This window comes from Miscanthus floridulus, chromosome 11, assembly GCF_019320115.1.
Source record: "Miscanthus floridulus cultivar M001 chromosome 11, ASM1932011v1, whole genome shotgun sequence".
In the NCBI taxonomy this organism is placed as follows: Eukaryota; Viridiplantae; Streptophyta; class Magnoliopsida; order Poales; family Poaceae; genus Miscanthus; species Miscanthus floridulus.
Window position 1 is genome coordinate 56936296 of NC_089590.1, and position 72089 is coordinate 57008384.

General features: G+C 45.7%; 1 protein-coding gene and 2 pseudogenes across 2 annotated transcripts; 1 reads left to right on the top strand and 2 right to left on the bottom strand.

Annotated features, from left to right (window-relative positions):
• Positions 1-26208: 26208 nt before the first annotated feature.
• LOC136493784 (putative F-box/LRR-repeat protein At3g58880) lies at positions 26209-29274 on the bottom strand. Of its 2 annotated transcripts, none has more exons than XM_066489931.1 (4): positions 29041-29274; positions 27349-28317; positions 27104-27256; positions 26209-26805 (listed from the first exon to the last, which is right to left on the bottom strand). In XM_066489931.1, the coding sequence occupies exons 1-4, from the start codon at positions 29092-29094 to the stop codon at positions 26437-26439; spliced, it is 1545 nt and encodes a 514-aa protein (XP_066346028.1). In that variant the 5' UTR covers positions 29095-29274; the 3' UTR covers positions 26209-26436. The 2 variants fall into 2 exon arrangements, with proteins under 2 accessions (XP_066346028.1, XP_066346029.1); XM_066489932.1 differs by having other exon boundaries at positions 27349-28263; positions 29041-29273.
• A 774-nt stretch (positions 29275-30048) lies between these two features.
• On the bottom strand, positions 30049-39925 carry LOC136493443 (elongator complex protein 3-like; annotated as a pseudogene).
• A 3945-nt stretch (positions 39926-43870) lies between these two features.
• LOC136492003 (uncharacterized) lies at positions 43871-59290 on the top strand (annotated as a pseudogene).
• The last annotated feature ends 12799 nt before the right edge of the window (positions 59291-72089 follow it).

Consider the following 72089-nt stretch of genomic DNA (forward strand, 5'->3'; position numbering starts at 1 on the left):
AACCTCACTCACCCGCTAAAGTGAGATATTGATCACCGAGTCAACTATCCAGGAATCTTGAGTTTGCCAGGAACCACATGTACCTGGGGGCCGACCGACTGCACTTTGGTCTTATCATCTCGCCCCCGTGTCCTACCACACCTGCTCCGGGACAGTGCGTTGCGGACAATCTACTCGGCCCGAATAATCTCCCAGCTTCGCGGTTGGAAGGTACTTTATCTGGCTAGCTAAATGTAAGGCATGCGTTCAACATGACTCGAGGCCCAACAACGGTCGTTCCTTAATCGACATAGACGGGAACACTACAGTCCAAAACTCTGCAAGTCTTCGTCCGGTCTCAACTTCATTTAACACTTAGTTATACCATGACTTCATAGTCATCCATGCAGATCCAGGTAACCACATATAGCTCGCAGGTGACAGGAAATCACCCGACTTCTACCGGTCTAAGCCAGCTAAGCATTGACTCGATTGTGGATACCAGGGTAACAAGGATATAGTATAACAAAGGTAAACAAGGTATAATGCAGCAACGGTTGCAAACAACTCCTGAACGTAATGCATCAATTAAAGTAAAGCATTGGATTAATAATTGCAAACCGGGAGAAAATGCTCCGGGGCTTTCCTCTCTCGAAGGAGCTCGGACGGTGATCGGGGCACTCTGGAAGTTCCTCAACATCCTCCTCGTCGGCTTCGGGCACTTCCTGTGGCTGCACCTCGAACTGCTCCTCGGGCTCCTCGGTTATGACGACTGGGTTCTCGGTTTGCGATCCTGTATGATGCAATGTGCGTAAGTGTTTATGCAATCGGTGCATCGGATGAGATGAATACAAGGGATATGCTTGAATGCAAGGTAGTCAACATCATCCAAGAAAATATACTACAAGCACATGTCGTCTACTGCATTCTCTTCTACTACTAATATGCCAAATCAACACATCTTATTAAATGCTTCAAAGATACACCAAAGCTTTACTAATTTCTTAAACACACATAAAGCAACCCTTAATTAAGCCCTAATTAATAATAGGTTTGAATAGCAACCTCTATTTTTATTGCTTAGAAAAATCTTAGAAAATTACCATAGCACATTACTACCCTAAGTAGTCTACCATCAGATTTTCATGGTGTTTGAATGAGTGGGTTAGCCTACACAAAAATAACAAGCTATGGCATGATTATGAACACGAAAATACTTTGTACTGTGAAAAGTGTCAAACAACAGAGTTAGTATTTTTCCTATGTTCTTCATAGCATACAACTACTGTACAAAAATTATCACATGCATGTTTTATACAAAGTTTGCTCTCTAGCTAAAATAACAAAAATCAGCCATTAAAGGCACTTGAACTACACCTCAAAATTTTTCTACAGCACAAGCATGACACATATTTTTTCTAGAAAGTACATTACATAAGAAGATTAACAAACTTGGAATCATATTTTTCTGAAGGCTATAGATTTTTCTACACATTTTTCAAGTTATCAGCAATATACATGATTAAATAAAGTTCTACAGAAAAGTATCCCAAAAATGACATGCAATAATTTTCCCAAGTAGATCTGGTGATAAGGAACCTAGCAAAATTTATTCCAACAGATTTGGAGCTAAAAGGAGTACACAAACATTTTCTAAAGCATTTAAATAGAATTCTTAAAAATCATTTTTGAAATCCTTTTAAACTTCATGCTCAAATCTGCTAGATCCACCCGGTTATCCACCCAAAACCCGTGCCAGAGAGACAGACAGGCGGGACCCAGCGGGTCAACCGGCCCACTGGCCAGCCACCCGGGGCCTTCGCCAGCCACTGCGGCTGGGCCCCGCGGGTCAGCGACCCAGTGGCAGGGGAGGTGCTCCGTCGGCCGGTGCTCACCGGTGGTGAGCCCATCCATGGCGCGGGGGGGGGGGGGTGCCAGCGTGCTCAACACGCGGAGCCGCACCGACTGGCACAACGGCGCTGGCTCGACGGTGTGGGGGTCCGTGTGGCCATGGCGGCATGCTCGCCGGAGAGGAAGGAGGCGTCAGGTTCGGCCCTCACCTCGACGACGGTAGCCTCTGGCGAGCGCAAACGATGGAGGTCGACGAGGCGGAACTGCGGGCGGCGCGAATCGTGGGATGGCGCGGTGGTGCGGGAGCTCGACGTCGGGGGAGCATGTCGGCGAGCTCGGCAGCTCGGGCGCGGCTGCTGCTGCTGCGGGGCAAGAGGCAGGGAGGTAGGCGAAGTGGAGTGGCGGAGTAGGGTTGCGTGCGCGCGCTCGGACCGCTTTGAAGGCAGGGCGCGGCTGGTCGGAGCAGGCACCGCCCCTCGCCGCCGGTGGACAGGCGCCGCGTGGTGGCCGGGCAGGCGGGGAAGGCGGGCGCGGCTGCGCGCGGGAGCGGCCGTGGCATGGGCCTGGGCCGGCGAAGCACAGCTGGCCAGGGCGAAACGCGCGGTAGGCGAGGACGCGGGCCAGGCCGGCTTCGGCCGTGGGCCGGGAAGCTGAGCGGCAGCCCGCGAAGGAGAAAAAGCCCTTTTCTATTTATATTTTCAAGGAATTTTAAATGCCAACTTTCAAATATTATTTTGAGCAAGAAAATGACATCTTTTGAAAATGTACCAAAAATGAAAGTTGATTAGAATTTAATTCTCTACAACTTTGTTTTTATGACCAAAGCCAAATTCTTTCTAGATTTTGAATTGTAAAATCAAAGTCCATGTTTAACTCAAAACCCTAATTTTTGGGAAATTACTTTAGAAGCAAAATTTTGAATTAATTTGAATACAAACCTTGCTCCAAAAATTGAACTAAATAACCCTAGATGATTTACAATAGTAGCCAAACATGTTTTACTAACCTAGCAAGCAAAATCAGGGCAAAACAATTCTAACAAAGGTATGCAATATTCAGGTTTCACAACATGTTTCATATCTTTCGAAGCAGTGTTTCAGTTGTTATTTACATGGTTAGGCATGTATGATTAGGATGCTTGATGATGCATGAGATGTATGATTTGCAGTGCCTAAATGCAGGATAACACCGGGGTGTTACAGCGGGCGACAGGGGTGGTGCTCGAGGGAAGATGGCGTATGGCGGCGGATGTCCTCGTCCACGGCTAGGGTTCTGCAGAGGGTCCCAACATCGGACGGAGCCAAGGAAGATGGTCGAGCCCCAGCGGAGGCGGCGGCGGAGCTTCTCGCCCCCACGAACGGCGGTGGCGCTAGGGTTAGCAGCAGGACCCCGTGGAGCTCCAAGGCACGGAGGACGAAGAGGAAGAGTGGGGAGGACTGCTAGAGCGCATGGCCGGGCGCGCATGGGCCGACGGAGGTGAGAGGAAGCGGCGCTACGGCATAGAGATGGTGGCGGCGGCAGGGGGGCAGGGGGAAAATTCGGTAGCCTGACGGCGTCCGCAAGGAAGAAGAGCGCCCAGACTTAGCCAAATTTTGGCCTACTCGCACGCCCTACATTTATACTTGGGACAATTCGTAGGGACGGCTGGTGAGTGAGCCGGGCGGTTCCTGACTAATCCGCCCCTACAAATATTTTTCAATTTATTTTTATTACTTGTTCTATATATATATATATTTCTAAATATATAAATGTATAAATATTTGTTTTTTGATTATTCTATATATAAATGTATCTATATATACATTTTTTGATTTGGAAAATATATAATTCTATATTTTCTTCCTTACAAAAACAATATTTTAAAAAATTTAAAATTTAAAATTTAAAACAACTAAAACAATTTTAGGACACTAAATGACCTCAAATGAAAATTTTGTAAACATCAAAGTTGTAGAACTCATGAAGATGTACAACTTATATTTTGGTCATCTTTTCATTTGACAAAATTTGAAAAGTTTAAATTTTGAATTTCAATAAATGACAACTTCAAACAAGATTTTGAAACCTTAAATGATTTCAAATAAGAAAGTCATGAACATAAAAGTTGTTGAACACATCACTATGTACAACTTTTATTTTGATCATCTTTTCATTTGACTAAATTTGAACAGTTCAAAATTTAAATTTTAATAAATGCCAACTTCAAACAAGATTTTGAAACCTTAATTGATCTCAACTAGAAAAGTCATGAACATAAAAGTTGTTGAACTCATCACTATCTATAACTTTTATTTTCATTATTTCTTCATTTAACAAAGTGTTAGTAAATATTGTTCACAAATCCACATATCACACATAGTTTCATAAACTATACGAGAGACATGTTGATTTGTGAACAATGTTTACTATCACTTTGTCAGATGAATAAATAACCAAAATAAATTTGTAGATCTTGATGAGTTATACAACTTTGGTATTCATCACTTTTCAGCTGAAATCATTTGGTGTTTCAAAATCTGGTTTGAACTTGTTATTTTTTAAATTTAAAATTTTGAATTGCTCAAACTTTGGCAAACGAAAAGAATTATCAAATCAACACAATAACTTGATAGGGCATGATTTTAGAAAATTTTAGGAAAAAAATCATCACATTTAGAGTTAGTATGAGGGAGAAAGACTAGTTACAAATTTTACTAAAAGATTAAAAAGAAAAATCATAACTGGTCATGATGATCAATGATGAACAAGTGTGATTTCTCTTTTTAATCTGTGGCTGAAACTTGTAACTAGTTTTTCTCCCTCATACTAACTCCAAATATGATGGTTTTTTTCCTAAAATTTTCCAAAATCATGCCCTATCACTTTAGTCTAGTCATCTATCTATGTCACTAATTTTGAACAATTCAAATTTTAAATTTCAAAAAATGACAACGACAAACCCGATTTTCAACCACTAAATGATTTTAGCTATAAAGGTGATGAATATAAAAGTTGTAGAACTCGTCAAGATCTACAACTTTTATTTTAGTCTTTTCTTCATTTCACAAAGTTTTAGCAAACATTATTCATAAAATAGCATATCTCACATAGTTTTACACACCTACATAAATATATAGTCTCACACACATACATAAAGGTAGTCTCACACACATACATAAATATATAGTCTCACACACATACATAAATATAGTCTCACATATATGCATAAATGAAGTCTTACACATATACATAAATGATGTCTCACAAATACACACGCATTTACACAAACACACACGTTTAACAGCTAGCTAGCTCGCCGTAACAACTTTCCCCTTGACATCTTTTCGTTGCCATGACAATATGTCTTTGGCCAGGTTCTTTTTCACAACACTAATCTTGTTAGAAAAGTCTATGAATAGTTGCATCTCATCGTAGTTATTATAAACTTCAACATTGTCCACGCCATCAACTCTGATAATGTGCTGTTTCCCGGAGGCAACCACGTGCTTTGTCTTCTTCTTTGGGGGGGGAGGTTACTTTGTGTGGGGGTATTAACCCCTATACTCTTATGGCTAGGCTTGGGCCAGCCTGGATCAGTCGGTCCAGTCCACCAAAAGACGATGTGCGGCCCGGCCAACCTGATCGGAGTCCCGCACAAGGAGTCAAGGCAGATTTGGCGATCAAGCAAGATCCTAGTCGGTTAGAATAGGAATCCTTATCCAGTCACATATGGCAATTGTAACTGGTTAGGATTAGTTTCCAGATCTGTAACCCTGCCCCCCGGACTATATAAGGCGGGTAGGGGACCCCTCTAAAAACATCTCTCATTGACATACAGCAATACAAATCAGACACAGGACGTAGGTATTACGCCTTCTTGGTGGCCGAACCTGGATAAAACCTCATGTCTGTCTTGCGTCACCGTCTTGTTTGTGGCTTGCGCATCTGTCTGCCGACAATCTACTACCTTGGGCATACCCCTAGGTAGACTGCCGACCATATTTCGTCGATAGTGGCACGCCAGGTAGGGGGTGTGCGTACTGCCCTCCAAGCAAACAAGATGGTCATCATCTCCGGCTCCATGGCTACGCCGAACGGCCTCATGTTCACCGTTGGCCAGATCACCTGGACCACCGGCTCCAACGACTTCATCGCCATGACCCCGGAGGAGGCGTGGATTCAGTCTACGCCGACCACTGCTTCACCTGCATCGGCTACGGCTCCAACCACAGCGGATACGGCTCCGACCACGATGGATCTGGCTCTGACCACGGTACATCTGGCTCCAACCATGCCTGCATCATCTTCAGCCACACCGACAACTTGTCATCCGCTTCCCCGCTACAAAGGGAAGCAGATCGACAACACCGACCTGCTCGACTCCATCGATCGAGTCGGCACCAAACTCGCTGACACCCTAGCTCTGGTAAGTACGATTCAAAGTCTACCTAATGAGCAGATAACCGCTCCCCACAACAGATCTACCCGACCAGCTCGGACTAGTCGTCCTGCATGACTTGGTACAGATCTCGTGGTCATATCTACTCCTGAAGGGCGCTCCGCTCATCGCCGGCCAGCCTTCACGATGGGTCTCCAGCTCTCCAAGTACGAAGCCTCGACGGAGAACCACCAGGTCCAGCCCTACGGCCTGCGAAACGCTGCCTCCAGCTATGCGTATAACCTACAACGCCGCTTGGATCTGTATTTTATGCACCGACCTCGGCCGAAGCCACGCAACTTCATCAACATGATCCGAATTGAAGATTATCAAGAAGGATCCATCCACACAGTCCAAAAGGGCAACTCCAGCTCCTCGTCTGGCATCGCATCTAATGCATCTATCCACACCGAGCTTCAGCATCAGGAAGATGAAAGCATCAAATACGATCTGGATATCCCAGACCATGCCCCGGGGTTCTCACAATTCCCGTCTTTCCCGCCAAGACGAGGGGATTTGATCCATGTTGTTAGCAATGACGAACCGCCAGTAGTTGGCAAAATAGAACAAGAAAGGACTGCACGTGAAGCACACAATATTGACCGGTTTAATCGCCGACAAATCAAAGCCGAAGCAGACTAGGAGGCACGACGCATAAGGGTCCAGCCATGTGACCTCAACGATGCTTTCGATAGGGTGGGGGACAAATAGGTCTTTAGGACTCCAAGCGCCAACGTAGCCGTCGCCATGGCGACAATGCAACGGCTACCCAACACCCTGGAAACCCAAGCAGTTCGCGATGAAATACAAGCCTATCTGATGGCTGCTATGGCCTAGACCGCAGAGATTGTAAATCAAGCCCGGGCTCCATCCGTCTCAGTCGAGTCAAGCCACAGCCGCCAGCACCCAAGTCGCCCACAGCCACTCAACCAACGTGGCTCATGCAACAACGACCCATCAGACAACCGTCAAGGTGGAAACAGTGGCCATGATGGTGGCCAGGATGACAACCGTCGTCAGGACAACAACCGCCGCGATGTCCGGGATGATAACCGCCGAGACAACCGCGACAATCGTTGCGATAACCACGGTCGTAGGGCTAATCCATATGGCAATCAAGATCACCGCGATGGCAATAACGATCTCCACCATTACCTCGGTGGACGCAATCTATGCACTCGCATCAACCAGAGAGCCGATGATCGAGCATCCCACGAAAGTTATCGCCGTATCGAATATGACACTGCCCATGGCCCGCTGGGTTTGAAGCAGTTTACTCCACACCTTCGCCAAGTCATATGGCCCAAGAATTTCAAGCTTGAGAAACTTCAGAAGTACGACGGCAAGGAAAACCCCGAATTATGGGTCATGCTCTATGAAACTATGTGCAGATCAGCCATGGCTGACGAGCACGTCATGTCTAACTATTTCCTAGTCACTGTTGGCCACGTAGGTCACCAATGGCTGGTCAGCTTGTCGGCGAACTACTTTGACTCTTGGCAGGAGCTCAAGTAAGCCTTCATCGACAACTTCATTGCTACTTGTGAACAACCAGGCAACAAATACAATCTACAATGGATTCAAGATCGAAAAGATGAGCCACTGCGCGAGTACATCCGGCATTTCTCGGAGATGCGCATCAAGGTCCCATCAATCTCCGACAACGAGGCAATCGAGGCTTTCATCACTGGCCTCCGCTTCCATGATGCCCTAAGGGACAAGCTCCTCCGTAAGAGACCTGAATCGGTCACAGCGCTCCTGGCCACCGCTAAGAAATATGCGGACGCCGACGACGCTAAAAAGATAATTATTGAAGAAGCAGCAAGGGTTCCACGCTCCGACCACCCCCCACACCGCGACGACTACCGCTGCAACCGTGGTCGGAACGACAATTTTGACCGCCACAACCAGCGCAACGACTCCCGTGACCACCGTGACCAATGTAATCAGCGGCGTCACCGCCGTGACGATTACAGGAGCAAGCGTGCTCGAGAAGACGACGGTGAGGTCAACACCGTTAAAAAGGGTGGTGGACGTCGTAACTACGAAGACGACTACGCCAAAGCATTGAAAGGGCCCTGCCAGCTCCATCCTAAGTCAAATCATACCATGGAGAATTGCTGTGTTCTCAAGTCTATCTACACGCGTCAACAGGCTCCGGATACATCCGACAAGCCTAACGACGCAGGGGAATAGCGCAACGAGGATAACAACGACGACGATGCAGACCCTCGTCACAAGTACGTCAAGCCAACCGATCGCGTACACACCATCATTGGAGGCAAAGTGTCCATCGAGACCAAATGAGAACGCAAGTTGCTCGCCCACGCTTGCTTGAACGTGGCCAACACCGACAACCTCCTCACCGATCCACGGCTCCCTCCGTGGTCTCATCGTGAAATCTCCTTCAGCAGAAAGGACCAATGGGCCGCAATACCTGAGCCAGGGCGTTTTCCCCTGGTCCTCGATCCTTGTATCAACAAGGTTCAGTTCGACAGAGTACTGATCGATGGCGGCAGCTCCATCGATATACTGTTCAAGAACAGTCTACCCACCCTGAAGATAGCTCAGGCGGACCTCAAGCCGTACGAGGCATAGTTTTGGGGTGTTCTCCCCAGACAGAGCTCTACACCTCTTAGGCAGATCACGCTACCTGTGCAGTTTGGGACCCCGGACCACTTTCGCACCGACTACGTCAACTTCGTGGTCGCTGACTTTGACGGCACCTACCATGCTATTCTTGGTCAACCGTCGCTCACCAAGTTCATGGCCATACCTCATTACAGGTATCTGGTGCTCAAGATGCCTACCAAGAAAGGAGTTCTAACCCTCTGAGGCAACGTGTACGTAGCTTATACCGGCGAAGACGACAGTTTCAAAATAGCAGAGGCTCACGACCTCTCTATTCGCATGGCCGAGACCATGCTCGACGCCAACAAGACCTCGACCGACCACCTGGAGATCCCGGAGCTTGAGGCTCCACGCAAGAACATCAAGTCTAAGGAGCACAAGGTGATCCAGCTGGTCGACGGTGATCCTAGCAAAACAGCCCTTATCGGGGCCAACCTGGATCCCAAATAGGAAGACGCGCTCGTCAGGTTCTTGAGGAGCAACGTGGATGTGTTCGCATGGAAACCTGCTGACATGCCCGGTGTACCTCAGAACTTGATCGAGCACTCCTTGAATGTCAATGGCAAGGCCAAACCTATCAAGCAGAAGCTACGACGATTCGCCCACGACAGAAAGGAAGCGATTAGGGTAGAAGTTACATGGCTTTTGGCAGCCAGATTTATCAAAGAAGTGTATCATCCAGAGTGGTTAGCCAACCCGGTTCCTATACGCAAAAAGAATAATGAATGGAGAATGTGCGTTGATTACATTGATCTCAACAAACACTGCCCTAAGGACCCCTTCGGCTTACCTCGCATAGACGAGGTCGTAGATTCAACCATCAGTAGCGAGCTGCTTTCCTTTCTCGATTGCTACTCTGGTTATCACCAGATCGCTCTCAAAAAGGATGACCAGATCAAGACATCTTTTATCATGCCTTTCGGTGCCTACTGCTACACGACCATGTTGTTTGGGCTCAAGAACGCCGGGGCTACCTACCAACGCGCTATACAAGCTTGCCTCAAAGACGAGATAAAAGACGACCTCGTCGAGCCTTATGTTGATGATATAGTTGTCAAAACCAAGGAAGCACATACCCTTGTTGACAACCTGGAACGCACCTTTGCAGCCCTTAACACATTCTAGTGGAAGTTAAACCCAAAGAAGTGCATCTTTGGTGTTCCTTCTGGCATACTACTCGGCAACGTCATCAGTCACGATGGCATACGCCCTAACCCAGAGAAAGTCAAAGCTGTCTTGGACATGAAGCCGCCCAAAAAGGTGAAGGATGTTCAGAAGCTTACCGGATGCATGGCCGCCCTCAGCCGTTTCATATCAAGATTAGGCGAAAAAGGATTACCATTCTTTAAACTACTCAAAGCATCCGAAAAGTTTGAGTGGTCGGAGGAAGCAGACGCTGCCTTCACACAGCTGAAATAATACCTTATGTCACCTCTGGTCCTCACTGCTCTAAGAGAAGATGAAACACTCCTGCTTTACATTGTGGCTACTAATCGAGTGGTCTCCACGGCCATGGTGGTCGAGAGAGACGAGCCCGGCCACATCTACAAGGTACAACGACCAATCTATTTCATTAGTGAGGTACTCAATGAGTCCAAGACCAGGTACCCATAGATTCAGAAGTTGATCTATGCCATACTGATAACATCCTGAAAGTTGAAACACTACTTCGACGGATATTGTGTGGTGGTCATGACTGAGTACCCTCTGTGAGACATCATTAGCAACAAGGATGCGAATGGGCGCATTGTCAAATGGGCAATGGAGCTATGCCCCTTCTCCTTGGAGTTTGCAAGCTGCACTACAATCAAGTCTCAGGCACTCGTCGATTTCATCGTCGAGTGGACAGACTTAAGCACGCCTGCCTCTCCTGGATCCAACGAGTATTGGACAATGTACTTCGACGGCTCTCTCAACATTGACGGTGCGGGAGCAGGAGTCCTTTTCGTGTCACCATTGAAGGAGCAGCTCTGGTACGTCCTCAGGATTTATTTCCCAGCATCTAACAATGCCGCCGAGTACGAAGCATGCCTGCATGGTTTGCGCATTGCGGTTGATCTTGGCGTTAAACGTCTCTACATCTATGGAGACTCTGCTCTGGTCATCAACCAACTCAACAAGGACTGGGACACAACCAGTGAGAAGATGGATGCATATTGCAAATCGGTAAAAAAGCTGGAAGGCAGGTTCTATGGCATCAAGTACATACACATGGTCCGGGACAAGAATCAAGCAGCGGATGCACTGTCAAAGTTAGGATCATCCCAAGCAAAAATCCCACATGGCATATTCGTCCAAGACCTGCTCACGCCTTCCATCAAAGAGGAAGATTCCACGGCAGACAAGCCTCTAGACCAGCAATTGGTGGCTACGGTTCCGGTGTCAAGCACCGCCGAGCCACCTCCGACCACTCATGAGCCCGACTGAAGAATACCTTTCATCAAGTACCTAACAGATGGCAGTGGTTACACTGATCGGATAGAAAACGAGCACCTGATGCGTCACAGTAAGCAGTACCTGCTCGTCGATGGCAAGCTATGGCGCAAGAATGCAAAGGAGGAAATCTTGATGAAGTGTATAACCCAGGAGGATGGCGAACATCTCCTAGACCAAATCCACTCTGGCTCCTGCGACAACCACGCGGCCTCAAGAACGCTGGTCGGTAAGGCTTTCCGAGCAGGGTTCTATTGGCCATCAGCAGTAGCCGACGCAGAGAAGCTAGTCTACCACTGTGAGGGTTGTCAGTTCTTCGCCAAGAGAATCCACGTACCAGCACATGAGATCCAGACAATACCAGCCTCCTGGCCCTTCGTGTGCTGGGGACTGGATATGATCGGGCCCTTCAAACCGGCTCCAGGGAAATTTACATGTGTCTTTGTGCTGATCGACAAATTTTCTAAGAGGATAGAATACATGCCTTTGGTACAGGCATCCTCAGAAAAGGCTGTCATGTTCCTCGACCAGGTCAGCCGCCGTTTCGGCATACCCAATAGCATCATCACTGATCTAGGTACTCAGTTCACCGGGAACGCTTTTTGGGACTTCTGCGATGAAAGGAGCATAGTAGTCAAATACGTCTCGGTGGTGCATCCCAGAGCTAATGGACAAGTCGAGCGGGCAAATGGCATGATCTTGGACACATAGAGAAAATGACAAAGCTCCCGGAAGATGGCTCAAAGAGTTACCAGCTATGGTCTGGGGCCTCAGAACTCAGCCCAGTCGTAACATCGGTGTCTTGCCATACTTTATGGTTTACGGCGCTGAGGCAGTCCTCCCTACAGATATAGCTTTTAGATCAGCACGGGTAGAGAACTTCGATGAAGGCAAGGTCAATGAAGTACGGGAGCTAGAAGTGAATAGCGCATAAGAGAAGCGGCTCGATTCTTGTGTACGTACGGCCAAATACCTTGTTGTTTTGCGTAGGTACTACAACAAGAACGTTAAAGAGCGGTTCTTTGTGGTTGGAGACCTGGTCTTGAAGTGGAAGATGAACTAGGCTAGTGTCCATAACCTCGCAACCCCATGGGAGGGGCCCTTCATGATCAAGGAAGTCACACGGCCAATGTCTTACAGGTTAGCTAACCTGGACGGTACGGACGTACCAAACTCGTGGCACATCAACAAGCTTAGACGTTTCTATGCTTAACTATTGAGATATGTACTCCTCTTGTACTTTCAATTTACTTCAATAAAGCTATTATGATTCCTCCGACCACTCTAATGTGTCACTTCGAATTTTATGGTTATTCTAACTTAGCCAGTAAAAGCCGACCACCACTCCTTCTACGGTTTTTAGAGCAGGCCCTGTCTTTGGTTCCTCCCAACACATGCATGGGATCCGCTCTCTACGTTACGGGTCATTGGCAGGTCCCCCTTGGTTTGACTTGTCCGTGTCTACATGTGCACAGGTCACGCACCTCACACTCCGACCACATGGCAAACTAGGGCCGCACAAACTTTTCGGGATGATGTGTCGAGCAAAATGGTACAACTAAACAGAACGTTAACATGTTCTCACTTAGTTACACCAACATGAGTCTCAAGCTTAAATACGTTTTATACAAAGCAAACAAGCTTATGATGATATATAGTTACGTTATTACAAGCTTGCCTAAAGAGGCCCAAGTTTACAATAACACAACTATGTCCTCCTTCTACAGCTCTAAGCCTATTACATTGGCTGGTCGGGACACGCGGCACCTACTGCTCGCTGCCTCCGATGTCCTACTCGAGTCTCGAGGACTCTTGTGCTGGTCGACCTGAAGGGGATGGCCCCGCCATTGCCTAGCTGGTCGAGACCGCAGGCTTCGTCATTTGGCTTGCAACTGATGGCGTTTCCAGCTGACTTGTCGATGGCGTACCCTGTACAGGTGCCGTCCCACCTCCACACAAGTTAATGTCGCCAATTATCTTTGACGATAGGTCTAGCTGGGCCATCTAAAGCTCCTCAGCTTTGTCTGGGTCTACCTCCTTTGGGTACCCAGCCTCCAGGCGCTTGAGATCGATCAGGGGGTAGTGGGCACGCACCATGCTTAGCACATGGGCACCCATGTACTCACCCACCTCCTTCACGAACTCTTGGAACCATCCCCATGCTTTTCTGCATCTCTCGACCAGTCCGAGCTGGGGCGTCCTTGGTTCTTCCTCTGTGAGCACCGGGTCGATAAGGTCAAGGATGGGCAAAATGCCAGTTGCCACTTCCTAGCACCGGTTCTTCCATGTATCCCGATCCTCGGTGGTCTCTAGGCATCGTGCCTTCCAGCTGTCACGATCTTTCATCATGGCTTCTAGATGTTTCTTGTCATTGAGTTTTAAAACTGCAAACCGTACAAGACATCAAAATGTAATGGCACGACAAGATAAGGCGGGCAACAGAATGAGAAAGGTGGTCTGGAACACTTACTTTTCAGTTCCTCCATCTTGGTTGTGCGGTCCTAGAGTTGAGACTGGTTGCGTGCCAGTTTCTCGTTGTCCTCCTTTAGGCGACCACACTCTGTGGTCACACGGCTATTCTCCTCCTAGAGGCGGGTTACTTTGGCTTCTAAGCCTGCACTACAGCTGTCACTACCAACAATACAACAACACGTGTCCTGCACTTGCTATGATAAGATGAAAACTTACTTGTTTTTTCCTGCTCTTTGTTACTGAGCTGGCCGACCAGGTTCTGGTTCTGTACCTCTTGCTCCGTCCTCTCCTGGTCGGCGGCTTCAAGTTGGCGGCGCAAGCGTTCCACCTCGGCCGCCATTTCTCTATTGTTGGCCGTGATTCCCTCAATCTGGTCGAAGCACCTCTTTTGGTACTTTGCGGTCTTCATCAAGTCCTGTATATAAACAAACTAAGTCAGACAATTCGACTAAATAGCAGGATCAAGTGGTCAAGCCAAACATACCTGGACTTCTGTCACTAGACGCTTTGCCGCTCGTTCAACTTTTAGGGTCTCTTTGACCTCTGGGATTTCTTCATGCATAACCCACTTGTCGTTTCGCCAGCACGACACATATACATGCTGTCGTTTGTCTTGGGGATGGCCTAGGATCTCTTCTACTTCGTCCTCTTTGGCCTCTTATTTAGGAGGTGGCGCTGGTCTGGAGTCTGTAGTCTCTGCGACCACTATGGCTTTCCCACGATCCGTAGCATCGGCAAGCGTGCTCTGTGCCACCTCCGGCTGCTGCTCCTTGGCTTGGTCTGGTCCCCTTGGTGCCGAAGTGTCCCCCTCAACAGGGTTAGTGCTCGAAGCACTTGTACTTGGCTTGGCTCTCTTCTCGACCAGTTGCTCGGGGACTGTCGTCTGGCCGCTCGTCTGCTGAGGTGCTGGTGGATTTTCTTCCACAGGTTCCTCCACGGTAGGCTGCTGGGCAGTTTTTTCCACCATTACTGGCGAAGTCATGCCGCACCCAGCTAGCTGGTCGGGATTTTTGGTGGACGCCGACCTAATATAACAGAGAAAAGTTCAGAAGATAGTATTTTCCAATACAAATTGTAAGCTTACATCAAGGTTACAAATACTTACAGCTTGGAAGCACGGAATGACGTGGCGAAGGAGCGTCTCTTCGACCGTGCTTGCTCCACATGCTCGATGGGTTCCAGCGGGTCTTTTTCCACGACCAGTACTGGCGCTGGGGTTTGGTGCTCGACCCTTTCTCCGCTTGTCCTCTATGTTGCAGTGGTCGGTGATGTGATCCCTACTAGCACAGAGGAGCCACCCTGCTCCGTTGACTCCATTTGTCTCCTCCTCTTTCGAGGGATGAGTCAGAAGATGTCCGCATCCTCTGTTTCATCGTCTGAAAGGGGGAAGATGGCCTGACGACATTTGTTGGCCACCGGCCGCTTGCCAGCAGCCCTGGCCGTTGCCTCCTCCCCAACCCCGAGTACCGCCCAGTCAACATCTTCGGTCCTGGCACTGGTCTGGGCGGTTGGGCTGGCAACTCACGACCAATCCACACCAGGGGGTGGAGACACGAACAGTGCTGCTCGGTCACGACCATTACTCTAGGAAACATAAAGTCGACAACACAGTCAATTTTTGTTACAGCATAACTCTACAGGTACAAGGAAGTATCATTTACCTTTGGGGGAGGTCGGGCCAGCTTGAAGGCGTGCTCGATGTCGCTTAACCTGACATAATTGGGATCAGCTAAGTTGAATAGCTCCCTAATCCTAGCCTTGACTTCGATCTTGTCATGCGCCTCTTTCCTAGTCCTCGTTGGATCAGCGCTCCCCTGGTATTCGTATACAGGATGTACCCTCTTCTGGCAGGGCTGGATCCTTCGACTAATGAAGTTCCCGACCACGCTTGGACCGTCCAGCTTTCCCCACAGGATCATCCCGAGCAGTTCTGCGACCTGTTCCAAGTGCTCGGGCTTCTCCGACCAGCTGTTCTTCTTCTCTGGAATCAACCCCACATCGCACAGGGTGATCATGTTCGGCTCTTCACGGATGTAGAACCACTTCTTGTACCATTCATCCAGTGATGTGTTCCAGGGGCAGTGCAAGTACTGGGCCTTCATACCGTCACACAGATTGAGGTATACGCCTTTGGCTATCTTCGAGCCGCCGCTCCCTTTCTTCCGCAGACAGAACAGATGGCGAAAGAGATCGAAATGGGGCTAGAAGCCACCATAGGCTTCGCAAAGATGGATGAAGGTGGAGACAAGAAGAATCGAGTTGGGATGCAAATTGCAAATCCCAATCTCGTAATACAAGCAGAGCCCCTGAAGGAAAGGGTGCACTGGAACCCCAAAACCCCGCTTAAAGAAATCCTCGAAAACCACAATCTCACCTGGTTGTGGATCGGGGAAGCTTTCTCCTTCCGGTGCACACCATCCCACAAGTGCCTTGTTGTGGAGCACTCCCATGGCGACGAGGTCTTCGATGGTCTGTTCGTTGCTCCTTGACTTCCACCACTCCTTCACCATGACTCCGGCTTTCTTCTGGGCGTCTTTCTTCGCCATTAATCTACCCTTGCTAAAGGGGTGGATGCGGTGGAGGGGGGATTGGTGATGATTTTTGGAGGTATAGGGTTCGGCAAGAGGAAGAAGAAGGTTGTGGCGGCGAATGACAATGGGGATCGGTAAAAAGTAACTTACTAGTTCTATATTATAAATAACCAAGAGCTCCGTCGTTTCATCCGCCCAAGATTCTTGGGAGACGTGCGCACGCACCGTAGATGGTTGTTTTCACAACCTCAAGATCTATGCCAATAAACACGCCCCTTCGTTACTAGTGTACGCGCCTCTTCATTGATAGTGTGAGAGGGCCCACACTGACGCACCTCCATACAGGTGCCAAGCGACTGTTTGCCAGAAAGAGCAAGAAGACAGAGTGACGTGCTATACCCATCTGCTTTTTTGACCAGACGTGTCAGATTGGACTTGACAGAGTAAGGAGATAAATAAATACACCAAATAATAATACAAGCGGCGTTTATTTTTTTCGCTGCATGTCTTGTGCTCAAGGATGGACTAGACCACTGCCGTGCTCGAGGACTGCCCAGACCACTGCCATGCTCGGGGACTGCTCCGACTACTAATGTGCTTGGGGACTGTCCCGACCACTGCTCGGAGATCGCTCTCCTTGGCTACATGTGATTTGTACTCACATACAGTTGAGAGACATTTATTTAGACCTTGCTACAAGGCTCATACTTCACCTTCCAGCAAGCTCGGGGACTACATCGGTACGATGCACCTGCCGGTGCATCTCGTATCGCCTGCACGACGATTGGATTCTTAACTTCAGTACAAATTCTTTTTTAGACCCTGGCACCACGTGCCTACGTCACCTACTACCAGGCTCGGGGACTAAGTGGGCACACTTCACCTTGCGGTGAATGTGTTTATTTTTCGACCCCTACGCCTCTGCTGATCAAGGATGCTACGTTTCAAGATTCACTTACATTTCTTTTCAGAAATACAAGTGGGCACACTTCACAGGACGGAAATCTTTTTCTTTTTAAGAGCACCATACATTATTCGAACAACCTACTTCTCCAGCGACAACGGTGGTCAGAGATGTCAAGACTCAAGCCTCACTATTCGGAGAAGGTTAAAGTGGCGTGTTGCAGCATAATACATAGTGCTCGAGGACTAGCTGTGGGGGTATTAACCCCTATACCCTTATGGCTAGGCTTGGGCTGGCCTGGATCAGTGGGTCCGGTCCACCAAAAGATGACGCACGGCCTGGCCAACCTGATCGGAGTCCCGCGCAAGGAGTCAAGGCAAATTTGGCGATCAAGCAAGATCCTCGTCGGTTAGAATAGAAATCCTTATCTGGTCACATATGGCAATTGTAACTGGCTAGGATTAGTTTCCAGATCTGTAACCCTGTCCCCCAGACTATATAAGGCGGGCAGGGGACCCCTCTAAAAAACATCTCTCATTGACATACAGTAATACAAATCAGACGCAGGATGTAGGTATTACGCCTTCTTGGCGGCCGAACCTAGATAAAACCTCGTGTCTGTCTTGCGTCACCGTCTTGTTTATGGCTTGCGCATCTATCTGCCGAGAATCTACTACCTTGGGCATACCCCTAGGTAGACTGCCGACCATATTTCGTCGACACTTTGTAAGTCAGGCATATAGAAAACTTGTGCGACACGTGAGGCGAGCACCCAAGGGTCATCTTGGTAGCCTAGATTCTCAAGGTCCAGGATTCTCAATCCGATCTCGTTCCGTTGGTGTTGTTTGATCCAGCGGCATCGAAACAGGGCCACTGTTATATCCCTTCCATAGTCAAGTTCCCATATCTCTTCAATGATGCTAAAGTATTAGATCTTTCGCCCCACTCCATTGAGAGCTTTTATTCGAACGCCGCTGTTTTGGTTCACATATTTACTATCCTTTGCATGGGTATAGTACGTGTACCCATTGATGTCATAAGCTTTCCAAGATGTCACTTGTCTCGATGGCCCCTTTGCCAACCTACTAATGGTAATAGAGTCCGTGGTTTCTCCAGGCAGTATGTTTTGGTCCTTCAACCATGTAGTTAGTCGTTGCTTGAGCTATTTCATGACCTAATCATCTGAATGACCATTTCTCTCTGCCATAACGATAGCCAAGTGTTCATCAATGTATGGTTGCATCAGTTGTGTACTCTGCAAGACACTATAATGCGACTGACTCACTTCTTTGTAATCATGGTCAATGAACACTTTTCTACCACTGGTGCCATTCCTAGCTAGCCTACCCTTGTGACGATAATCGGGTTTATTAATCCCTTTCTGTACTTTTAGGTACTCTTGACAGCACTCGATGACAGCGCCTGTATCTGATGAACCATGTGAATCATGAGAGGTGGCATTATATCAAAAAAAGTGGGAGGTAAACACATCTCTAGTTAGTTTTAGGTCTCTACCATGAATTCATGTAGGTCACTCAGCTCTTTCTTGCCAATCGTCTTCTGTGAGATCTTCAAAAAGAAGTAGCACATACGGGTGATGGCCATTTTCAAGAACTGTGGCTTTATAGCCCTGATTGCAATAGGTAGGAACACTGTCAGCATCACATGACAATCATGAGCCTTGCAGTGTGTTATTGACAGGTCCTTCATCGACACTAGCTTCTTCACGTTCACCGAAAACCCAGTTGGGACTTTGACCCCCCTCAGGAAAGTGCATATAGCTCTTTTCTCATCTAGGGTTAGGTTGAAGCTAGCCTTGGGCAGAGTGTATTTTCTATTAGCCTTAGGTACCAGGTGAAGCTGTGGCATCACGTTTAGCTGCACCATGTCTTTTCATGATTTTAGACCATCCTTTGACTTGCCTGTGTCCATCAAGGTAGCAATGAGACTCTCAAAGACATTCTTCTGCACGTGCATAGCATCAATGGCACGGGGGACCTCTAAGTCTAGCCAATAAGATAGATACTAAAAGAAGATCGATTGTTTCTTGAAAGGTACGCCTTCGATAGGAGGTGAGCTTCTATCTCTGTTCATCCCATCCGGATTCTTCTTTCCATAGACAACGTGTATGTTTTTCATCATTTTGTACACGTGTTCTCCGTTATGACGTCTCTCTAGAGGGGGTTCAATCTCCGAGGTGTTGTCATAAAATCTAAAGAACTATTTACTGCGGTACTTGTGACTTGTCTTTAAGAAGCGCCGGTTCCTTAGGTAAACTATCTTCTTGGATGCATCTAGGAACACCCATGTAGTACCATCCAAGCAGATTAAGCATCATGTCTTCCCTTTGATCTCTTCAGATAAAGCAAACAACGCGGGGTAATCATTGGTAGTAACAAATATTATTGCTCTATATATGAAGTCCTTCTTTTGGAATGCATCATACATCGGCTCCCCATGCCTCCATAGCTTTTCCATTTCTTGCATCAAAGACTCAAGGAACACGTCTATATCAATGCCTGGTTGTTTAGGGCCAGAAATAAGAATAGTGAGGAGAAGGTACTTTCTCTTCTGAGACAACCACGTTGGGATGTTGTACATGGTCAAGATCACTTGCCAAGTGTTGTGGTTGCTCATCCTCTCATTGAAGGGATTCATTCCATCGGTGCTCAAGTCAAACCGTACATTCCTTGGGTCATCGCTGAATTCTTTGTGCTTCTCATCAAACCGTTGCCACTGACTACAATTAGCCGGGTGTGTAATCTTATCATCATCCACATTGCGCTCATCATCCCACCATGTCATGAGTGTGGCTTCCTTAGGGTTTAGGAAGATACGCCTCAAACGGTCGATCACTGACAGGTACCACATTACCAAGACATGAATTCTTCTCTACTTTGCATCGTTGCCTAATAGAGTGTCCTCTGGGGGCTAAGTTTCTTGTACCGCCTTTTTCCTACCCTTCTTATTCTTCTTGTTCCCCGTGGAGGCTTCGTCCCCACTATAAAGGTCATTGTTCTTGTACTGGCTGGCCCCACACCAGGGACATTTATCCAGTGACTTGAACGGTTTGCCACGAAAAAGGATACAGTGGTTGGGGCATGCATGGATTTTTTCAACCCCCATTATCAATGAACTTATGACCTTCTTCGCTTGGTATGTGTTGGTGGGAACTTAGCTTGGCTGTGGCAGCACCCATGACAGGAGACGCAATAGATTAATGAAAATATAGTCTAACTAGCCGTACTTAGCCTTCAGGATGAGTAGCTCAAGCACAAAACGTAGCAATGTCTAGTGTGTCGGACAACCCTTTTCAACATCAAACACGGTCTCCTTCGATGCTTTTTTCACCCTTTCCAAATTTTCTAGACCTTTCCGGCTCTTTAGTAAAATCTCTGGTCCAAGGGCCCGAATCATTTTCTCCAAATCATCAAAATCATCTTCATCACCAACACGTGCTCCCCCATCATTATTGGCACCATCTTCGTCGTTACCATCCCAACCACCAGCATCATCACCTTATTCGTTGCCAAACTCAGAATCCATTTGTGCATCAAGCTCTTCTGAGTATTGGACATGTATTCTAGGGTTTCATCGTCGTCTTCTTAATCATCGTCGTCATTATCAACAACCGTTGTTTCACCATGATGAATCCACACTGTGTAGTCCTCAACAAATCATCGCATAATCAAATATGATCTGATGATAGTAATATCTGTCCATACCATAAGGTTCTTGCAATCTTTGCAGGGACAAATAATTATATCATTATTCTTTGTCAACGTCGTTGCATGCTTCTCTACGGCTTCAATAAATTTGTCCACCTCTTCACGAAAACATGTCTCAAACCTTAACGAAACATACATCTAAGACTTCCTGTACTCTATCTTTTAGAACATAACAAACAAAGAAAATACATTAAAGGACTACTAATTCATATATATATATATATATATAAAGGAATCAAATTAATAATTAATTACTTGACAATAATTGTATATACTTCAGATATATATAAATATAAATACAAAATAAAATTACATGAAGCATATCAAACACACACCATGGTAGAGGGTAATTAATTAATGGCCTATTTATCCATAAATAATTAAAAATATATATTTATTGATTAAAATAAATAATTTTAAAGACAACAATTAGCAACAATTAATATTTTACCCACTACCTTTTATGCAAACCCTATTCCAATTTCATGAAACATAAATTTACATAATTAAAATTAAAAAAAACCCTAGATCTAGATCTAGATCTACATGTACATGAAACTAGGGTGTAATCTCCACTAAAATCAAGCAAGATCGACTAATAAAAGGTGTAATCTCATTTCTCTAACTATTTTACACTAATAGCTTCAAAACTAGGGTCTAATTTGCTTCATACAAAGCTCAAACACCATAGAAGAGAGAGAAAAGCAAAACTCTAATTACTCACTAATCAACAATTAAAACTTCAAATAAAGGCTTGGAATAGTATTTTCTTACCTTCTAGAACCTCTTCACCAAAGTATTTGAGATAAAAAACCTCCCCCTTAGTAGAGCAATGTTTGGGAGGAGCCCAAAACCTCCTAATTTTTTTTCTCGAGTTGGAGAGAGTGACCCGAGGAGGAAAAATGTTGCTGCTTTATATATACAGCGATCATTTATAGGGGCGGCTGGTGATTCAGCTACCCCTACAAATGGCCACAGCAGGGGCAGGTGGTAATAGCCGTCCCTACAAATCAAACAGTAGTACCAACCGCCCCCTACAAATCAACCCATTTGTAGGGCCATTTGTAGAGGCGACTGCTATGCTGAGGCCCGAGCACGCCCACTGTAAAGGCTGCTCCAACACCAGTCGCTCTTAAAAAATAGAGCCGTTGCTACAAAGCCTTTTTCACGTAGTGTACAACCTCAACTTTATAAATTAAAGGAGATCAGTCACATCAGAAACTTCTCATCTATCGAGATCGGAAGGGTGTCAAACAAAACAGCTGACACACTTAAAAAAAACAACACATGTTAGAATCCCAAACTCTTGCCTTCTCTCGTCACGCTTTAGCTCATTCGCCAATATGTAATGTCGCTCAAACTTGGGAACATTTAGAATGGTGCAATCTTTCACCCTACATATGTACTTTGTTTGTGAAGCAATAAAATTTTAATCTTTCAAAAAAAACATGCATGGTATTATCCATTCGTCTCTCAAAAATATCTATCTTTTCATCTCCCAAAAATGGAGCCACCGCCCCATAAGAAAAAAAACGGCGAATTGACCATGTGTTACATCGTATTTGGTTTGTTGCCTCATTTCGGCCTTCTACGAAGTGGACTCTAGTTGGAGTGGAGGTGATAGAGGGGGCAAAGTCTAGAGAGGTGTGGAGAGCTCTGGTCTCGGAGATGTTTTCACGATTGACTGTATCCTTTTCCCAACGCGTGAAGCCAGACTCGTCTATCGGACCACACCTAACCTGCCCGCAGCGTTAATGCAACGCGACTCAACAACCTTCAATTCCTTCGTTCATTCATTCATCACGGTTGAAGAGTACACAGCGTCACGGAGGCATACGCCATCAGAGGCTTATGCTTGAAGCACTGAGAGGCCTCCAACTTATTCATGGTTGAGGGATCTTAATACGCAAGCAAATAGAAATAAAAATATTAACACATGAATTAATTTATTTTCAATATGCATGCGTGCAAATAAAAATTAATGGGCTACGTTCACATGCACCCAACAGCACAAAAATCTTTTATTTGTTGCTAGCAGTGGCATGAATTCTGAGACTTTTAAATTCTGAGACTTGTTGCAAATAAAAATTAATGGGCTACTGTTGAGATCATGAGCATTTTAGATTTTAAATTCCTTGCCTGCAAGCAGTGTCATGAATTCTGAGACTTATTCTTGCACATGCTGAATTGTATCACATACCTATTCCTTTGTTGATCTCCATATTTTTGGTTCCTGGCAGTGTTGCTGTCATGACGAAGGCATACCCAAGTATTGAAAGGAATGATCTGATTTTGCTCCAGGAGATTGCCAGCTACATGCTTCTTGCATGTGGAGCTTCTTGCATGTGGAGCTGTCTATGTGATCTCGGTAAGAGAGAATTTTGGATGTTCATGTGTTGAAAGACTGTAACTGCATTAATAGTTCCAAAATTTTGGACACCACACTGTAAAATGGCTAAGCACTAAAGCTCTTAGGACATTGCTGCCTTTATAATTTTGAAATTTTCAGTCATTTTTGTTGGGGAAAAGTAGTACAGGTACTACCCAACCTTATTTCATAGGCTGCATAGCATTATGAACCAGTTGAATGCTTGTAGCACAGACTGACAAATTTCATACAAACACTCCCCGAAATATTATCATGATTATTCATGAAGTCCCTACCAGTTATGTCTATCATAGGTTCATCATACTACAGTATGATCTTATAATGTGTGATGAAACAAATGGTCAACATTGGATTCTTTTATTGCATCTTAACAAATGTAGTTCACTGAAAAACTTTGAATATATGTAGGGGATATTGTGCATTGGTGTGCTAAAACGTTAAGGCAGCAGAAAGTGACATCACGGGAGCAAGCAACCAAGGATCTGCAGGTAAGTACTTGATTCTTTTAAATCTGACAGCATGGAATCCAGTGATTGGATATTTCTTTGTTTTGACCCATTGTCTTTCGGTCTATAAGACACCCTTTCTGCAGCTTATGCCCAAATTTACTTAGTGTGGCTTAGTTTGATCTTCAGTATTTCAGTTACTCCACTTTCAGTGTCTGTGTGATAAGATTATTCTTTTCCTGCAGTCCTGCTTGTTTTGCTTCCCATGGATAGTTCAGGAGAATCTAAAGCTGTAGCTGAAAACCAAGTGTAGCCCGTTAGAAATATAAAAACCTGTTTTATATAAAGATGGTGTCCCCTTTTCCCCCTCAAAGTAGCTGATCGCCTGTTTTGCGGTGTTTTACTAGAATACTATGTTATAATAATCCCAAGCCATATGATATCAAGTAAAATATGTGTTCACGAGAGAATTGCATCTGAGAATTTTCTAAAAGAATGTATACGCAGCCTCAGTCTGCAAAAAGGAAAATGAGGCTATATAACACTATTCTTTGTTGATCATAGCCAGGCAACTGTCTATTGGATAGTGTATTGCCAAGATCGCTCCACTTAGTTTTGAAGTTAAGGGTACAGCCTAAATGGTATGAGCATAATTTTTGTACTGTACACCATCACTGCCAGCTCATCTTTCCTCATTTCCTCATTCTGTATGGTGTTTCTTTTTTCTTTTTTTTATGCCTGAATACTTATCTTTATGGTGTTTTAGGAGCTGGAGAAACGGAGAGAAGAACTTGAGGCATTGTTACTTGCTGAGCGGTGGGAGTTGGTCTGAACTCCTAAGGCTGACCACAGTGATGTAAAAGTTTCTCTTCCAGTGTAGATAAATGTTTTTTTCTCCTGATGATAGCATACTGCTTGGTCCCGGCCATGAGTCATTCATCAGAAGTCACATCATTGAAGCATATCTTCTTTAGTTCCTCTGTAAGTATGGATCATTTCTTATGTTTGTACCGAAACATATTCAAAACTTATTATCTCTATTCTATATTGCAGTTGCATGTGCCTCATATTTGACACTTTGCATTATACTGATATCTATCTTTTTTTTTATTACAGATACAGGATCACAGATGTTTCTATTGTTAATTAACGCCATGCTTTTAAAGGACAGGCCTTGTAGCTATCCTCATGGTTTCAGCTGAATTGTGGGCTTTTGGTTTCAAAGCATTTAATTGATTCATCGTCTGGGAATATGGTGTTTTCAGTTAAATTACGGCATGAGTTTGATGTAGCATGCCGACCTGCCATCTAAGCCTGTCTTGTATGTATTGCTGAATAATTCACCTGAATTTTATCCTTAATATCTGTTTTGACACTGTAGTAATTCACTCCTTGCGCTATAAGCCTGTCTTGTAATACCTGTTTTACTTTATATTATTTTCCCCAATTATTACTGGGTGGTAACATTATTCTCATTTTCTTTTAGAGGAACCTGTTCTCATATAATTCTTATCTAAACCAAATTTGATGGCAACCATCCGGACCCTGTGAACTTGATCCAACGGCACATGATCTCAGCCCGCAGCTAGGCGAGGTGTGGCCTACGCAGCGGACAGAGAAGGCGGCGTGCGGCATCCATGGTTGAGGCGCGGCGGCACTAGCTGATGTGCCACGGAGGTGACGGGGATGGCGACACGCGCGTGGCGGAGCTGACCCGCAACGCAATGACTTATGGCAATGCGAACGCCAACAACCCTCATGTCGTGCGGAAAGGTCTATATATTTTGTCAGTCTGCGACGCAGTGCTGTGCGTGACTGTTAATTTCACGAACTTTGCTTTTTGATTAACGTGCATATTTAATTTTACAATATTGTTATCTTATCGTACGATCCGTGTGTTTTTAGTACAAAAGTTTAGTTATCCCATAGCAACGCACGGGCACGCTACCTATAAGAAAAAAACGGCGAATTGACCATGTGTTACATCATATTTGGTGTGTTGCCTCATTTCGGCCTTCTACGAAGTGGACTCTAGTTGGAGTGGAGGTGATAGAGGGGGCAAAGTCCAGAGAGGTGTGGAGAGCTCTGGTCTCGGAGATGTTTTCACGATTGACTGTATCCTTTTCCCAACGCGTGAAGCCAGACTCGTCTATCGGACCACACCTAACCTGCCCGCAGCGTTAATGCAACGCGACTCAACAGCCTTCAATTCCTTCATTCATTCATTCATCAGGGTTGAAGAGTACACGCGTCACGGAGGCATACGCCATCAGAGGCTTATGCTTGAAGCACTGAGAGGCCTCCAACTTATTCATGGTTGAGGGATCTTAATACGCAAGCAAATAGAAATAAAAATATTAACACATGAATTAATTTATTTTCAATATGCATGCGTGCAAATAAAAATTAATGGGCTACGTTCACATGCACCCAACAGCACAAAAATCTTTTATTTCTTGCTAGCATAGCACATGATGGGTGCAGCACAAAAATCTTTTATTTGTTGGGGCTTCTTAGGGCGTCTCCAACGGTCTAGCTTCGAGTCACGATGCATTTCTCTCAATGTTCAGGATAGTCTCTCTTCTATATATTTATTAGCTTAGAGCTAATGCTAGCTCATACAGTTGGAGACACCCTTAGTCTCTAGCAAAATGATCAGACGGCAATTCCTATTTTAATAGGCCTTGAACTCCACTCCAAGATCTGTTTCCTTGTCATAGATCTCTCCTCCTCAGTTCGTGGGAACCTTGTTGAAGGAGAAAACTTACATCTTTCACAGGTAGCTCCATCAAGCAATATTATCCGTTCTAGATTAACAGCTGCTTCAACGATACGCCTTATGTATCTGGTAAACTTCTCTTCGATCTGGTATCCATAGATTATAAGATCGTCCAAACCATAATGCTTCAAATCACTAGGTGCTTCCCACGTTAATGAATCATATATCCATGTCCTTTGATAGAGTGCTTCGTATAGCTCCAGCGGGACTTCCTCCTCGTGTGGACACCTTCTATGGTTCCACACCTGCACACAAGAGACAAAAGTTTATGGTAGTTGAAGGCATTTGATGAATGACCGAGCATGGTTAGTGTAGCTTGCGTTCTATGATTAACATTAATTCGGAGAATTTAGATGATTAATGATATTAATTTCAGTATTGTTTGCAGATTGAATGAAAAGAAAGCAGCAACAGATGTATAGTGCTTCGTTTCCCAGAACAAAGTGAACTTATTTTTCTATTGCTAATCAAATAAAACAAGTATATAGACATATTAAAAGCAACTAATAACTACGGAATACTTTTGACAAATGAAAAAGGTACCTGTACATGCATTTTCTTTAAAAGCGGTGCAGCTTCTAAGACAAACAATGTCCAATCGAGATCACACTCTTCGTGAATGCCTCGAAGACAAAGGAACTGCAGATTCTGCAATGAAGGACCTGCTTGTTTCAGAGATTCTGGTTGAATCCAAATCTGCACGGGATGAAGCGTAAGAAATTATCAACAAATAATTGGATATAGAGCCTTATATCAATGAAAGTGCAGTGTTGTGACTTATGACTCACCCTTTCACATGCGAAGTCCAAATCCAGTTCATATATCATCAAATTACTTAGGAACTCACTTAGCTGAATTACTTTGTGGAGTACTGTGCATCCATTACGTAGGATTATCTTTAACAGTTGAGGAACATAGCCAAAGGATAGGGGGTATTGATTCTCTGAAGCTGTCCAAGCCTGACAAGTCACACTGATGAGCCTTGGAAGACATGTAAGCTGGACCGTTTCAAATCCGCAATATGAAAATTTAAGTGTGGTAAGCTGTGCATGCTCTATGTTCAATACAGATTGAGTCCCACAGTCGCAACGGTGTAGGCTGAGGTGCTGCAGCTTGTTGCATTTATCTAGAACATTGGCCATGTCATTTATGCTGAGCGTCACACATTCTATATGCAGGTAACTAAGGCCATCAAATGCATGAGAACCAGCATCAAAGAATCTCATGAATTGTCTTCCATAGTTGATCCGATCATCTTCTCCACAGTCCACACCCATAATTTCTGGACGCATCAATAAATGTAGAGCAGCAATTTTTCGGTTTGCCATGGCATTGTCAACACAATGTATGATGTCAATACACTCTTCCATCAAGATGAACCTTACCCTCAAAAGGCTGATAGGATATTCAATCTTGTGTGCCAACATATTCTTTACCATTTTGACCATGCTAGCATTCATCTGCACTACACCGTCACGAGAAAGCTCACCCTTGTATCTTTTATAGAATGATCGAATGTCCATGTTGATCCTTGAACGGAAATGGAATAGATACCTCCACCGTGTTGAAAGAACACTAGTCCTTGCAGCCTCGAATAATTCTAGTCTCTCTAAGATGGAGAAGAGAATATCATCTGGAAGGCCACTAAGCCTATCTTCTTGCTCCTGCTCGAGTGTTGATGCAAGATTGCCTTGCTCCAGTTCCTGGGTCAAAGCAAGATCTTCATGTTGGTGTTGCAGTGCTGATGTATGAGTGTTCTGCTCAAGAACATGTATGCAATGTTGTAAGATTGACTAAATGAGAAAAGCAGAGAAAAAATCAAATAACCTGGTATACATTGGAGAAAACATTTTATTTTTGCCATATCGGTCGCTACATGTGTTTTCTTCTAATATATAATAGTGGTGATTAATGGTGGTCAGTGAAGAAATCCTAAAGAGAAACTCTCTTATGACTAAGTCCCAAGGTTGCTCGTAAGTGTAGCGAAGACACTACAATTGTCTGATTCACCAAAGCAGGATACAGACCTAGGAACGGTGTTTAATGGTTCGGAGCCACCGCGGTGCTGCCCGGACATCGCCGACATTACACTACACCAACCCAAATGTAAACAAGTAGATAAGACTCCGCATATACCCAGAAATTGGAGACATCCGAAAGCCTCCGGTTACTGTCGTACGGTTCGAAGCGTGCCCTAGAACGATTCCTACCAAAAATGCTTGGCTAATAATTTATATAGCTTTGATCAGCTCGAACAATTCTGGGCGGAATCCTGTCCAACCGAACGAGCCCTTACTGTACCTAGCAACGGAGTCGTGCGTGCCGCCTCCACCCACCCCTGGACGGGCACCAATCGTCCCTAACGAGATGGCAATTCCACGCATCGGATCGGATGCCGTCTATGCGCCGCCCCCCCAGTCTTTTATGGTGCCTGTCCGCTGTCGATCTAGGGCTTTGTGCCTTTGCAGTGCTATACATACCTCCGTAGCCTTCTCGACGGCCTGATCCGGGTGGATGAATTCCAGATCCGCCATATGCCTAGATCGCCTGCCCGATCGACGGGTTCTGGTTCTGCGAGGGGACGACGAGAGCGGGGCTTCAGACTCGAGACGGTTCGTCTGCCTAGGTTCGTGGGAGGGCAGGGGCAACCTGCTGTTTTATAAAAAATATATATATAGAAATAGAAAAAGGAATTCATAGTATGTAATCGAATCGGATTCTCACCACAAAGATTTCTGTCTGGGCGTTTGGCGAGGCAATGGCCAAGGAGTCCAAGCCGGAGCAGCCAAATATAACTTCTCTTGCCTTCTAGTTCATTTTTTTTGTGAACAGTACACGAGTTAGGGGTCTTAGTTCATTTAGATTTTATTACAGAAAAAAAGCAAAAAAGTATTTGATTAACAGTACATAAACGGTACACGAGTTAGAGGGGAGCCGGAGCCTCTAAAAACCCTTCCAAACGGCCCCTAAACAATGACATGAATTGGTGGTTCCATTGTTGATTATACTCGGAGACATATTATTACTTTCTTGGTTAACCACTCACTTCTATACCAATATATATACACACACACACACAAACGGAATCTACATATGTCAAACCACCGTATATGTATTCTTTCGCTAATTATACAAAGAACGGATTTCCGGATAAAATTTATTCCATTCGTTCCAAATTCTAGCTTATATTGACTTTGTACTCTATCAAACTTTTCTAACTTTAACCAATTTTTTCTAAAAAATATGTGAACATTTAAAATTTTAAATAAATGTTCTATCAAAACGTCTTTGATAGTAGCTTGATGTTCTAGATGTTGGTATATTTTTCTATCTATAAATAAAAGTAAAGAAGTGACTTATATCAAAGCTAAAGTAAACTACTATATTTAGAATGGAAGGAATACGTACCAACTAATCTTACAGATGATCAAGGAATACGTACCAATTAATCTCAAAGATGATCAATCAAGAAACATAAACACAAACGGTGATAGATTATTTCCTTCATTCATGGATGAAGCGTTGTGAACACCAAAGAGTTAAATCCTGACTCGACTACCACCCTTGTTGCACGGCACATGAAGTTTCTAGGGTGAGAATTTTGCTATCATTTAGTATACATACAGAGTCGTCTCCCTTTTCATATGGACTACTCAATATATTAAAAAGAAGGGTATAACGAACAAATTTTTTTTTTGAAAAAAGTACTAATGTCACATTACAAACACTAGTCTGCTCTACATGATCGCACGAAAAAAAAATGAAACGGTATTATGCCAAACATTTGACCATATAAGGCCCTTCTAGCTCATAACCCAATTTGCGGTAGTAGTGGCGAGTACCAACCCCCGAAATGACAGCCAATTTCTTTGAACGGTGCTCCTTTTGAGCAATCCTTTCTGCTTCTTCCATTAATAGAGTTCCATAGCCCTGTGGATGTACACGGACACAACGGACACAAAACAACGTTAAAAGCTGTATAAGAACCTTCTTGACAATACAAAGAATGAACAAGGAGAAAAAAAAAATATTGGCACATTAATAAAGACTAAATGCAGTCATGTGTCTTCCCGTCACTGACACTAATTTGCCTCTTCAGTTTCACTAGATTGACACATTTACATTTTTACTAAAAGGATTTTTCACGTCATTTAAGTTGGGCCTAAGGCTTAAGCCTGAAACAAAAATGAAAACATCTGTTGTAATAAAGGATGAATGGCTAAGTCAAAATGCTTATGATGCAGGATTTTTCACGTCATTTAAGTTGGGCTAAGGCTTAAGCCTGAAATAAAATGAAAACATCTGTTGTAATAATGGATGAATGGCTAAGTCAAAATGCTTATGATGCACCACAATTATTCCATTATAGAACAAATGGCTTAGAGCGTCACAATTAGAAACCTAGGAATCAGCCCAAAAAAAGATTAGGAAATTTAAGGAATCTGGCAGAAAGCACTAATTTTGATTTTCAGTGTTGCCACCTCACTCACTTAGCCCAGTGTGTTGGAGCATGTTCAAGCCTTAGTGGTGTTTCATCTCTGCAGTGACCCAAATGACTGGATTTACTAACCACTGAGCTTTAATCTACTCCAATTAACATGTATTGCACTCTATCAATTTTAAACTTTACTAGCAGTTTTAAAAACTTGACGCTATTAATAATGGTAATTACAAGTGCCAAGCATCAAGCATGCCAGGAAGTCTAAACATAAATTTCCCAATTTCAAACATGGTAATGCCAACTGCTGAGGACCAAAACCTTGGGTGGTGATCATACATTTAAACACTGTCTACATGTAAATAAGTGAATCACCTGGTGCTGTAGCTTGTCTACATCACGGCCATGCACAGGGACTGCAGTTCCATAGACATGAAGCTCACGAACAATTGAACACCTCCCTACAAGTTCAGGGCATGTAACATTACGGCCACATTTACGCAAGCGCAACAGGCCGATCAGGATATCCTGTAAAATTCATGAAAAGTAAATTGTGAGTATATTGCTAAGCTCAAGAAGCTACGACATTATCGTTAGCTAGACCCATTGCTAATCTTCATTGAACTAAAGGAATATCAAGAGAACCAAATGAAAGACAGAATAAACAGATCTCAAACTATGGAGAAAGGGAGTAGACTATAATCACATAAGAAATACACCTATACAGGAAGGCGCCAATGCACTATATTCCAGAATTCGCATCCATATCAAATTGACTGGTCAGCTATAAGTACCTGTCGTGTATCCTCATAAGAGAGGAACGTCTCCCAACCCTCATTTGCAGCATAGTCACGTCTAACAAGCTCTACTTCATCTGGCCTGATCTTGTGATGGATATCCTACATACATATGCACAGCTAGAATAATAAAATGACATCCATTTTAGGCTGAGAAAGTGGTTTTACTGTATTTCGTATTTACCTGAATCCCTGCCTCACGGGTTCTGACATCTCGGCATTTTAAGCCCAGATCTTCCATTCGAGCCAAAGCAAGCTCACGGAGGTTACCTTTCTCAACACCAGAAGTGACAAGAGGCATAGGAATATCTCTCTGGACCCGTAGACAGAATTCTTGCCACGATATCCACCAACAGCTCAGGTGGATAATTTCTATATCTGCAGCACAGCAAAAGTTACCGGGTTAACCCTGGATTTATGAGCCCTTGTCATAAGTACAGAAGTTCTTACCCTAAAATTTAGAAATAACCACAAGAACGTTGATAAGATTTAGCAAGACACTGAGTAATTAGGATTAGAGAAGTACCTGCCAGTTTTCCAGAGCTCATAAAGACCAGTTCCACGAATAACAAGTGTTGGATAAATCTTCAGACCATCAGCCCGGAATGCTGGGCTTTCAAAAAATTCTCTGAAACTTTCCGAGTCTCTTTCAACTCCAACATTAGGTAAATCTTGCATCATGTGGGCAACCACCTGTCAAAAGGGTGAATCAAAACAATTAGAACAATCATAAACAAACAATGAAAGCAATCAGACAAAGCTATTGTGACTAAAAAAACAATAACCTTAAACCCAGCATCTTTTGCCAAACAGAAGCAATCAGCAACAGCAGCCACCGTGTGTCCTCTGTTTGTGTCACGGGCAACATCCTCATATGTACTCTGGACACCAATTTCCAAGCGGGTACAACCATAAGATAGCATCTGGCGCAGATGAGGCCCCAAGCAATAATCAGGTCTCCTAGAATTCCAAGAGAAAAAAACATTTCATTGGGATTAAATTCCTAGGGAAGTGGGAAATGTTGGAATTCTCTTTAGTCATATTCATCAGATCGGGATATTTTGCATAGGAATAGAATAGATGTTCAAGATTTACAGAGAGACAGAGAGAAGGGGAGTGATAGGTAGCAGACCATCAAAAGCCATAGTGATCGAAGCACCGGCCGGGGTCTCGTTGGCGGACGCCATCTGCGCACGGCAGCGATGTTCGGTGGAGAGGGAAAGTCGGTGCAGTGGCGTCCTCGGCGGCGGCGTGTGCGTCGGGGTGGCGTTGCCGGCGTCGGTGGTGCTTCCCGTCGCTGGCAGCGCCCCTTCTCAAGATCAGGTTAGGGTTAGGATGTCGGTGGAGTGACTGGCGGCGCGGTGAACCTCGTACTACGAGCCCCGGCCCTCACCTTTCCTTTATAGCGCTGTGCGACGGGGGCCCACCAACCATGTAGGGTTGGGCGCCCCCGATCAGGGCGCGAGAACAAGGCACAAAAGGCCGTTGGGCCTAACTGGCAGGAGATCAAACCTAACATTATCCCCCTTGATCTCTCATCTTTTCTTCGTTCTTTAATTTCATACTCAAAACTTTCAATTCATATTTTTCTTGCTTCCATCCTATTTCATCACAGATTAGTGCATAGAACTGTCCCATCGTCACAGCAATTAGTGCCGTTAGACTAACAGACACAATACACTTCTCTGTTTTGAAATGTAAACTTTCTTTGGGCCCTTCGTATGTTCGGGAATCATAGGCTTTCCCTTAAACCCATGCCGGCTACGTGTTCTCTGAACACGTTGGGTGGTAAGCCCTTTGTGAGCGGATCCGCGAGCGTTTTCTCTGTACTTATATGCTCAAGATTTATTATATGATCCTGAACTTTATCTTTCACAACATAGTACTTTATGTCAATGTGTTTGGCAGCACCACTTGACCTATTGTTGTGAGCGTACTGTACCGCTGGATTGTTATCACAATACAATCTCAGTGGTTCATTTATATCATCAATCACTTTCAATCCGGGTATGAATTTCTTCAGCCAATTCACCTGCCCCGTTGCCTCATAGCATGCTACAAACTCGGCATACATTGTCGAGGATGTAGTTGCGGTTTGTTTGGAGCTTTTCCACGATATAACCCCTCCTGCGAGAGTAAATACATATCCTGACGTGGATTTTCTTTCATCTCCCGCATAATCAGAATCTGAATACCCCTCTATCTACAGGGAATCAGATCTTCTATACGTAAGTATGAGGCCTTTCGTACCCTGCAAATAACGCAGGACTTTCTTCACTAATTTCCAATGTTCAATTCCTGGATTCTTTTGATATCTGCCAAGTAACCCGGTAACAAAAGCTAAGTCAGGGCGTGTACACACTTGAGCATATTGTAAACTTTCAACAGCTGAAGCATACGGTACCGCTTTTATTCGGTCAATTTCATATTGGTTCTTGGGACATTGATGTTCCCCAAACCTATCGCCCTTGACTATAGGAGCAGGTGAAGGATTGCACGCATGCATACTAAATTTCTTCGGGACCTTTTCTATGTATGCCTTTTGCGATAATCCTAGAACCCCTTTTCTCCTGTCTCGGTGAATCTCTATTCCCAAAACGAACGAGGCCTCACCGAGATCTTTCATATCAAAGTTTGAGGACAAGAATTTCTTCGTTTCCATTAGTAGATTGATATCACTACTAGCAAGCAAGATATCATCCACATACAAAATTAGGAATATGTACTTTCCATTCTTGAACTTTGCATAAACGCAATTGTCCTCAACATTTTCTTCAAACCCAAAACCTTTTATCGTTCTATCAAACTTCAAATACCATTGTCTTGAAGATTGCTTCAATCCGTAGATTGATTTCTTCAGGCGGCATCCCATATTTTCCTTTCCTTTTACGACAAAACCTTTTGGTTGTGCCATATAAACATTTTCTTCCAAATCCCCGTTTAGAAAAGCCGTCTTTACATCCATTTGATGTAATTCCAAATCATAGTGGGCTACAAGTGCCATTATAATTCTGAAGGAATCTTTACATGAGACTGGAGAAAACGTCTCATTGTAATCAATCCCTTCTCTTTGTGTGAAGCCTTTCGCCACAAGTCGCGCTTTAAATCTTTCTATATTCCCTTGGGAGTCATATTTCGTTTTGTAGACCCATTTACAGCCTACTGTTTTGGCTCTTTTAGGAATATTTTCTAAGTCCCAAACTTTATTGGTACTCATTGATTTCAATTCATCTTCCATGGCCTTAAGCCACTTTGATGAGTGGTCGCTTCTCATGGCTTCTTCAAATGAGGTGGGATCATCCCCCATCTGACATTCTTCTGTTTCATAAACTTTATAGTCATTAGTAATAGCTGATCTTCTTATTCTTTGAGACCTTCTAGGTGCCTCCGGCACTTGTTCCACATTGGGCTATTGTTGTTCTTCCTCATGTGCAACATTTGGTTCTATAGGTTCCTCAAGGATAGGTTCCTCAAGGATAGGTTCCTCATGTTCATTCATTGTCGCCACGGGAGAACTTGCAACAGGTGTTGGCACTACAGTATCTCACACTGTCGGTGCAATAGCAGCAGGTAGCATGAAGAATGGTTCTTCAACCATCGGAGTGGGTACATGTACCCGCTTCTCCTGTAGGCTGATTTCTCGTGCTACCATGCTCCCCCTGATCATGTTATCCTCCAAGAACACAGCGTGTCTTGTTTCTACAATCTTCGTATGTCTGTCAGGACAATAGAAGCGATATCCTTTCGATCTTTCTGGATAGCCAATAAAATGGCAGCTGACTGTCTTGGAGTCTAACTTTTCTATGTTTGGGTTAAACACTTTTGCCTCAGCTGGACAGCCCCACACACGCAAATGGTTAAGTGAGGGTTCCCTTCCTGTCCATAATTCATACGGTGTTTTAGGCACCGATTTACTTGGTACTCGATTAAGTATGTGAATGGCGGTTTTCAGTGCCTCCATCCATAAACTAATCGGTAATGTGGAGTAACTCATCATGCTTCTTACCATATCCATTAAGATACGGTTACGTCTTTCAGCCACTCCATTCTGCTGAGGCTCCCCCGGTGTGGAGTACTGAGCAACTATGCCATTTTCCTGTAGGAACCTTGCAAATGGTCCAGGAATTTGGCCATATGGGGTATGTCGCCCATAGTACTCTCCACCTCTGTCTGATCGTACTATCTTGATTTTCTTATTGTGCTGATTTTCAACTTCAGCTTTAAATATTTTGAATTTATCCAATGCTTCCGATCTTTCTTTAATTGGATAAATATTGCCATAACGAGAGTAGCCGTCTGTGAATGTTATAAATGAGTCATAACCATCCACACTTTTCACAGGAAAAGGACCACATATGTCTGTGTGGATTATTTCTAAAATTCATGTGCTTCGTTTGGCATCTTTCTTAATTTTCTTGACATACTTTCCTTTGATACAATCAACACATTGTTCTAAATCCGAAAATTCTAAGTGCGGGAGAATTGATTCCTTAACCAATCGTTCTATTCTCCCCCTCGAAATATGGCCCAAGCGACAATACCATAATTTCGAAGAGACAGTATCAATTTTCTTCCGCTTCTTAGTTACATCCGCAGATGGGGAATCATTCACATTCTCATCGCATACATTGTTCGCATTCTCGGCAAGAGATAATAAATAAAGCTTGTCTTGTCGGAAGGCAAGACCAACACATTTATTATTAACCAGTATCTTACACTTGCCATCACCAAAATGGCAATCAATTCCATCATCATCAAGTTTCGAAACACTTATCAAATTTCTACGCAAAGAGGGAACATAAAGTACTTCTTTAAGTCTAAGTACAAAACCATTATTCAATTCTAAAGAAAAAACTCCAATGGCTTCAACATTGGCTTGCACTCCATTTGCAACTTTAATCGTTCTTTCTCCTCTTTGCAAGGTTCTCGTCCCATTTAACCCCTGTAAGGAATTTGCAACATGAGTAGTTGCTCCTGAATCAACCCACCAAGTGGATTTATCATAACATAAATACAGGGATTCATCTACAAATATAATAAATTCATCACCTTTCTTTAGTAGAGATTTCAGGAAGTCTGGACAATCCCTCTTGTAGTGTCCCTTCTTGAAGCAGTGCTTGCACTGATCTTTTTTAGCTCCACCATACTGCTGATTGTCAGAATCCTGGGGTTTCTTTCCCTGTGAACTGGAGGAAGAGGTCTTATCCCACTTAGGTTTCCCTTGTGGTTTAGAATTCTTGCCATTAAAGTTCTTTCTTTTGTTATCCTTCACAAAATGAGCAGATTCACCTTGTGAGGACTTTATCCTCTCCTCTTCTTGAGCACACATTGAGATGAGTCTTTCTATGCCCCATCTTTCAGGCTGCATATTATAGTTCACAATGAAGGTGTCATATTCTTTTGGCAAAGAAGCAAAAATCAAATGAATCAGGAAATCCTCCTCCTTCAAATTCATTTTCTTTAGCTTAGATGCCGTAGTGTTCATCTTCAAAATGTGCTCTCTTATGCTACCACCAGTGAATTTCTCATTCACAAGCTTCTTAATCAGTGAACTTGCTGTGGCCTTGGTAGACCCAGTAAACTGACTCTTGATTTTCTCAAGATATTCTTTAGCAGTAGCACATTCAGGGATTGAGCCCCTTATCTGTTCTTCTATGGTGGCTTTGGCCACCAATAGGCACTTGCGGTTGGAGAAAGTCCATTACCTATGTTTAAGGTCATATTTCATTCTTATTTTAGCATGATCACGCTTTCGAGCAGCGAAATCAGCGTCAGATTCGTTTTCACCTCTCACCGGGTCCTCTGGCTTAGTAGGACACGGTGAGGTGATGGCAAAATCGACCTCTCCCAACGCAAGTTCCAATTCATACTTCTCCCGCCACACACGGTGATTGGTCCCATTGAGTGTCGGGATGTTGGCAATGTTCACAATGCATTTGCCTCCTGAAATCACACCAGAGTAAGTAAGAAACATTTATACATAAAATTTCATGCTTTAACTCAACGTTGGTCAAATTAAAACTTATAATTCATCCATGCAAACATTTTACATCACCGTTGGGCAGAAGTAAATTAATGCATAATTTCTCATGGATCAAAAATTATAATATTGTTATTAACAACGTTGGTCAGAAAATAACAATATCATAATCGCATCAAAATTATCAGAAATTCATTTCTCTTAAAATTAAATTATCCCGTTGGTTCAAATTTAATCAAAGAGAACAATAATTAGCATGCACAGCGGAAACATTAATAATCTTTTCATATTATTATTTTCCAGAAGCACTAAAGAATTCACTGTTTTCTGAGCAAAATATCGTTGGATAAAATTTGCACAGAAAATTGTATCAAAATCATTCAAATTCATCAAAAAATATGCATTAAAATTGCTCCTGGAAAATAATAAGAAAATTTTTCTTCCTTCTTTCATTTCAGCCCAGCGCGGCCCAAAACGGCAAAAAACAATTCGGCCCAGTCCTCCTTGCGCGCAGCAGGCCGCACCCAGGCCGCAACCTAGGCCTGGGCCGGCAAAGTGCCGCGCGCGCTCGCGCCCGCCTGGGCCGGCGACGGCCCGAGCATCTGTGGCCGTTGGTTCTGATCGGACGGTCGCGCGCCGTCTTCGGCCGGATCAGAAACATCGCCGCGCCGGTGCCCTGGAAACCCTAGCGCATTCACGCCTGCTCTCTCTCTCTCTCTTCTTCTTCACCGCACTCTCTCTTCTCTCTTCAGCGCAGCGCAGCCGTAACCGAGAGCGAGCGCGACGAGCGAGCGGGCGGTGGAGCGAGCCTCGGTGCCGTCGCCGGCCCCCTCGCCGGCGTGCGTACTCCCCAACGGGTGAGCATGCCGCCGTTGAGTGGCCTGGCCGCGGCGCTTCCTTGGCTGAGCCCGGGGAGCCAACGCCCCCGGCTCGGCTTCTTTTCCCGCGCCGGCGAAGGTTCATCCGACGCACCCTAACCCTAACCCCACTTTCCCCTTTCTAATTTTGAGTTGTTCTTTTCGGGTTCATCCGAATGGGAAACTAGGGTTAGGGTTAGGGTTCGTTCTTGCCGATTCGGTTTTCTGTGCTTTCGATTTCTTTCTTTTTCGTTCATCCATCTTCCCTCTTTCGGATTTGGGTCTAGGGTTTTCTCTTATCCGAAAGGATTTAGGTCTAGGGTTCTTGTTTCTATTTTCTTTTCCCGATCCGGTTTCTTCTCGGAACCTAGCTCCGGTACCATTGTTGGAATTCTCTTTAGTCATATTCATCAGATCGGGATATTTTGCATAGGAATAGAATAGATGTTCAAGATTTACAGAGAGACAGAGAGAAGGGGAGTGATAGGTAGCAGACTATCAAAAACCGTAGTGGTCGAAGCACCGGCCGGGGTCTCGTTGGCGGACGCCATCTGCGCACGGCAGCGATGTTCGGTGGAGAGGGAAAGTCGGTGCAGTGGCGTCCTCGGCGGCGGCATGTGCGTCGGGGTGGCGTTGCCGGCGTCGGTGGTGCTTCCCGTCGCTGGCAGCGCCCCTTCTCAAGATCGGGTTAGGGTTAGGATGTCGGTGGGGTGACTGGCAGCGTGGTGAACCTCGTACTGCGAGCCCCGGCCCCCACCTTTCCTTTATAGCGCTGTGCGACGTGGGTCCACCAACCATGTAGGGTTGGGCGCCCCCGATCAGGGCGCGAGAACAAGGCCCAAAAGGCCGTTGGGCCTAACTGGTGGGAGATCAAACCTAACAGGAAAGACAACACATTCCTTTTGAATGAAAGTAATAAGAAGCACCATCCAGTTATGCAATGATACTTACGTCTCAATCGTCATACCAATACATTTGACAGCACGATGTTCCGAATAACAAATAGCCTCCTCAACTTTTGCTGAAGTGTGACCCGATAAAGCATCATGAAGATTTCTGATGAAATAATCACGACAATCAGCTGGTAAGGACATGAAAGTCCCACCCATCAAGATGAACTCGACCTGAAACGTATATTAAAATCATCTTCAACTGCTGGTCAAAATTTAGTACAGCATGTCGTGAATATAAGAATCAATAAAATTGAGCCAAGTGCTGTCTTGGACTCCATACAAACCTTATCCACACTATGCCCTAGCCTCTTGGGCTGATCTATCCTGCTCCTGGCTTGCACATATGGATTATACCTAAAATATAAATGTAGATCAGGAAAATTATCTACCAAAAGTGTATAAAAAATCAGTTTAAATAATCACAGTGCACGAACATCTGTATCTTTAAACATAATCCATGGCTACAAGATTATCCAAAGATCCCTAGTTGGCATTGGTGTACCTTCATTATTAACAAGCAACAAATAGAGAACTTTATTTTTATCTTTTTTAGGGGAAATCCCCACTGTGCATTTCATCATTAAAAAAAGTATGAAGAGAAAAGGAAGACAAAATCTGTATAGCTGAAAGGTAGGGGAAAAAAAAGGCATGCAACAGGCAGCCAAGAGAGAGAAAAAGAGCACACAAGCTAGTTACATAATGGGTTTAACAAGCAACAGGCAGCCAAATAGAGAACTTTATTCACAGTTCTTAAAAGTTTGGTCATCGTTTGTACTTATTTTCAGTAAAATGTCCGGTATCTAATTTAGCCAGTCCATAATGGGTTTTATGAACTAAGACATGATTTGAAGCATGCTTTACAGGCTGTCTAGCGATAGCATGTATAATTATGGATTCTTCTGCGATGCTACCACAACTGTAAGTCTGTAACACCATACACGGTCTCATTCGATGTTTTTTTCACCCTTTCCAAATTTTCTAGATCATTTGGGCTCTTTAGTAAAATCTCTGGTCCAAGGACCCAAATCATTTTCTCCAAATCATCAAAATCATCTTCATCACCAACACGTGCTCCCCCATCATTATTGGCACCATCTTCATCGTTACCATCCCAACCACCAGCATCACCACCTTATTCGTTGTCAAACTTAGAATCCATTTGTGCATCAAGCTCTTCTAAGTATTGGACAGGTATTCTAGGGTTTCATCGTCGTCTTCTTGATCATCATCGTCATTATCAACAACTGTTGTTTCACCATGATAAATCTACACTGTGTAGTCCTCAACAAATCATCGCATAATCAAATATGATCTGATGATAGTAACATCTGTCCATGCCATAAGGTTCTTGCAATCTTTGCCGGGACAACGGACAAATAATTGTATCATTATTCTCTGTCAACGTCGTTGCATGCTTCTCTTCGGCTTCAATAAATTTGTCCACCTCTTCACGAAAACATGTCTCGAACCTTAACGAAACATACATCTAAGACTTCCTGTACTCCATCTTTTAGAACACAACAACCAAAGAAAATACATTAAAGGACTACTAATTCAGATATATATATATATATATAAAGGAATCAAATTAATAATTAATTACTTGACAATAATTGTATATACTTTAGATATATATAAACATAAATATAAAATAAAATTACATGAAGCATATCAAACACACACCATGGTAGAGGGTAATTAATTAATGGCCTATTTATCCATAAATAATTAAAAATATATATTTATTGATTAAAAGAAACAATTTCAAAGATAACAATTAGCAACAATTAATATTTTACCCACTACCTTTCATACAAACCCTATTCCAATTTTATGAAACATAAATTTACAAAATTAAAATTAAAAAAACCCTAGATCTAGATCTACATGTACATGAAACTAGGGTGTAATCTCCACTAAAATCAAGCAAGACCGACTAATAAAAGGTGTAATCTTATTTCTCTAACTAATTTACACTAATAGCTTTAAAACTAGGGTCTAATTTGCTTCATACAAAGCTAACACCATAGAAGAGAGAGAAAAGCAAAAGTCTAATTCATCACTAACCAACCATTAAAACTTCAAATAAAGGCTTGGAATAGTATTTTCTTACCTTCTAGAACCTCTTCACCAAAGTATTTGAGATAAACCCCCCCTAGTAGAGCAATGTTTGGGAGGAGCCCAAGGACTCCCAATCTTTTTTTCTCGAGTTGGAGAGAGTGACCCGAGGAGGAAGAAGGTGGCTGCTTTATATATACAACGGACATTTATAGGGGCGGCTGGTGATTCAGCCGCCCCTACAAATGGCCACAGCAGAAGCAGGTGGTAATAGCCGCCCCTACAAATCAAACAGTAGTACCAGCCGCCCCTATAAATCAACCCATTTGTAGGACCATTTGTAGAGGCGACTGCTATGCTGGGGTCCGAGCACGCCCACTGTAAGGGCTGCTCCAACACCAGTCGCTCCTAAAAAATAGAGCAATTGCTACAAAGCCTTTTTCACGTAGTGTACAACCTCTACTTTATAAATTAAAGGAGATTAGTCACATGAGAAACTTCTCATCTATCGGAAGGGTGTCAAACAAAACAGCTGACACACTTGCAAAAAACCAACACATGTTAGAATCCCAAACTCTTGCCTTCTCTCATCACGCTTTAGCTCATTCGCCAATAGGTAATGTCACTCAAACTTGGGAACATTTAGAATGGTGCAATCTTTCACCCTACATATGTACTTTGTTTATGAAGCAATAAAATTTTAATCTTGAAAAAAAACCTGCATGGTATTATCCATTCGTCTCTAAAAAATATCTATCTTTTCATCTCCCAAAAAAAAGAACCACCACCCCATCTCCTACAACTAAAAACAACAAAACTAAGACTATTTTTTCATGCCACTTTTTTTTATCGCTCCTCCTTCCTGTCTGTACGATACCGCGTCCTCCGTCGCCCGCTCCCTCCACTCCCCTCGAATCACGCTCCATCCCCCTCCAATCACGCTCCCTCCCTTCCCCATGCGTGCTCTCAACCCGCCGCCACCTCTCCCATGTTCCCTCCCTCTCCCCTCCGCAACGCCACCGCCCGCTCCCTGCTCTCCCGATGCAGTCCGCCCTCCACGGCCACGCAACTCGGCCGTCGCCCCTCGGATTCTCGCACTTGGGTCTTGGCGCCCGCCGCTGCTCATCCAGTGCCACGGCCTTCCTAGCCAGCCAAGCTACGACGCCGGTGGCCACGGCGGCCCCTTCCCTCCATCCATATACCACAGAAAAAAGAGCAAGAAAGATAGTGACGACACCGAGGTCCTCCACCATCCCTGTGACCTCCGTAGGCTACGGCGTCCCCCCGCCAGAGCGTAGCCCCACCTACGATCTCCGACCACCGCACGTCGTTGTTGCACTGCCCCGCAGCAGCGCCACCGCACCCCTCCCCCTGGGGTTGCAACGCTGGCACTGGTCGCTCTCTCCCCCTCGTGAGATCATTCTCCACCGTGCGGTCGTGCCCCTCGCCGTGCGCATCGACCACCGCATCGGCGCGAGTGGATGGCCAGGACCAAGCACGGCGGACGACGTGGTTGAGGCGGAGAAGGTCGCCGAGGACCGCCGGTTTCTCAGGCGCTCGCCGAGGCGCAGAGCAGCCAGGCCGAATCTGGTCGACGCTCGGTTGGGGACGGCATAGCTGAGGAGGAGAAGGTCGGCCAGGAAGGGAAGAAGGGCGACTGCAGCAGCAGCATTCCTTGCGGTGGTGCGGAGACCGATCAGCACCTGCTCGAAAGCTACCTTCGGCCATGGCTTAGAACGCTCTCCATATCTGTTGCTACAGTTGAACTCGACCTTGCGCTCCCCATGTGGTGGGCAGGCCTGATGGCTCAACGAGCCCGCTATGTCCTATCTGCCCCTCCGCTGTGTTTGGTGGGTTGCGGGTAGGCGCGAACGCAGAGGTGTCGTTGCTAGGAAGACGGATACATACAGATGCGTCTGTGGCTGTCGGTGATCATAGAGGAGCAGCTGGGGGTCGCGCGCGGTCGTGGCTGCCGCTGTCGGGACATGCACAGAGGCGCCTTGGAGGGCAGGCAAGGGCGGCGCGGAGGTACGACAATGGCCTATGGCCGCAACGATGGTGCTTCCACGCCATGTGCGAGAACGGGAGGTGCGAGGCCGATACGCAAATCGATCTGGTTCGTCATCTACAGTTCTTATGTCCCCAGATCAATTTGGTTCTTCATCTTGGGTTATTACAAATCAATTTGGTTCTTCATCTAGGGTTCAGCTATTATGGCTCCATCTAGATGCCCGACACCACGCTCCTATGCGTCGCCGTCAATGTCGTCTCTGTTGTCTAGTCCTTCAGCGCCGGCTCCGACGTGCGTGGCCCGCATGCCCCAGTGCGACTTTCCCCTTCTCGTCATCGCCCGACGCCCGCCCTAGGGGGCTGCTGATTCGTTTGTTGAATTGCTCCTCCGTAGATATTCGGGGGCATATTCCGGTGCTATGCAGTCATCTTCTCGCTCTTCGTCGCCGTCCTCGAGACCGAGTGGGGGTTCGTCATCCGCTTCTAGAAGGTTGGTTGGTTGCTCCGCTTTCTATCTCCGCCGTACAACCTACCCTTGGCTTGGTTTGGATTGTGAGAGGCCGTGAATTCCTTGTGATGTTGTTACCGACATGTGATTATTCAATTGGAGCCTGCTTGGTCGCTATCTGACTGATTGTGAAACTTTAGGTGATGTATACAATGCGGATTATTTACATATTTACCATCATTATGATGTGAGTGGTATAAAAAGTACCATGGTAGTGACTCATGTGTCACGTAATAATGGTAAATATGTAACGGGTAGACTGCAACTATTGTGTTTACCATTTATCAAAAAAAATTGTTGTGTTTACCAGGAAAGATATTTATAAGTTTATTAGGTACTGGTTTCTTCTGTTATGATGTTTTCATAATTGTCTTTTACTGTTTCAGTCCATAAATGCATTTTGGTCCTTAGGTTCTGCAAGTTAGTGAGGCTAGATTAGTATTTTCTTGATTTTACTACCTCGTTGATTTAGTGATGCCTTTAATTGTTATGCGATCAGATATTTGAATACTGGCCTGCACGGGGAATGCTCCAGATCTTGTATGTATTCTTTGTGACCATATGTTTCTATTTCCTCGAATTTTGTTTCCAAAACTCTGCAATCAATCTGTGTATATTCATTTGAATGCATAATTGAGTAAACCACTTATGCTTGGTGCTCATCCAGATATAGGAAGTGTTTGTTATCCTTTTTTGCAAATAATACAATAAAATATGAAAACAGACATAAGAGAAAGTTGCAGATGTGACAACGAGGCATTGATTTGTATTGTTCAGTATAATTGTTTTGTGAAATAAAACAATTATCTGCTTCCAATGTCAACCCAAAACTTGGTTTCTCCATAAATCTGGACCAAGATTTGATGAGCAACAATAATCTTCATACATTAGTTTGGTATGAAGGCCATAGTAGTGCTGCGTTAATGTTAGTTATGCGCAATTTCAACCTTCATACAGTAAATAATCTTCCTACATTAGTTTGGTATTAAGGCCATAATAGTGTTGTGTTAATGTTAGTTATGAGCAATTCCAACCTTCATACAGTATTTCAACATTCTCTTATGCCATATAATTGCTATATCAATCTCAGTTTCATGCAATTTTCTTCTTCTGTCGATGCATTGTTGTCCTCACTTGTTCAGACCTCTCCTATCTATATTAGCGTGCACTGTTGTGAGAATACTTTTCTGGTTAATTGAATGTAGCATATCATCTTAGCTTTGCCTGAACCCTGAAATGTATTTCCTTTTAATCTAGGTTTTTGAAAACATAACATAGTTTTCGACCTAGGTGATTACAAATGAACGAATAATGTTACATATGCACACTTGGTTCGATGTTTGAGCATACTGGGATGAAAATTTTGGCAATTCAGTGTCTGGACCATAAATTCAGAGTACTACTCTTGTTGTCCAGCTGGTGTTAACTAGATTAACCTCTTCACATTCACATTATGTGCACCAAGTACTTGTGTCAATTATATGCAACTGCACTATAACTGTTGAGATCATGAGCATTTTAGATTTTAAATTCCTTGCCTACAAACAGTGTCATGAATTCTGAGACTTGTTCTTGCACATGCTGAATTGTATCACATACCTATTCCTTTGTTGATCTCCATATTTTTGGTTCCTGGCAATGTTGCTGTCATGACGAAGGCATACCCAAGTATTGAAAGGAATGATCTGATTTTGCTCCAGGAGATTGCCAGCTACATGCTTCTTGCATGTGGAGCTGTCTATGTGATCTCGGTAAGAGAGAATTTTGGATGTTCATGTGTTGAAAGACTGTAACTGCACTAATAGTTTCAAAATTTTGGACACCACAATGTAAAATGGCTAAGCACTAAAGCTCTTAGGACATTGCTGCCTTTATAATTTTGAAATTTTCAGTCATTTTTGTTGGGGAAAAGTAGTACAGGTACTATAACACCCTCGGTGTTATATTGTAATGTTTTTGCTAAAACACTGCATTAGCCTCATGCTTGTTTGTACATGTGTGTGATTTGGAGTATAAGTCGATATACAGCATTTGAAACGTTCATCCGAAACGAGAAATAAATGTTAAGTTTCATGTCGCTTTATATTGTTTAGTATTCTAAACGGATTTTTATTGAATAAAAATGATGTAGATCGTGTATGTAAACTTTAATAAAATTTGTAGTATGTACTCAGTAGTCTACAATGAAACAGGTAGCTCGGAATTGGAATTCGACGCGAAACCGTGCACGTTACCTATGTCGAACTATGCTGGACTGGCCACGGTCACCTCTGTTGCCTCGGTTGCCTGCCACCGCATGCATGTGCACTACGCACGAGTCCTATCAGCTCTGCACTCGTCACTTCGGCGTCACGTCGCGCTCTGGTTCCTTGTCCGATGCTGTCCGCGGTGACGCAAGTCTGAGTTTCGTCGGCTTGCGTGTCGGCCGCGCGGACAGTCGCCGGGGCACGTCTCACTGTCTCCCATCGTCATGTGCACGCGTACCTTGCGTTAATGACCGTGGATGTGCCAATGCCACTGTCTCCGCTGTCACCATGACCGACGGGACCTCTCGTTTTCAATTCGCCATGACTGTAGCGCGTTAATGAAATTCGTCGCGTCCGCGGCTCTGCTAGACAGCCAGCTGCTCGATTGACATCACCTCGCCGATCGTAGCGTCTCACTATGCTTCAATTTTGGATTCGTCGCTCCGCTTGCTCCATAAGACCGAGGTGGCCTGCATAGACGACATGCCACACAACCATAGCTTGCCATTTTTCAATCCACTGCACTGCTAGCTTCTCCTCCAGCTGCTCATCGCACTGCCCACTTCATTCAAAGCTCCACCGCCGTTTTGCGTCTTCTTCGTGGCCGGCGGAACCTCGCCCGAGCAGAGCGAGCAGCGACCGGCGGTGCGTTACTGTTTATCTTAGCTTGCTGACGTCAGCATGACGTCGCCCCTACGTCACACGTGTTTGTGGCCGCTTTTCATGTAGGAAAATAAAGCCTTAATACGTTGAAATACGCCACTGGGGGCCGCTGCCGCTGGCTGGGCCACGCTGCTCGCGCCCACTGCCGCTACCGCTGGCTGGGCCGCGCTGCTCACGCCCGCTGCCGCTGCCGCGCGCCTGCTGCTAGGCCTGCTCGCGCTGGCGCTGCACCCCCGTCGTGGGCCAGCCTGCCACGCGCGCTCGGCCGCTGCCGCGCCCGCGTGCCTGCCCGCTCCCGCCTGCCCGCGTCGCCCGCGCGTCGCGCGTTGCTGGGCCACGCCCGCTGCTGGACCGCGCTGCCGCGCTTGGCCTGCGCCGCGTCCGCGCCCGCCTGCTGGGCTGCGTCGGACCGTGTGGGCCGCGAGTGAGGTTTCGTTTTCTTATTTCCAGCGAATTTGCTACTGCTTATTCAATTCAGTTTCAAGCTAAACTTCGATAATTAGTAGTAAATTGCATGGTTGTCCAAAAATAGTGAAACCAAGTTTGTTAGGTTCACAAAAATGCCATCTACCTGTTAGTACAGTTAGTTCACCATTAGCTGTTAGGATGGTAGGCTCATAAGATTAACATAGAAAGCTTAGCGATATATCGATCTTTAATTGTAGGATTTGTTGTGGTAAACCGACAATAGTTTTAGCTTCGAAATTGTTACGGTAGGGTCCTTAGACCTTTACATACTTGCTGTAAAATAGGTAGCCATAGAGCGAGTCGCTTAATGGCGTAGTTATTATCCTTGCTTTAGGGTATGTATCGTAAACTGGCATTAGGAGTTGGAATATCCGTAGTCACCGCAAGAATATATGACGCGTTCATACTTGTTAGTATTGCTGGTACGTAGCTTAGACTTTAGTGGGTAAACCTCACTTAGTAATTTAATAAGGGTACTTTTGCATTGAGAATTGCTGTTGCCATAGTGTTAATCATTGCATCGTCATTTCATGTAGATCACGAACAGGTAGACTTCGTACCCGTCGGTGAGCCGGAGTACGATGAGGTGATTGAGGAGTACGAGGAGGAGCTCTTCGCGCAGGAGGGAGCCCAGGAGCCTGTTGGTGCTGACTTTGCTGACCCGGCACCTGCCCAAGGCAAGCCCCGGTGCATAACCCCTACTTTTAAATTATCACTGACTATATTTATATGATATGCATTTACGTTACAGGCATTTTATGGAAACTACATGCATAGATATATCCACCATGAGTCCTACTAGTGCAGGTCGAGTAGCTGCTATGCTCAGGATGTCGGTAGCATGAGTAACTTGACGTTACTCGCAAATAGGTGATTACACTATGATATCATGATGAAATAATGGAAAGGAAAAATGGTGACCGGACAGGGATGTGGATTTGGTACTGGTGGGTGTGAGGGGTTGTGTCCTGCGGCCAACAGGGCATAGCCCGGTTACACTTTTTCCCTGTCTGTGTCGATTTAGGACCGGTCGTTGCATATGACTCTAGGCAAGTCACAGACTATTGTCCCGAGCACATACTTGGGTATGGGCGCAGGGAAGACTTGCTGCTCTCTTGTCGCAGATCCGGCTCTTTCCGGACCGACTGATGGGAAGAGGAGGTGGTGGAGGTCCTTGCACCGCACTGAGTCCGGGATTCAAAGGCGGGGGCTTGGAGTCCAAGTTTGGACGGGGACCTAGACACCCGGGATAGGAGAGTGGTGGGTTAGTCCTGCTTGTGCCTAGGGTACAAGCAGGGCGTGTGTCTTCGGGGCACCCAGCTGGGCACATTGATTCGCGAATCGCCGGGTTATCCGGTACGGCTTGTCTGTGGTTTAGCACCGTAGTAAGAACTAGAAGTGGAAAAGGAGAAGGAACAGTATCGATTGCTCAACTCTTGCTTGGAAAGTAGCACAGGTGCTTATATAGATTGACTAGATAAAAACTTAATACGGCTGATGATAATAATGTATCAATAAGGACTCACTATTAGTACTGCTTTTGGCTAAAAGAGAACCAGCAACCATAAAGCCTAGCATATTCCTTGGAGTCGGGAAAGTATTCCCACTGATCGGATAAGTCTTGTGAGTACATTGTGTACTCAGGGTTTATTTACCCCTGTTGCAGGTGATGCTTGAGGAGTTCCTTGTGTGGAGGATCCATCTGGTGGGCTCAGACGGAATCCTCGTTATCTTATCGCTAGATGTTATCTTTTAATATTCCGCTGTTTATCATTCCGCACTCTGTATTTGGTATTGTAATAATGTACTTTTAAGAAACTCTAATGTATGAGATGGACTTGTGTTGTAACTCGTTTTCATTATTGGATCCTTGGGATAAATGTGGATCTTTTGGGTTCTCCCTCGGGGTGTGCCCGATGGATACCACTCATTGTAGTTGCTTTCGGGGTGCTTAGTGTCTGGTGGAAGACGAGCGCCTCCGTAAGTATGCTATTTCAGGTGGTTCTGCCACAGTTGGTACCAGAGCCAATAATGGTCATGAGTTCCTCACTCTTTTACAAAACTAAAAGTTTGACCAACAAAAGTTTTGTGAAAAGTAGGATGCGATTAAGTTAAGTTATATAAGTATAAGCCCTAGCTATATGGTGTATCTAGGATAGCGGCACTGGTTTCATCTAATCAGTTTTCTGCAGGTACACTGACTTACGTTGCGTAAGAAATCGCTTAGTATACAGAAAGTGAGTGTGCGATGTGCCGAAAATGTTACGAACGTCGCTATATTCCGGCTTGAGTGAACGTATAGGTCGAAGCATGCATCATATAATAGCATCTTACTTGAACTAGGAATCCCCCTTCACGTATAATGAAAGTAGTAAATTGGTAGAACTAACTTAATGAATGCTTTAATAAATGTGCTGCCATTTCTTTAATCTCTGGATCCTGATCAGGAGGGTGTCCTAATGGTTGGTTCGTCTCTCTTACAGATGAATCTGAGGTCCGGACATGGGAGCACTAGTTCGGGAGCGGCCTACGAGGGCCATGGTGACAGTGCTCGGGCCTTTGAGCGTGACGACAAGGGAGCTCGGGAGGTTCCACCTTTGGTTCCTCATCCTTTCCCGCCGCCGCCACCGCCTCCACTGTTGTCCGCCGTGGAGGTCATGGTGGAGTTGTTGGCTGCTTGTCAGGAGTCAGCCACTGCTCATCAGGAGACAGCTCGTGCCATGGAGATTATGGCACAGGCCGTCGTGGGTCTCGCCCGTGGAGGCCCCGGGGGCAACGGTGGGAATGGGGGTGGTGCTCGCCATCCTGAGGGACAGTCCTCTTACCAGGACTTCCTCAAGACCCACCCACCCACGTTCATGCCGTCGGACGATCCTTTGGAGGCGGAGCACTAGCTTCACACACTGGAGCAGAAGTTTCGGCTGCTTGGAGTGGCCAACGAGCAGAAGGTGCACTTTGCATCCCAGCAGCTTTTAGGGTCCACAGGTGCCTGGTGGGAGACTTTCCAGGCCGTGGAGCTGCCGGATCATACGGCAATGTGGCAGGAGTTCTCCACCGCCTTCCGTGAGTTCTTCATACCTGCTGGCGTTATCCACTAGAAGGTGACCGAGTTCATGGAGTTGCGTCAGGAGAGCAGGACGGTAATGGAGTATGTGAATAAGTTCAACCACTTGGCTTAGTATGCTGGTAGTCAGGTGGACATGGATGACAAGAAGAAGGATCGCTTCTTTCGCGATCTCACTCCTGCTCTTCAGGAGAAACTGTACCTGGGGAACTATCAGACCTTTGGGGCTCTGATGAACGCCGCCATTGCTCTTGAGGGTTTTCAGCGGGCATCTCAGGCGGATTGGAAGTGGAAGTGGGTGGCAGCTGGATCCTCCAGCCACCCTCATACTCAGAAGGTGCAAATTGTTAGGCGGGGGCCCTATCAGCCATCCGGCGGGCCTCTGTTCCGGTCACCCCAGCAGACCTCACAGACTTCCGCTACTCAGTACAAGGCACCTCAGCAGCAGGTGCAGCCCCAGCAGACTCAGGGACAACAGGTCCCACCTCGTCAGGGATTCGGGAACAAGCCTGGTGCTTGTTTCAAGTGTGGCAAGGATGGCCACTATGCTACGGAGTGTCCTCAGCAACATACAGCTCAGTCGTCTCAACCATCTGCAAATTCTAGGCTGATTAAGAGGACTTTCATCAAGAGGAAGGTGCCCAGTAGATCTGGTCAGGTGCACTTCACGGATGCTCAGCAGGTTGTGCATCAGGAAACAGTTATGGCTGGTATGTTTACCATCGAATCCCATCCAGCTTTGGTGTTGTTTGATTCTGGTGCATCGCATTCCTTTATGAGCATGGGGTTTATAGAGCGGCACAACTTATCACTTGTGGCTATACCGTATGCCTATAAGATCCGTACTGCGGGTTCTCAGATGTTCATCAATACCCGCACGGATATAGTAAGTTTGGTATTAGCCACCCACACTTACCGTCTACAGTTCATGATAATGCCTGGGCAAGGCATTGATGTTATTCTTGGAATGAACTGGTTGCGGGTGTATGGGGTAGTATTGGATATGAAGAGAAGAAGTGTAGAGTTATGGCTTCCGTCTTCTGAGGATAGGATGTCTCTCATCATACCCTCAGAACCGGTCTTACCTGTTGTTGCCCATGCTGAAGTCGTTCCTGATCTTACCTCCATTCCAGTAGTATGTGAGTTCCCAGATGTTTTCCCTGAAGATCTTCCTAGATTGCCACCGGACCGTGAGGTAGAATTCTCCATTGAGCTTGAGCCTGGTACTGCTCCTATCTCTAGGTGTCTGTACCGCATGGCTCCGAGAGAACTGGTAGAAATGAAGAAACAACTGGAGGAGTTGATGGACAAGGGTTTCATCCGCCCAAGTTCTTCACCTTGGGGTTGCCCTGCAATTTTCATGAAGAAGAAGGATGGTACTCTGCGGATGTGTGTGGATTACCGCCCTCTTAATGCGGTAATAGTTAAGAACAAGTATCCCTTGCCCCGCATAGATACTTTGTTTGATCAGTTAGCTGGTGCCATGGTGTTCTCGAAGATAGATCTCCGATCGGGCTACCATCAGATCAAGATCAGGCCACAGAATATACCAAGGACAGCTTTCTCTACTAGGTATGGGCTGTATGAGTACCTAGTGATGTCTTTCGGTCTCACCAATGCCCCAGCTTTCTTCATGTACCTGATGAACTCAGTTTTCATGCCGGAGCTAGATAAGTTTGTGGTAGTTTTCATTGATGACATCTTAATCTATTCCAAGAATGAGGAAGAGCATGCCCATCACCTCCGGATAATACTGACTCAGCTAAGGGAGCACCAGCTGTATGCTAAATTCAGCAAGTGCGAGTTTTGGCTTGATCGAGTGCAGTTTTTGGGACATGTGTTGACACCTAAAGGCGTTTCTGTAGATCCCAGCAAGGTGCAAGATGTATTAGATTAGAAGTCTCCTAGGTCTATACACCAGATCCGTCAGTTCATTGGGCTAGCTGGATACTATCGACGTTTCATCCCTGATTTCTCCAAGATAGCCCAGCCCATGACTAAGCTGCTCTAGAAAGAAGCTAAGTTTGTTTCGAGTCCAGCTTGTGAAGAAGCTTTTCAGTCCCTGAAGACTTTTCTGACCACTGCTCCTATATTGGCTCAACCTGATATTGAGAGGCCCTTTGATGTTTACTGTGATGCCTTGAAGATGGGTTTGGGGTGTGTGCTTATGCAAGAGGGGCGTGTGATAGCTTATGCTTCGCGCCAACTGAAGAAGCACGAGGTGAACTACCCTACCCATGATTTAGAGCTAGCTGCTGTAGTTCACTCTCTGAAGATTTGGAGGCATTATTTGTTGGGCAACAAAGTGCATATCTTCACTGACCACAAGAGCCTTAAGTATATTTTCACTCAGTCTGAGTTGAACATGAGGCAAAGGAGATGGTTAGAGTTGATCAAGGACTATAATTTGGAAGTCCACTACCATCCAGGAAAAGCCAATGTGGTAGCTGATGCCTTAAGTCGTAAGTTGCATCAGGTTGAGGAAATACCCTTGTCACTTCACCACACAGAGGTGCTAGCTCATATTGCATTGATATCAGAATTGCTGGAGCAAATTATTCGGGAGCAGAAGGAAGACCCCGAAGAGATTCCTCACATCAAGAAGTTGCTAGCTGAAGGACGTGGACCTCATTTTAGCATTGATGAGATGGGAGTCATGAGATACAAGAATAGACTAGTGGTTCCATCTAATGAGGAGCTGAAAAGGAAGATTCTAAAAGAAGTCCATCATTCCAAGCTATCTATCCACCCTGGTAGCAACAAGATGTACCATGATCTACGTCAACTGTACTGGTGGTCTTACATGAAGCAAGATATCACCCAGTTCGTTGCAGAGTGTGACACTTGTGGTAGAATCAAGGCAGATCATATGCATACTCCTGGATATCTGCAGCCCTTTCCCATTCCTGTTTGGAAATGGGAGGATATTTCCCTGGATTTCATTGTGGGTTTACCCCGCACCTCCTCTGGCTTTGATTCTATTTGGGTCATTGTGGACCGTCTCACCAAGTCTGCCCACTTCCTTCCGGTGGACACTAGATATAATGCAAAGAAGTATGCGGAGTTATACTTTGATCGGATTGTGACCCTACATGGAGTTCCTCTCACCGTCATCTCTGATAGAGGGTCAGTTTTTGTCTCTCGTTTCTGGGAGAAACTCCAGGAGTGTTTAGGTACTTGTCTTCTCAGAAGCTCGGCATACCACCCACAGACTGATGGTCAAACTGAAAGGGTGAACCAGGTGCTCGAGGATATGCTGCGGGCTTGTACCATCTCTTTTCCTGAGAAGTGGGATCATTGTTTAAAGCTGGCAGAATTTTCTTATAATAATAGTTATCAGGAGAGTATCCGCATGGCGCCATTTGAAGCTTTATATGGACAGAAGTGTAGGATGCCACTAAACTGGGTTGAAGTAGGAGACCATGGGTACTTCAGGCCTGATTTCATAAAGGAGGCTCAAGAGAAAGTAAATATAATTTGTGAACACTTGAAGTCAGCTCAGAGTCGACAGAAGGCTTACGCAGACAAGCGAAGAAGACCTTTGGAATTTGCAGCTGGAGATTTTGTGTATCTCAAGGTATCTCCTATGAGAGGGGTACATCGGTTTGGTGTCCATGGCAAGTTAGCCCCTCGGTATGTGGGTCCATACCAGGTGTTGCAGCAGTGTGGTCCCGTTGCTTATCATCTCCAACTCCCTGAAATTCTCTCGGCAGTTCACAATGTATTTCACGTCTCGCAACTGAAGAAATGCCTACGAGTTCCTGAAGAATCTGTGGAAATAGAAGGACTTCCGCTCCAACCTGATCTGTCTTATGTGGAGCATCCTATAAAAATCTTGGATGAGAAGGAGAGAGTGACCAGGAACAGGGTGATAAAGTTTTACAAGGTACAATGGCAAAACCATTCAGAGGATGAAGCCACCTGGGAGCAAGAGAACTACTTAACAAAGCATTACCCCCATCTCCTCTCTGGGTCGGATAGTTAGTGTTGCGCCAAATGTACTCCCTATCTCTTTCTCACACTAGGCACATAAAATCTCGGGTCGAGATTTTATTTTAGGGGGGTAGATTTGTAACACCCTCGGTGTTATATTGTAATGTTTTTGCTAAAACACTGCATTAGCCTCATGCTTGTTTGTACATGTGTGTGATTTGGAGTATAAGTCGATATACGGCATTTGAAACATTCATCCGAAACGAGAAATAAATGTTAAGTTTCATGTCGCTTTATATTGTTTAGTATTCTAAACGGATTTTTATTGAATAAAAATGATGTAGATCGTGTATGTAAACTTTAATAAAATTTGTAGTACGTACTCAGTAGTCTACAATGAAACAGGTAGCTCGGAATTAGAATTCGATGCGAAACCGTGCACGTTACCTATGTCGAACTATGCTGGACTGGCCGCGGTCACCACTGTTGCCTCGGTTGCCTACCACCGCACGCATGTGCACTACGCACGAGTCCTATCAGCTCTGCACTCGTCACTTCGGCGTCACGTCGCGCTCTGGTTCCTTGTCCGACGCTGTCCGCGGTGACACAGGTCCGAGTTTCGTCGGCTTGCGTGTCGGCCGTGCGGACAGTCGCCGGGGCACGTCTCACTGTCTCCCGTTGTCATGTGCACGCGTACCTTGCGTTAATGACCGTGGATGTGCCAACGCCACTATCTCCGCTGTCGCCATGACCGACGGGACCTCTCGTTTTCAATTCGCCATGACCGTAGCGCGTTAATGAAATTCGTCGCATCCACGGCTCCGCTAGACAGCTAGCTGCTCGATTGACATCACCTCGCCGATCGTAGCGTCTCACTGTGCTTCAATTTTGGATTCGTCGCTCCGCTTGCTCCATAAGACCGAGGTGGCCTGCATAGACGACATGCTGCACAACCATAGCTTGCCATTTTTCAATCCACTGCACTGCTAGCTTCTCCTCCAGCTGCTCATCGCACTGCCCACTTCATTCAAAGCTCCACCGCCATTTTGCGTCTTCTTCGTGGCCGGCGGAACCTCGCCCGAGCAGAGCGAGCAGCGACCGGCGGTGCGTTACTGTTTATCTTAGCTTGCTGACATCAGCATGACGTCACCCCTACGTCATACGTGTTTGTGGCCGCTTTTCATGTAGGAAAATAAAGCCGTAATACGTTGAAATACGCCACTGGGGGCCGCTACCGCTGGCTGGGCCGTGCTGCTCGCGCCCGCTGCCGCTGCCGCTGGCTGGGCCACGCTGCTCGCGCCCGCTGCCGCTGCCGCGTGCCTGCTCGCGCTGGCGCCGCGCCCCCGTCGTGGGCCGGCCTGCCGTGCATGCTCGGCCGCTGTCGCTGCTGCCGCCGCTACCGCGCCCGCGTGCCCGCCCGCTCGCGCCTGCCCGTGTCGCGCGCGCGTCTGCCGTTGCTGGGCCTCGCCCGCTGCTGGACTGCGTTGCCGCGCTGGGCCTGTGCCGCGTCCGCGCCCGCCGAGCTGGGCCGCGCCCGCCTGCTGGGCTGCGTCGGACCGTGTGGGCCGCGAGTTAGGTTTCATTTTCTTATTTCCAGCGAATTTGCTACTGCTTATTCAATTCAGTTTCAAGCTAAACTTCAATAATTAGTAGTAAATTGCATGGTTGTCCAAAAATAGTGAAACCAAGTTTGTTAGGTTCACAAAAATGCCATCTACCTGTTAGTACAGTTAGTTCACCATTAGCTATTAGGATGGTAGGCTCATAAGATTAACGTAGAAAGCTTAGCGGTATATCGATCTTTAATTGCAGGATTTGTTGTGGTAAACCGACAATAGTTTTAGCTTCGAAATTGTTACGGTAGGGTCCTTAGACCTTTACATACTTGCTGTAAAATAGGTAGCCATAGAGCGAGTCGCTTAATGGCTTAGTTATTATCCTTGCTTTAGGGTATGTATCGTAAACTGGCATTAGGATTTGGAATATGCGTAGTCACCGCAAGAATATATGACGCGTTCATACTTGTTAGTAGTGCTGGTACGTAGCTTAGACTTTAGTGGGTAAACCTCACTTAGTAATTTAATAAGGGTACTTTTACATTGAGAATTGTTGTTGCCATAGTGTTAATCATTGCATCGTCATTTCATGTAGATCACAAACAGGTAGACTTCGTACCCGTCGGTGAGCTGGAGTACGACAAGGTGATCAAGGAGTACGAGGAGGAGCTCTTCGCGCAGGAGGGAGCCTAGGAGCCTGTTGGTGCTGACTTTGCTGACCCAGCACCTGCCCAAGGCAAGCCCCGGTGCATAACCCCTACTTTTAAATTATCACTGACTATATTTATATGATATGCATTTACGTTACAGGCATTTTATGGAAACTACATGCATAGATATATCCACCATGAGTCCTACTAGTGCAGGTCGAGTAGCTGCTATGCTCAGGATGTCGGTAGCGTGAGTAACCTGACGTTACTCGCAAATAGGTGATTACACTATGATATCATGATGAAATAATGGAAAGGAAAAATGGTGATCGGATAGGGATGTGGATTTGGTACTGGTGGGTGTGAGGGGTTGTGTCCTGCGGCCAACAGGGCATAGCCCGGTTACACTTTTTCCCTGTCTGTGTCGATTAAGGACCGGTCGTTGCATATGACTCTAGGCAAGTCACAGACTATTGTCCCGAGCACATACTTGGGTATGGGCGCAGGGAAGACTTGCTGCTCTCTTGTCGTGGATCCAGCTCTTTCCGGACCGACTGATGGGAAGAGGAGGTGGTGGAGGTCCTTCCACCGCACTGAGTCCGGGATTCAAAGGCGGGGGCTTGGAGTCCAAGTTTGGATGGGGACCTAGACACCCGGGATAGGAGAGTGGTGGGTTAGTCCTGCTTGTGCCTAGGGTACAAGCGGGGTGTGTGTCTTCAGGGCACCCAGCTGGGCACATTGATTCGCGAATCGCCGGGTTATCCGGTATGGCTTGTCTGCGGTTTAGCACCGTAGTAAGAACTGGAAGTGGAAAAGTAGAAGGAACAGTATCGATTGCTCAACTCTTGCTTGGAAAGTAGCACAGGTGTTTATATAGATTGACTAGATAAAAACTTAATACGGCTGATGATAATAATGTATCAATAAGGACTCACTATTAGTACTGCTTTTGGCTAAAAGAGAACCAGCAACCATAAAGCCTAGCATATTCCTTGGAGTCGGGAAAGTATTCCCACTGATCGAATAAGTCTTGCGAGTACATTGTGTACTCAGGGTTTATTTACCCCTATTGCAGGTGATGCTTGAGGAGTTCCTTGTGTGGAGGATCCATCTGGTGGGCTCAGACGGAATCCTGTATTTGGTATTGTAATAATGTACTTTTAATATTCCGTTGTTTATCATTCCGCACTCTGTATTTGGTATTGTAATAATGTACTTTTAAGAAACTCTAATGTATGAGATGGACTTGTGTTGTAACTCGTTTTCATTATTGGATCCTTGGGATAAATGTGGATCTTTCGGGTTCTCCCTCGGGGTGTGCCCGACGAATACCGCTCGTTGTAGTTGCTTTCAGGGTGCTTAGTGTCTGGTGGAAGACGAGCGCCTCCGTAAGTATGCTATTTCGGGTGGTTCTGCCACAGGTACTACCCAACCTTCTTTCATAGGCTGCATAGCATTATGAACCAGTTGAATGCTTGTAGCACAGACTGCCAAATTTCATACAAACACTCCCCGAAATATTATCATGATTATTCATGAAGTCCCTACCAATTGTGTCTATCATAGGTTCATCATACCATAGTATGATCTTATAATGTGTGATGAAACAAATGGTCAACATTGGATTCTTTTATTGCATCTTAACAAATGTAGTTAACTGAAAAACTTTGAATATATGTAGGGGATATTGTGCATTGGTGTGCTAAAACGTTTAAGGCAGCAGAAAGTGACATCACGGGAGCAAGCAACCAAGGATCTATAGGTAAGTACTTGATTCTTTTAAATCTGACAGCACGGAATCCAGTGATTGGATATTTCTTTGTTTTGACCCATTGTCTTTCGGTCTATAAGACACCCTTTCTGTAGCTTATGCCCAAATTTACTTAGTGTGGCTTAGTTAGATCTTCAGTATTTCAGTTACTCCACTTTCAGTGTCTGTGTGATAAGATTATTCTTTTCCTGCAGTCCTGCTTGTTTTGCTTCCCATGGATAGTTTAGGAGAATCTAAAGCTGTAGCTGAAAACCAAGTGTAGCCCGTTAGAAATATAAAAACCTATTTTATATAAAGATGGTGCCCCCTTTTCCCCCTCAAAGTAGCTGATCACCTGTTTTGCGGTGTTTTACTAGAATACTATGTTATAATTATCCCAAGCCATATGATATCAAGTAAAATATGTGTTCACGAGAGAATTGCATCTGAGAATTTTCTAAAAGAATGTATACACAGCCCCAGCCTGCAAAAAGGAAAATGAGGCTATATAACACTATTCTTTGTTGATCATAGCCAGGCAACTGTCTATTGGATAGTGTATTGCCAAGATCGCTCCACTTAGTTTTGAAGTTAAGGGTACAGCCTAAATGGTACAAGCATAATTTTTGTTCTGTACACCATCACAGCTCATCTTTCCTCATTTCCTCATTCTGTATGGTGTTTCTTTTTTTCTTTTTTTTATGCCTGAATACTTATCTTTATGGTGTTTCAGGAGCCGGAGCAACGGAGAGAAGAACTTGAGGCGTTGTTACTTGCTGAGCGGTGGGAGTTGGTCTGAACTCTGAAGGCTGACCATAGTGATGTAAAAGTTTCTCTTCCAATGTAGATAAATGTTTTTTTCTCCTGATGATAGCATACTGCTTGGTCTCGGCCATAAGTCATTCATCAAAAGTCACATCGTTGAAGCATATCTTCTTTAGTTCCTCTGTAAGTACGGATCATTTCTTATGTTTGTACCGAAACATATTCAAAACTTATTATCTCTATTCTATATTGCAGTTGCATGTGCCTCATATTTGACACTTTGCATTATACTGATATCTATCTTTTTTTATTACAGATACAGGATCACAGATGTTTTTGTTGTTAATTAACGTCATGCTTTTAAAGGACAGGCCTTGTAGCTATCCTCATGGTTTCAGCTGAATTGTGGGCTTTTGGTTTCAGAGCATTTAATTGATTCATCGTCTGGGAATATGTTGTTTTTCAGTTAAATTACAGCATGAGTTTGATGTAGCATGCCGACTGTCGATGTTTGACCACCGATAGCCTGCCACAGGGGTCCCCGGGGCACTATGTTCGGGCTTCAGCGTATGCGGAACTCGAAGGTTAACGCAAGAGACAGTCGATTTATCCTGGTTCGGGCCCTCGATCTTTGATCGAGTAATAGCCCTACGTCTAGTTCGGTGTTAGCCTTTGCGTTGGATTGATCGTAAAGTATTGTGTTGTACAATTGTCTCCTGGATTCCCAATCCAAGGAGCCCTGCCCTCCTTTATATAGTCAGGAGGTCAGAGTCCTGTCGGTTTACAATGAGAGTACCTAGTAGGATTACAGAATAATACTACTACTAAGATTACAGTGGAAGAATCCTAGTTAGACTAGTTCTTCTCTCTTCCTTGCGAGGTATCATGTGGGTCCCGCATCGACAAGCCCCCGAGCACTTCATGGTTGAAATCTGGAAGCCTCATCTTGTTTCTCTTGTCGAGTAGGAATAAGGATTGTCCGAGTGCTTTCTTGAGTGAAACCATGTAGTGCTTCTTTGGATCTTTGAGTGGTGTGTGCCTTTTTTTGAAAAAAGTTCATCCATTTGGGTGTAGCCCTCGAGCCTCTTGCTCTTTGGCATAAGGAGCTGGAGGATCTTGTCTTGATCTCTTTCTTCGTAGAAGGTCAAAAAGAACTCAGATATTGCTCGGTCCGGGTTCTTTTTGTCGTAAGGTCTTGAAGTGGTCTGCCCTGAAGAAGTCTTTTCTATGATGTGCGCTTTTGAGAAAAAGTGCACTCACTGAGTGTAGCCCCCGAGCCTCTTGCTATTTGGAACAAAAAGTTGGAGGGTCTTGAATCTTTATGCTGTTTGAAAATTCCTATTCTGAAGAAGTCTTCTGAGTGATGAGCGCTTTTTTGAATAAAAAAGTGCACTCACTGAGTGTAGCTCCCGAGCCTCTTGCTATTTGGAACAAAAAGTTGGAGGGTCTTGAATTTGAGTTGTTCAACGAACTAAAAACTTCCCCTGTTGCAGCCCCCGAGCATTGTTCAAAAAGAACTCGGATACAGAATCTTGGCATATTCTCTAGTAGTCTGCTGTTGTCAGATGTAGAGTATGCTGCTTTCAGAGTCTGCTGTTTTCAGATGTAGAGTCCGCTATTGTCAGGTGTAGTTGTATGGTGGTGGTTGAGTATAAATGCCTTTTGTTCACGGGTTATACTGTGTTGGTATATTCTCCCGAATATACTTGTTGTTGAGTACTGTTCCTTCACGCCTAAGTTCCCTTTCATTATTGAGTTCTGTCTTTTCACTGTGTCCTTTGTTAGGCTTGTTCCGTTGGTGCTCTTGGTCCATGTGCACCGCTCCTTCGGTCTATAAATAGCCCCCTGGAGTGCTATTTTTATTCATTGAGCATTATGTTGCTTGTTCTGAAGTCTCTGTAGTCATGAATATGGTAGTTTGTGAAGTAGAGCAGCCTCCGAGCGCATTTTGTAGTTCTCATATATCTTGTCATAGCTGGAGGAAGTCTTGTGATAGGGATTAGAGGTAGACTAATCCCACAGCAGCAATGTACCAGGAAGTACGTGGCAGTAGTTGGAGAAAGTCTTGTGATGTGGGCTTCGTTCCTTCATCTGGCAGTTCTGGGTTGATCCTCGCCGCTTGTGTTGAGACTGTCTGGTGTAGATCAACACCATATCTAGCATCACATCAGACTTGGATAGACAGATGCCTACCGGCCTTCTCTGCTCCATGTTGTCCCGCTATTCTACTGATTTCCGCCTTGGGTGCACTGCGTCCATCCTTTGAAGAAAATAGTGTAGCCGAGTGTGGTTTGTTCTACCGAGTAGCAATTTGGAACACGTAGTCATTCTAGAGCCTAGTTGCTTTCGGGTTCCTTTTTGCTACTTGTCTGTCATAGTTCCGAGTTCATTGGGTCTTGTAAGATGTGTAATCTTGTATCTTTTGAAGTCATTTGTAATAGAGAGAATCTTGTCTTCTGAGTTGTCATTCTTTATTCTGCTGATGTCCTGGTTGTCCATGAGATTCCCTAGTTCTTTATGTTAGGTCCGGGTTGTTATGTTCCTTGTGGGGTAACCTTCCGTTGCTTCATGGCTGATGAGTTCTTTTTGTAGCAATATGGTAACTCTACCATTTTGCTGAATGGATAAGTCCGAAATCTGCTCGTTGAACTGTACCGTTGCGTGGATTTGTGCTTTCCGTCATTTTAGCTGTGTCAATAAATGGACTGTTGCGTTCTCACACCGTGTTTTAACGGGCCTAGTGGACCGTGCTTTACTGCTGTAAAATCTATTTAAAGGCCTTTCGTCTTTTCCTTCTTTACTGCTCCGCTTTTGCCTTGAAACCCTAGTTTTTAGAAATCCGCCGCCGCCATTGTCGCCATCATCTGAGCGCCATCGTCTTAGCCTTGTCTTTCCCTAGTGCCTTTTTGTTTCTGCTAGTACATGGGTAGGAAGAAAGCCACGAGCAAGTCCTAGGCAACCTTCATGGATGAGGAGTCATCACTTTCCGTGATCGAGAACCAAGAGTTTGTGGCCATGAGGGCTGCCTAGAAGGCTTGGCTGGCTCCGACAACGACTGAAGACCAACTTTGTGAGCTTGTTAGCGATGGTCTGATCTAGAGCAAGGACATTGCTAAATGGAGAGCTCTAGGCGAGCATTGGGTCCCTGCTCTAGGTCCTGGTGAGATTATTCTTTTCGTCTCCTTTATCCGTCCTGGACTTTGCCTTCCTGCTTCCGCCTTCCTTCATCAATTTCTTGGTTATTTTGGGGTTAGTCTAAACCATCTAACTCCCAATGCCGTCCTCCATCTTTTTATTATTGTTCATCTTTGTGAAACTTTCCTTGGGATTCCTCCTTCTCTTTCTCTCTTCCGTCACTTCTTTCGTCTGAAGCCTCAACCCCGCCGCGAAGACACCAATGTTCTTGGTGGCTGCGGGATTCAGTTTTGCTAGGGTTTCAAAAGCAAATTCTTTGACTATGACCTGGTTGATTCTATGAGGGATTGGCGTGCCGACTGGTTTTACGCCGCCAATTTGATTCCCCCTCTCGCTATTCATTCTGGATATGGTCCATCGATTAATGACCATTGGGAAAAGATCCCTCTGATGTCAGACGAGCTCCAAGCGATCCAGCCGTTTCTTTAGAGAATAAGTACTCTGAAACAGCAGGGCTTGACCGGCTTCAGTATCATCTCTAGTTTTCTTCGCCATCATGTTCAGCCTCTGAAGGAGCGAGAGAACTTCGGTTTCAAGTACTCTGGGGCTGAGGATCCTTCTCGCATGGTCCCTGCCCTTGAGTTCACTGATGAGGAGGTACTCGAGCATCTTCAGAAGATGCTAAAAGGAGCAGCGTTGTCCCGCTTACTGTCTCCGAGTACCGTGCAAACAACCCGCCTCTAGCTATAAGTTGTTTTTTCTTTGTGCGGGTACTTTTTGTATTTCTTTTGCTGTACCCATTTTTGCTTAATCTTCCTTGTCTTGTTGTTTTATTCTTTTTGTAGGAATTGGGGCATAATTTTGTTGATCCGATCCCCCTTGATGCCTGCCCTGCCATTGTGGGGACTGGGGATAGTCTTGCTGGGGCTTCTTTAACCAGTAAGTTTCAAACCACCACAACGTTTCCTAGTGTTTCTACCACTGTTCCTGATGTATATGTGGAGTATGTTCCTCGTCCAGTTCCTCGAGGCCCTCGCAGTGTCGGAAAGAGTGGGCGAGCTGAAAGTTCTTCTAGTTTGTCTTCTGCCAAGAAGTCTCACTAGTCAAGTACTCGTCCAGGTACTCTAGTTGTAGCTAGCATGCTCTTAGGTGAGCATATTAGTACGCTCTGTACCTTTGTTTTTTTGTTTTTGTCTTGAACCGAGTACTTTTGTCCTTTTTCAGCTGGTGCTTTGGCAACCTTGGTTGAGAGTGAGGAGGAAGAGGACGATGATGCTGCCCTTGTTACTCATCGGTGAGTAGTTTTCTTGCTTTCCTATAGTTGAAACCTTCTTTTTGTTCTGACTTTGGTCTTGATCTCTTTGTAGTAACTAGTCGTCGGGTGTGGCGGTATTAACCCCTATACCCTTACGGCTAAGCTTGGGCTGCCCCAGATCAGAGGGTTCGGTCCACCAAAAGACGACGCGTGGACCGGCCAACCTATTCGGAGTCCCGCGCAAGGAGTCAAGACAGATTTGGCGATCAAGCAAGATCCTGGTCGGTTAGAATAGGAATCCTTATCCGGTCACCTATGGCAATTGTAACTGGCTAGGATTAGTTTCTAGATCTATAACCCTGCCCCCCGGACTATATAAGGTGGGTAGGGGACCCCTCTAAAAATCATCTCTCATTAACATATAGCAATACAATCAGACGTAGGACATAGGTATTACGCCTTCTTGGCGGCCAAACCTGGATAAAACCTCGTGTTTGTCTTGCGTCACCGTCTTGTTTTGTGGCTTGCGCATCTGTCTGCCAACAATCTACTACCTTGGGCATACCCCTAGGTAGACTGCCAACCATATTTCGTCGATAGTGGCGCGCCAGGTAAGGGGTGTGCGTACTACTCTCCAAGTGAACAAGACGGTCATCATCCCTGGCTCCATGGCTACACCAAACGGCCTCACATTCACCGTCGGTCAGATCACCTGAACCACCGGCTCCGACAACTTCATTGCCATGACCACGGAGGAAGCGCGGATTCAATCTGTGTCGACCACTGCTTCACCTGCATTGGCTACGGCTCCGACCACGGTGGATACGGCTCCAACCACGGTGGATACGGCTCTGACCATGGTATATCTAGCTCCGACCATGCCAGTGTCATCTTCAGCCACACCGACCACCCATCGTCCGCTTCCCCGCTACGAAGGGAAGTAGATCGACAACACCGACCTGCTCGACTCCATCGATCGGGTCAGCACCAAACTCGTTGAAACCCTAGCTCTGGTAAGTTCAATTCAAAGTCAGCCTAATGAGTAGGTAACCACTCCCCACAATAGATCTACCCGACCAGCTCGGGCCAATCGCCCTGCGTGACTTGGTACAGATCTCGTGGTTATATCTACTCCTGAAGGGCGCTCCGCTTGTCGCTGGCCAGCCTCCGCGATGGGTCTCCGTCTCTTCAAGTACGAAGCCTCGACAAAGAACTACCAGGCCCAGCCCTACGGCCCGCAAAATGCTACCTCCAACTATGCGTACAATATACAACGCCGCTCGGATCTGTGTTTTATACACCGACCCCGGCTGGAGCCACGCAGTTTTGTCAACATGATCCGGATTGAGGATTATCAAGAAGGGTCCATCCACACAGTCCAAGAGGGTGACTCTAGCTCCTTGTCTGGCACTGCATCTAATGCCTCCATCCATACTAAGCTCCAGCATCACGACGATGCAGGCGTCGAATACGATCTGGATATCCCAGACCACGCCCCGGGGTTCCCACAATTCCTGTCTTTTCCACCAAGGCGAGGGGATCTGATCAATGTTGTCAGTAATGATGAACCACCAGCAGTCAGCGAAACAGAACAAGAAAGGATTGCATGCGAAGCATGCAATATTGACCGGTTCAATCACTGACAAATCAAAGCCGAAGCAGAAGAGGAGGCACGACGCATAAGGGTCTAGCCACACGACCTCAACAATGCTTTCGATAGGGTGGGGGACAAACAGGTCTTTAGGACTCCAAGCGCCAACGTAGCCGTTGCTATAGCGATGATGCAACAGCTACCCAATACCCCGGAAACCCAAGCAGTTCGTGATGAAATACAAGCCTATCTGACGGCTACTATGGCCCAGACCGCAGAGATTGTAAATCAAGCCCGGGCTCCATCCATTTCAGTCGAGTCAAGCCACAGCCACCAGTACTCAAGTCGCTCACAGCCACCCAACCAACATGGCTCGCGCATCAATGACCCATCAGACAACCATCAAGGCGGAAACGGTGGCCATAATGGTGGTCGGGATGACAACCGCCGTCGGGAGGACAACCACCGCGATGTCCGGGATGATAACCGCCGAGACAACCGCGACAATCGCCGCGATAACCACGGTCGCAGGGCTAATCTAGATGGCAACCGAGATCGCCGTGATGGCAATAACGATCTCTGCCATTACCTCGGAGGACGTGATCTGCGCGATCGCATCAACCAGAGAGCCAACGATCGTGCATCCCACGAAAGCTATCGCCGTATGGAATATGACACTGCCCACGGCCCGCTGGGTTTGAAGCAGTTTACTCCACACCTTCGCCAAGTCATATAGCCCAAGAACTTCAAGCTTGAGAAACTTCAGAAGTACGACGACAAGGAGAACCCCGAATTATGGGTCATGCTCTACGAAACTGCATGCAGATTAGCCATGGCTGATGAGCACGTCATGTCTAACTACTTCCCAATCGCTGTTGGCCATGCAGGTCACCAATGGCTGGTCAGCTTGCCGGCGAACTACTTTGATTCTTGGCAAGAGCTCAAGCAAGCTTTCATCGACAACTTCATTGCTACTTGCGAGCAACCTGGCAACAAATACGATCTGCAATGGATTCGAGATTGAAAAGATGAGCCACTGCGTGAGTACGTCCGGCATTTCTCGAAGATGCGTATCAAGGTCCCATCAATCTCCGATAACAAGGCAATCGAGGCTTTCATCACTGGCCTCCGCTTCTACGACGCCCTAAGGGACAAGCTCCTGCGCAAGAGACCAGAATCAGTCATAGCGCTCCTGGCCACTACTAAGAAATATGCGGACGCCGATGACGCTAAAAAGATAATTATCGAAGAAGCAGCAAGGGTTCCACGCTCCGACCACCCCCCACACTGCGACGACTACCGTGGCAACCGTGGTCGGAACAACAATTTTGACAGCCGCAACCAGCGCAACGACCCCGCGACCACCGTGACCAACGTAATCAGCGGCGTAACCGCCGAGATGATTATAGGGGCAAGCATGCTCGGGAAGACGACGATGAGGTCAACACCGTCAAGAAAGGTGGCAGACGTCGTAACTACGAGGAAGACTACGCCAAAGCATTAAAAGGGCCATGCCAGCTCCATCCCAAGTCAAACCATACCATGGAGAACTATCGCGTTCTTAAGTCTATCTACACACGTCAATAGGCTCTAGATATGTCCGACAAGCCTAACGACGTAGGGGAATAGCACAACGAGGACAACAACGATGAAGATGTAGATCCCCATCACAAGTACGTCAAGCCAACCGATCACGTGCACACCATCATTGGAGGCAAAGTGTCCATCGAGACCAAATGAGAACGCAAGCTGCTCGCCTGCGCTTGCTTGAACGTGTCCAACACCGACAACTTCATCACCGATCTGCGGCTCCCCCCTTGGTCTCACCGCGAGATCTCCTTCAGCAAAAAGGACCAATGGGCCACAATACCTGAGCTAGGACGTTTCCCTCTGGTCCTCGACCCTTGTATCAACAAGGTTTAGTTTGACAGGGTGCTAATTGACGGTGGTAGCTCCATCGATATACTGTTCAAGAACAGTCTGCCAGCCCTAAAGATAACCCAGGTGGATCTCAAGCCATATGAGGCACAGTTCTGGGGTGTCCTCCCCGGACAGAGCTCTACACCTCTCGGGCAGATCATGCTACCCATGCAATTTGGGACCCCAGACCACTTCCGCACCGACTACGTCAACTTCGTGGTCGCTGACTTCGACGGCACCTACCATGCTATCTTGGGTCGACCATCGCTCACCAAGTTCATGGCCATACCTCATTACAGGTATCTGGTGCTGAAGATGCCTACCGAGAAAGGAGTTCTGACCCTCAGGGGCAATGTATACGTAGCTTATACCTGCGAGGACGACAGCTTCAAGATAGCATAGGCTCACGACCTCTCCATTCGCATGGCCAAGACCATGCTCGACGCCAAGAAGACCTCGCCCGACCACCTGGAGATCCTAGAGCTCGAGGCTCCATGCAAGAACATCAAGTCCAAGGAGCACAAGGCGATCCAGCTAGTCGACAGTGATCCCAGCAAAATGGCCCTTATTGGGGCCAACCTGGATTCTAAATAGGAAGACACGCTCATCGGGTTCTTGAGGAGCAACGTGGATGTGTTTGCATGGAAACCTGCTGACATGCTCGGTGTACCTCGGAACTTGATCGAGCACTCCTTGAATGTCAATGGCAAGGCCAAACCGATCAAGCAGAAGCTACGACGGTTCGCTCGCGACAAGAAGGAGGCGATTAGGGTAGAAGTTACATGACTTTTGGCAGCCGGATTTATCAAAGAAGTGTATCATCCGGAGTGGTTAGCCAACCCGGTTCTTATACACAAAAAGAATAATGAATGGAGAATGTGCGTTGATTACATTGATCTCAACAAACACTGCCCTAAGGACCCTTTCGGCTTACCTCGCATAGACGAGGTTGTAGATTCAACCGCCGGGTGCGAGCTACTTTCCTTTCTCGATTGCTACTCTGGTTATCACCAGATCGCTCTCAAAAAGGATGACTAGATCAAGACATCTTTTATCACGCCTTTCGGCGCCTACTGCTACATGACCATGTCGTTCAGGCTCAAGAACGCCGGGGCTACCTACCAACGCGCTATACAGGCCTGCCTCAAAGACGAGATAAAAGACGACCTCGTCGAGGCTTATGTTGATGATATAGTTGTCAAAACCAAGGAAGCACATACCCTTGTTGATAACCTGGAACGCACCTTTGTAGCCCTTAACACATTCCAGTGGAAATTAAACCCAAAAAAGTGCATCTTTTGTGTTCCTTCTAGCATACTACTTGGCAACGTCGTCAGTCACGATGGCATACACCCTAACCCGGAGAAAGTCAAAGCTATCTTGGACATGAAGCCGCCCAAAAAGGTGAAGGATGTTCAGAAGCTTACCGGATGCATTGCCGCCCTCAGCCGTTTCATATCAAGATTAGGCGAAAAAGGATTACCGTTCTTTAAACTGCTCAAAGCATCGGAGAAGTTTGAGTGGTCGGAGGAAGCAGACGTTGCCTTCACACAACTAAAGCAATACCTTACGTCGCCTCCGGTCCTCACTGCTCCCAGAGAAGACGAAACACTCTTGCTTTACATTGCGGTGACTAATCGAGTGGTCTCCATGGCCATGGTGGTTGAGCGCGACGAGCCCAGCCACCTCTACAAGGTACAGCAACCAATCTATTTCATCAGTGAGGTACTCAATGAATCTAAGACCATGTACCCACAGATTCAGAAGTTGATCTACGCCATACTGATAACATCCCGAAAGTTGAAACATTACTTCGATGGATATCGTGTGGTGGTCATGACTGAGTACCCTCTACGAGACATCATTAGCAACAAGGATGCAAATGGGCACATCGTCAAATGGGCAATGGAGCTATGCCCCTTCTCCTTGGAATTTGCAAGTCGTACTACAATTAAGTCTTAGGCACTCGTCGATTTCATCATCGAGTGGACAGACTTAAGCACGCCAGCCCCTCAGGGGGCCGATGAGTATTGGAAGATGTACTTCGACGGCTCTCTCAACATCAATGGCGTAGGAGCAGGAGTCCTTTTCGTGTCACCATCCAAGGAGCAGCTTCGGTACGTCCTCAGGATTTATTTCCCGGCATCTAATAATGCTGCCGAATACGAAGCATGCCTACATGGTTTGTGCATTGCGGTTGAGCTTGGTGTTAAACGTCTCTATGTCTATGGAGACTCAGCTCTAGTCATCAACCAACTCAACAAGGACTGGGACACGACCAGCGAAAAGATGGATGCATACTGCAAATCGATCAGAAAGCTGGAAGGCAGGTTCTATGGCATCGAGTACACACACGTGGTCTGGGACAAAAATCAAGCAGCGGATGCGCTGTCAAAGTTAGGATCATCCTGAGCCAAAGTCCCACATGGCATATTCGTCCAAGACCTGCTCACACCTTCCATCGAAGAGGAAGATTCCACGGTCGACAAGCCTTCAAACAAGCAATTGGTAGCTACGGTTCCGGCATCGAGCACCACCGAGCCACCTCCGACCACTCATGAGCCCGACTGGAGAATACCTTTCATCAAGTACCTAATAGATGGCAGCGGTTACACTAATCGGATAGAAAACGAGCGCCTGATGCGTAGCAGTAAGCAGTATCTGCTCGTCGATGGCAAGCTATGGCGCAAGAACACAAAGGAGGAAATCTTGATGAAGTGTATAACCCAGGAGGATGGCGAACATCTCCTAGACCAAATCCACTTCGGCTCCTATGGCAACCATGCAGCCTCGAGAACGCTGGTTGGCAAGGCTTTCCGAGCAGGGTTCTATTGGCCGTCAGCGGTAGCCGATGCAGAGAAGCTAGTTCACCACTGTGAGGGTTGTCAGTTCTTCACCAAAAGAATCCACATACTAGCACATGAGATCTAGACAATACCAGCCTCTTGGCCCTTCACATGCTAGGGACTGGATATGATCGGGCCCTTCAAACCGGCTCCTGGGAAATTTACATGTGTCTTTGTGTTGATCGACAAATTTTCTAAGTGGATAGAATACATGCCTCTGGTACAGGCATCCTTAGAAAAGGCTGTCACGTTCCTCGACCAGGTCATCCACCGTTTTGGCATACCCAACAGCATCATTACTGATCTGGGTACTCAGTTCACCAGGAACGTTTTTTGGGACTTCTGCGATTAAAGGAGCATAGTAGTAAAATACGTCTCGGTGGTGCACCCTAGAGCTAATGGACAGGTTGAGCGGGCAAACGGCATGATTTTGGACACATTGAAGAAGAGGATGTACAGAGAAAATGACAAAGCTCCTGGAAGATGGCTCAAAGAGTTACCAGCCGTGGTCTGGGGCCTCAGAACTCAGCCTAGTCATAACACCGGCATCTCACCATACTTTATGGTTTACGGTGCTAAGGCAGTCCTCCCCGCAGATATAGCTTTCAGATCAGCACGGGTCAAGAACTTCGACGAAGGCAGGGTCAATGAAGTGCGGGAGCTAGAAGTGAATAGTGTAGAAGAGAAGCGGCTCGATTCTTGTGTACGTATAGCCAAATACCTTGCTATTTTGCGCAGGTACTACAACAAGAATGTTAAAGAGCGGTTCTTCATGGTTGGGGACCTGGTCCTGAAGTGGAAGACGAATCAGGCTGGTGTCCATAAACTCGCAACTCCATGGGAAGGGCCCTTCATAATCAAGGAAGTCACACGACCAACGTCTTACAGGTTAGCTCACCTGGACGGTACGGACGTACCCAATTCATGGCACATCGACAAGCTTAGGCGTTTCTATGCTTAACTACTAAGATATGTACTCCTCTTGTACTTTCGATTTCATTCAATAAAGCTATTATGATTTCTCCAACCACTCTGATGTGTCACTTTGAATTTTACGGTTATTCTAACTTAGCCAGTCAAGGCCGACCACCATTCCTACCCGGGTTTTCGGAGCAGGTCCTGTCTCCGGTCCCTCCCAATGCGTGCATGGGATCCGCTCCCTACGCTACGGGTGATTGGTAGGTCCCCCCTAGTTTGACTTGTCCACGTCTACGTGTGCATAGGCCACGCACCTCACACTCTGACCACATGGCAATCAGGCCCGTACAAACTTTGTAGGATGACGTCGAGTAAACTAGTATAACTAAACTGAACGATAACATGTTCTCACTTAGTTACGCCAACATGAGTTTCAAGCTTAAATACGTTTTATACAAAACAAATAAGCTTATAATGATATACAGTTACGTTATTACAAGCTTGCCTAAAGAGGCACAAGTTTATAATAACACAACTACTTCCTTCTTCTACAGCTCTAGCCTATCCTGTTGGCTGGTCGGGGCCCGCGACACTTGCTGCTCGCTACCTCCGACATCCTGCTCGAGTCTTGGGGACTCTTGTACTGGTCGAGCTGAAGAGGATGGCCCTACCGATGCGTGGCTGGTCTGTAACACCCTAGGTGTTTGTCACCAGTTAAGCAATAGGTTTGAGCTCAAACATGACATGTCAAGTGGTAATCAAGGTGTCAAGATCAAATTTACATGATGGAGCTCCAACTTAAACTTGGGCCACGCACAATTACTTACATATGGACCCTTGTTAAGATTATGCAAGAGTAATTCTAAACATGCTTCTTCCATGTACATTACATCCACATGCATCCATCTAGACCCGTGGAAAAGTTTCATGAAGTTTGGAATCAAAAAGTCACATGAAATGATAAGTCATATCTTTGCATGAATTGCTTTATCAAGTGAATGGAAACATATGAAGTCAACCAAACCTAGTAACCTTGCTCAAACAACTCTAATTGAATTCTACAACAAAAGTTATGAAGGGTTCGTGTTGAGCGAAGGTGGTGAAAGTGTCCGAAAATAATGGAAACCCTATATTTTGTAGCAGAAAGGACTTTGCGTTGACCAAGAAA

What these genes read in the sequence shown, in the direction of transcription:
- LOC136493784 (XM_066489931.1), bottom strand. Translation starts at nt 29,094, where the DNA reads ATGGCGGATCTGGAATTCATCCACCCGGATCAGGCCGTCGAGAAGGCT. An exon ending in TGGACTTCGCATGTGAAAGG is followed by an intron (nt 27,257 to 27,348) that starts GTGAGTCATAAG and finishes CATCCCGTGCAG; the next exon opens with ATTTGGATTCAACCAGAATC. An exon ending in TAAAGAAAATGCATGTACAG is followed by an intron (nt 26,806 to 27,103) that starts GTACCTTTTTCA and finishes TCTTGTGTGCAG; the next exon opens with GTGTGGAACCATAGAAGGTG.